This window comes from Pelecanus crispus, chromosome 19 (genome assembly GCF_030463565.1).
Source record: "Pelecanus crispus isolate bPelCri1 chromosome 19, bPelCri1.pri, whole genome shotgun sequence".
Classification (NCBI taxonomy): Eukaryota; Metazoa; Chordata; class Aves; order Pelecaniformes; family Pelecanidae; genus Pelecanus; species Pelecanus crispus.
The window spans coordinates 6,101,346-6,173,434 of NC_134661.1; the positions used below are offsets into that span (position 1 = coordinate 6,101,346).

Below are 72,089 nucleotides of genomic sequence, written 5' to 3' on the forward strand. Positions count from 1 at the left end.
GTGAGAAGCAATAGCAAAACAGAAGAGAGGAGGGCTGAGAAAGTCGAGAAGATCTCTGCATTTCTTAAGAGCTTTTGTTCAAGTCTGCTAAACAGTTGTTTAAACAGTCCAGGTCTGTGAGACTGACAAGTGCTTTAGAAAACCCCATCCCATTGAGTTAGTCCAGTGGGTAATCAAGGAAGTTACAGCAGTGATTTAAGACAGCTGCCCTTCTTCTTATTGCTCAGTCCTGTTAGAAAAAATAACTTGTGCAACATTGAGAAGTCAGTGAACTATAATTCAGAACGTGTACTGAAGATGAGACGCGCTCTGTGAAAGGGTTGTCAAAACATGGCTTTCACTCCCTTCAGGCATCTACCTTCAATCCTATTGACCAGCAGAGACACTGTTGCCAGTTGATTGCACAGCAATTCACAAATCATTTCACAGAAAGAATAAGAATATGTTAAAACGCCCCCTTAGATAAGAATGGGAATAGGAGAACACTTACCACGTTGCACCCTGACCCTGCTCTGTACAGGCCCACATGGCTCAAAGGTTTTCTACCCTGTCCATGCCTAAAAGCTGTTGAAGACCCAAAGGAAGCCTCTGTCTCCTACACAGGCATTAGCTCAGGCGAGGGTTCAGCTCCCCACTCCGAGGTGCTTCCAGAGCCGCTATTTGCCATCCGAGCTGGAGACTTGGACTGGATCAGATGTCTCAAAGAGGAATCCCTTCACTGGGAAGCACTCAGGAGCCACACAAACCTGCAGTGCTGAGAACCTGCCCCATGTACTTGCTCTTACAAGTGTCTGTTTTCTTTTCTTGAGGTGGGGTGAGAGACTGTGGCAATGGACAGCTGCTTCAGCTTTGTTCCACAAAGCACTAAGAAATAGGGTAGCAGCGGTTTGCAGGAACCCTCACTTGGAGCTCTTGAGTTCGGATGTCCTTTCTCTCAGGTGAAATACAGCCACGGATGACTCCTCAGGCTGACTTGACCTCTTCCATCCAGTCTTATCCCTCCCCTCAGGTTCCTGCATTCCCAGGCTAGCGGGAACAATGGAGGTAACTGCACATCACAAAGGCTTCATCATTGCAACAAGTACCTCTGTACAGGACCTAACAAGAGGCACAGTTCGAGTATGTCTTAGAGCAGTATTTCTCAACCTTTTATAGCCACACTACCATCTTGTGTTCCGTCACCACCGTGGGTTTCAGTTGCCACCAAATCAAAGGTTGGCTGTACTTCAGACATCTGCTTATTTCTGTAACAGCCATTTGCTTTGCTCGCCTCCTTGCTTGCAAGCAATGCTTGAGGTTTATTAGTATTCTTTGTTAACAAAATAAAGTTTTCAACCATTTGAAAGCTCATCTTCTGATATCTTACATGCTACTTGTGGTCTGCAGGTTGAGAAACACTATCATCCCCCCTGGTTTAAAGACTCTAGGAAGAGGGACGTGTTGGTTAACCATCCTCACAGTTTTTCTAAGAGGCCTTGTGCAATCAGCAAGCTGAAGTTGAAACCATTCCAGAAATTGCAGACAACCTAGGATCTGGCATTTCGACGGCAGGAAATGAATGCAGATGCAACTTTCCCTTTCTTCAGCAAATGCCTAACCTGCCAAAAAATGTAGAAGTTCATAACGTCCTGTCTGAAACTATGCATGCAGACACCCCAATACATACATACACACACTTATATACATGTATATGTGTAACTAAATACACATAAAAACATATCAGAGACTACAATGAGCTCCAGGAGCCTTTTCATACCTGTAGGCACAAAACCCAATCATCCCTTGAGATTTGCTGCTACTATGAAAGAACTACACTTTGATACCTCCCCAGATGTATTTGGAGTACCAGCTAATGCCTGCTTTCTGCTCCTCAGCTATGGATTTAGTGAAGTGGGGAACCCCCAAGCCCACACCACTGCAATGTCAGACCCATGTCATATGACTTGTCCTCACTATTGCCCTGGTAATGACACACAGCTGTGTTGTGCACAGATGTGTTAAGAAGCAGCAGCAATGTGGATCATGTACCTGATCCCCAGCTTTTCCAGAAGGAGCCATGTGGATTGGCTGATCGTTGTCTAAGTTTCGGATGCTCGGGTCTGCCCCGTGGTCAAGAAGCAACTGGACGATTTCTTTCTGGTTCTTGTCACGAGGCAATGCAGCTGCCATATGCAAAGCTGTGTTGCCATGTGCCTAATGCAGTGGAAGAAGAAAAAGAAGAAGGGGGTGGGGGGGTGGGGGAAGAGAAACTTCCTGATAAGTTGTGCCACCTACTCAGAATTGCCCTGGAAATGGAGACTTGTGAAACAGGAGCTGAAGAAAATTCACACAGTTATTTACCGGGAGGTGAGGGAGAATCCCTGCCTGTTTCTCCCATGTATGGCTGCTCATGCAGGAGATTTGTGGATTTAGATTCTTCTCTCTGATAGAGCACTACAAATTGGGGGGCTTTGATGCTTTAGGTACAGCTAACAAATAGTCCTGTATCAGCAACATTCCTACTCACTCTGCAACCCCCTGCTAAACTGTACCCTCATGTAAGCAGAGACCTGATGAGTTACTTGAAAAAGAGGAGGAGAGAGGCCATGTAACATGCATATTTATCCAGGAGAAACAAAAGGAACTATTTCACTGGGAAACATTTAAGTCAGTCTAAGGGACTCAAAACACATTATGCTGTGTTACCCATCACACATGGGCCGTGCAAGGAACAGCAATAGCAGACCCATTTGTGCTCCACACATCTCCATTACTCCCTTTACAATCACTTGCAAGTGCCAGAAAGTTGCAAAGAGACCTTGACACAAGCGAAAGCCAGACCCAATAGTGCATAGGTTATACACAAGGCTCAGAATGATCTCTTGGATACCAGGAGTCTTTGACTGTGCAAGTCCTCCCAGGTCACAAAACTCATGGCATTAAAAAGAGGTGCTTTGAAAGGTACCAAGCTGTCCTGGTGGTCCAGCTGAGCCAGAGGTCCAGCAGCCCATGTCCCTCGGTGACTTTGTGTACCGTGGACCAAACGGGGCTGCCGGTGGCTTGGCCCTGCAGCAGACGAAACAAGTCGTGCCAGGCTCCAAACCTTCTCCTTGCTTCTGCCCAGAGGGCTGAAGGCAGTGCTTGGCTTCACTTCCATGGCGCTGCCATTGAGCGGAGTCCAGAGGTCGAGGGCCCACTGCAGCCGACACCGGCTCTGGCTCTCGCCTAGCAGGGCTCGCCCAGGCAGGACACACGGACGTTGTCGGGAAGCCACAGGGGGGCGCGGGACGGAGCGCGCCGCATTTTGTTGCAGAAAAGCTCTGGTACCACCAGACCGTGTAGAAATCGGTGCCCCTGCCTAGTCAGGTATGACTGGTAACGGTTTTAAATGAGAAAAACCTAATAAGCAAATGCATAAAGCAAGGTATTTTTAGTCTGCAAGAAGTCTCATTTAGGCAGCTGTCTATTTTTGCTCTCGGAAACAGTCATACATTAGTCATGAACTTGGAATAGTTGGACACAAATCGCAACTTGCATTACTATTCCAGTTGTTCAAAGGAATGCATATGACTTTCAGGTCCTGTTTACCACTGAGACATAAGGAACTTCGAAGCACAAAAGAAAATAGCAAAGTCTTAACAGCTATTCTCAGACAAGGCATTTTTTACAAGCCCTGAACAAACAGGTCCTTGTCAATTTTACCATCCCATGGAGTCTAGGGATAGTTACAAGCTCTTTACAGGGCTTCTCATTAAAACGGAAACATCTGCATTTGTTTGCTGCATCCCTGTGGCAGGAACACTTCATAGCTTCCAAATCTGGGCATAGGGCTAAGAAAACAAGGCAATCCGACAACGCCTGATCTTGAAGCCTCCCACTGATTTTAATAGGGCTTATGCGAGACAATGGTCCAGAGCACCAATATGCAGTCTCTAGGAATCTTTCAGGTGAAAAATACCTCAAAGGCCTCAACGCTTTTCTTATTGTGAAACCCACAAGGAAATGGATTTGGAATGAGACAACCACAGCAAGTAGTGGGTGAGCCAGGGAAGCCAAAACATGAACTCCAGCATTCCTGTTTTCTTGTCTTCTTCATACTTGGAAAAGCCAGGATGGGTATCAGACAACCTTGCTGTCATATTGCTCACTGCCCCAGACAGCTCACCAATAAGACTGAAGACTCCAAGTGATCCTATCACAGTAGGAAGCTCTCACAGGATTGTGATCAAGAGACAACAGCAGACTCCCATGGACAAGCTATCACCTGCTTAATAGGTCTTAAAAGATATAGAAAGAATGCAGTGAAAAGGCAGTGTAAAGCCCTTCACTGTACAAAAAGGCAGAAACTCAGTGTTATTACCCACATGCGCAAAGCAAAACATGTTTCCTCCAGTCCAACAGAAATCTGTAGGGGAAAAATCTATGAAGCTGCCCAGTATCTGCTTCCCAAGTGAGCAACTGTTTTGATTAAAAACATTCAATTCCTTTCTGATGGACACAAGCATGGGGATACTTTAGGGAGTACAAGCAATGCTAAGAGACTGAAGCTGTTGAAATGAAAAGCTAATGCGCTGACCCTCTCAAAACAGAGAGCCCTAGCCTTGTCCTCCCCTCCCTCTGTCCTTTCCTGCTCAAGGGTACCCTTCTGCAGAAGCACCCAGAATCACCCACTTAGTCCTTCTGAGAGGGGGCAGCTAGTCAAGAGCCAAAGCTCTGACTGATGGTCTAGAGCAATTTCTCAGCTAAGGCACAGGAATGTCAGGATTTTTGCTTAGGAGGATGGGTGAAACTGATACATCTGCAAGATAGTGTCACTGCTTGGTATCTGCTCTGAGGTGAAGTATGGGCCAGCAAAGGGATTAGTGACACAACAGCAGTACTCGGAAGGTTTCTAGCTTGCTTTATGCAACCTAGGAATGGCTGTGCCTCCAGAAACCCTGCGCTGAGGAACCAATGTTAGCAAAACTTCAGCTCGGTAAGCAGGGTTGTACAGAGTGCCTAAAGCAGGGTCTCAAGCCCTCAGCATCAGAGGTGGTCTACTTGCCACAGTGCCGATGCTCCCGCATGCTGAGCAAGGATGCTGCCTTGCTTCAAAGAGCTGGTTTCCCCATGCTTCACCTGCCTGGCAATGTCAGCCACTGGTTCACTGCATGAAGCATGTGTCTGTCTTCTGTTATTGCTCCTGGCAGCTGTTAGGGTTTGGTAGGCCCTGCAAATATTTTGATTCTCCAGGCTTAAACTTGCAGGCAGTCATCACAATAACCAGTTTGTACCCAGGCACAAACAGAGCCAGAAGACTTGCAAATAACATTTAAGGCAGAAAGAGTTACCATCTCCCTTAACTGAAATAGGAGCTTTATCCTTCTATGGGTGGCATGTTTGACAGGAGAGATTACTTGATACGTGCCTGCCCTAAACTGCTGTCTTTCAGTATTACGTTGCTTCCAACAGCAAACCATTGCATCATTGCAGATCCGTTTTCTCAATCTTCAGCTTAATGTAATAAAGTTCATGTTCCTCCTCAAGTAACCGCTTCCCACGTCCTTCCTCTTCCCGGGTTATCTCTCTCTCTCACTCTGTCAGCTTCTGCCTGCTGGGAGAGGGGCCTGTGTTTCACGATACAACTCAGAGTTCAAGCCAGGCACTGCTTTCCGGGTGAGGTGTCTATTTACTGGAAAATGCAGTTTCAGATTAAAAAAAAAGTTCAGATTCACAAACTGTTGCTCTTTCCCTCCAGAAAAAAACATGCGTGGGAAGAGAATAACTGGTTTCTGCAGGACTCCACAGATGTCCTGATGCCTCTGTCTGCATGCAGCCTCCCACCACAGCAGAGCTCTCACACTGCTCTCAGCATCTCCTCTGTCCATGGATGTACACACAAATCCTGTCCACTCACGGCCTGACTCACCTTGTTGTTTACAAAGTCCTTGGACTTGAAAGCATTCAGCTCCAAGAAGTATCTGAGCAGGGAGATGTTCCCATCCTGGACTGTGTAATGAAGAACTGTCTTGTTGCTTTTCACATCCTATTTAAAACCAGAAAACCAAACAAAATAAGAAATGTTCTGCAGAACAACCTGAAGATATTATATAAACCCATCGGAGAAAAGTCCAGGCCATCTCTACAGTTAAGGCGGAGCACCTCCTTCCCTTCAGCTGGCCCTCTTACTGTTCTGTGTTTGCTCCAGGCTGCAAGAAAGTAACTCCAAAAGGCAGCAACTAACTTTGCAACCAGTCACTTGAAAAGGGAACAGGCTTGGTCCTTCTGTCAGTAGTTCATTCCTGCTCCAATTCTATAGTTTGAGCATAGCACAGATGTCAGGCAGGGCAGGGGAGAGTTCCCATACAGCCAAACAGCATACAGATAACTGAGCTGATCCCTTACCCGGCTGTAGATGGAGGCTCCTGTCTGCACCAGGAGGTGGATACAGGACTCCAGCTCTTCGCTCTGCTGCTGAAGATCTTTCTGCTGCTCTTCCGTCAACGTCTGGCAACCCTGCTCTCGGAGCAGGGCATTGTGGGCCAGAACAGCACAGTGGAGTGGGGTATGGCCTGGAAAACCAAGTACAGGAGGAAGTCAACAGTCCCAATGAAGCTATTGATGCACAGAGAGGAAGCAAGGGCTGGTGGGGAGAGCGTATGCATCTCTGCACGTGTTGTTAAGGCATAAGCCCTCTCTGGTTTCAAAAGTACCATACTGGCTGTATAAACACTTCATGGGGCACTCCAGCATGTGCTCAGTTCCAGTTGTGCATTGAATTGCCATTGAATCACCAGCACCATTGAATTCTGTGGGATCTGAGCGCACAGCAACAACTCTCCCCCAGGCGGTTTCTGAGGCCTCTCTGGCCTCCTAGCATACCATCAAATACCAGTGAGCATCAGCCAGTAAAATTGCCAATAAAGTTTTTCATTTTTTCTTAATACCACTATAAAATATTTGTACAAAGGGTTTTACCTTCAAAATCCTTCATTTCTAAATCAAGAGGGAAACCTAGTGACAGTATAACCTAGAAGCAACAGAGAAATGGGAAATTTTAGTTCAGCAGAATACTGTCCAAGCCAAAATCAGTCAAAACTAACAAAATTTAGAAACAAACAATCAAATAATTATCATTTAACTACAAACTAAACCCTTATTTGATACCAGATTTCAGTGCTGTGAATCTATTTCCTAACAGGGACATTCAGGGTTACACAAGATGATCATGTTCCCTAGTTTCCTAAACCCCACGTAAGTATAGTATCCTATTAGAGTCTCAGTTCAGAACAGTAAAATTAAGTCACTGCCCCAGTTCAAGAGTGCTAGCCTCCTCACTTTCACCCTGGATTACGCAAAGGCACCAATAACACCATTTCATATTTATTCTGAGTTATTCTTGGCAAGGATAAATGAAAATCTCTTCTCCTTGACATGTACAGCCAAACTTTATTACCTAAAAGTTTGCTGACACTGGAAATTGTCAGAATGGATTTATTTACTTTTTGTTTTTAATGTGCAGCAGCTGTGCAGCAGTGTGATAGGTGAAAACCACAGCTTGTTGCAATGGCTGCAGCAATGAGGATGCAGAGCCTATAAATGGCATGAAACAGTGGTCTGGAGATGAGCATTGCTTGGATTTAGCAGAGAGTAAAAGCTCTAAAATTCTTTAGCCTAAGAAAATTATAGATTTGATGTGATGCAGCCAAGTAGCTCCTTGTCTATATTATTATATAATGCATTTTTTTCTCTTGATTGAATAAAGCAAGTTGTTCACATCACAGTATCTTGGCTGAGAATTTTTGCAGTGCAGTGGCTCATCCAGAACCCCACCAGGTTAGATAAGGTGCAGGACAGAATCCTTATGCTGAAAGATTATCCAGAATGGTTAGGGCTTGTGCTCTCTTTTCATAACAATAATATAATATATACAGATCAAATATTGACAAGTAGCTCTGAGCTGCCTGATGATTAGAGATTAGATGTTTAAGCCATTAGAAAAAACAATTAAAATAAACAACCAACCAACCAAACCATAAAGCATTTCTTGGCCTTGACCGCACCAAGAAGAAAGCCTGTGTGCGTTTTCCTTTTTTATGTCAAGGGGGGGAAAACCAAAGCCAAAACAAAAGACAAAACACAAACCACCCCAAGGCAATCTTGGAGGCTTTGTTGGAATCGTGAGGATGTAAAACACTTTTCCCCACTGAACGAAACACCTGTTTTCCAAAGAACTCGCAATGTTACACATTAACTGCCTGCTCATGACGTAACCCAGGGCGTGTGCAGGGCAGAGGTAATGAATACTGGAGATGGACAGCCAGCATGCCAGGTACCCCCTGGCACTTCCACTGACACATCCCTCATCCTCAGAGGACACTGTGCCCTGCCCGCGGGTAAACTCATCAGCAGCCATCCTGCTGCAATGAAACTCTGCACTGGAGCTGCCCATACTCAGTCCTGAGATGAATCAAGGAAGGCATGTTTTATTGATTCCATTTCATGGCAATAGCTAAGCATTTAAGAGACACGTTCCAGTATGCTTATCTCTGCTATATAATCCCTTCCAAAAAATTCCCACAGTGTCTTTTCTAACGTGCTAATTTGCTCTTCAGGGCTGTTAGTGTCTAGCTGGCACACAACTTAGATGTAGACCCTGTCTACAGAAAGATCTGTGAAGAAATAGGGAAGCAAATATCTGGATATCTGGTCATATAAGTCATGAAAGATCTAGTAGATTCTGGCCATACAGGATTGTCTAGTTTCTCTCACATCCTGGAAAAATCTTCTCGATGCATCTTGGTTTGGCATAAAATCTGAAAAAAGTGTCTCATTTTGAAGGCTGTGGCTGTGCTGGCTCTGTCTGCAGGGTCAACATCTGCTCTCTCTTCAGCTGGCTTGAGTCTGGACAAAATTTATGGCTCCCATCTGGATGACACTAACATCCAGGAGGGGGCTTCACACTGGTATTGTTGCTCCCTTTCCTCACACCCCAAAGCTGCCTGCAGCTTCTGGGGAACCCCCTTCAACGCAGCCATCAGTACAACACTGGGGGCTCAAGCCAGAGCAAGTCCACTCTGCCAGGCCTGCCATCAGCAGATTTAGAGCTACAATCTGCAGAATTTCTTTTCCCCACAGATACACTAAAATCATTTCCTCTGTTACAGGAGGCTGATGTTAGCTGCAAGTATAGTCCTAAAAGAGGAATAACCTGGAAAGTCAATTCCTAACACAATGGAAAAGGAGACTTTGGTCAGTCTTCATTACTTACTGACATCTTGCCTTCCGAGACAGTTATTTAAAAACACCAGTACTGAAACTTTATTGTAGGTTTATATAACTAGCAATTAAAACCATAAAAGCTTTTCCTACCTGAAGAACTTGGGCATACCCATATGTTGCAGCAAGATGTAAAGCTGACTGCCCTTTGTTGTCTACAGCATTGACATCTGCTCCTGTCTGGATCAAATCATAGACAATAGCTGGCTGCCTGGCAGTGACGGCCACCAGCAGAGGAGTCTGAAAATAGCAGCAGAGCAGATAAAATATGAGAGTCTAGAAGCAGATACTATCATAAAACAAGGAATGGGGAAAGGCAGTCTGGTATCTAGAATCCCAAGGATTGTGGTGCACAAACCAAAGACAGCTCACAGACAGATTTTGAATCCCACATATTAGGACCCGTGGCATCGTGAGATGGGGAGCATTTGGCCTCAGAGACTACTGCCAACATACACATATTTTCTTTGACCAGTCTTGTCTTAGATCACCCTATGAACCATGGGCTGAAGAGAGAAAAAAGCTCATTCTCATCCCACCTAATTTTAGGATCCTGCCAGAGGCACCTGAACAAGGCATATCAATGTCCAAGGCTTCCTTTGCAGTAACAGAGAGACAGAGCTGGATTTTTCAGGGCATCAGTTGCTCTCAGTTATGCAAAGCCCATGCCCATCCCAAACACCGCTGTTTGCAGGAGAAAGTGGTCTGTATTACCTTTCCTCTGTGTTCCTTGGCATCAAGTCTTCGCAGCAATTTCATGCGCTCTGCAGCTGCCAATGTATACGCCCTCATACCTTTAGCTGCATAAATATGTAGAATTCTAAGACAGTAAATAAAGACACTGATCACTGCTTGGCCATGAACCACCCTGGGAGTAAACAGTTTTACAGGGTAGCATAGCCACTTTGGGAGTTTTATACCCACTGTTCCACTAAACCATGCCATAAGCCCCAAAGGGCTTGACCTTGAAAGTACCCGCTCCCATGGAAAGGGCTTCCTACCTCAAAGTAACTGCGGCTTTCAAGAACCCTCAGCACTCCTGAACTTTGACATGCTGTCTCCTTTCCACTTCAGCACTTTCTTTCATGTGAGATTCGCCCTTGTGCTGGGAGGTATCCAAGTCCTTCACAAAGCCTAGTGTTGGGGCCATATCGTGTATGTACCATATCGTACATATGTATCACTTGTTGGGGTGATATGGCCTTGTATGCATTGGTGATATCTTACCATCCAGGGTAATAAACAGCCTCTTCTAAATGGTGTATTTGTAAACAGCCTGTTAAGCTCTACTTCTTTATCAAAATTACTGGTGAGAGGGACCTCAAGTCCTTATCTTGTTGATAAGAGAGAGTTGTCACAACCCATAGCACTTATGGGCTTGCTGGTGATGTGGCCCTTAGCGACAGGGAAAACACTTCACTGCTTCACTTTGGTTGCCTGGCTCTGTGGCTGGAGCTGGAGAGAATTACACAGAGCTACTCGCCACTTCCATTTCCCCAGGTCCTGTTTGCAAGGGTGCCAGGCATGCACAGGTAGCTTTGCAATTCCCCTTTGCACAGGAGGAGACCATCCTACAGGCAGTTGTACCAGCCTATGGGTGTTTGTTTCACTCCAGACAGCAACATTCGATACTTTTTAGTTAGAAGGTGGTAGGCAGTCATTTCTTTCCTCAGGTAATTTTGTACCCCAGAGCCACACCTTGCGATTTCAGGAATTAGAAATGCAACTTTATGGCTAGTCTGATCTTCAGTCAAGCTCAGCATTAGCTGTGGCAGCACACCCACACATCCCCAGGGATGTCAACAGAGGATAATAGCGATTGAACTAACATCTGAACTGCAAGACTACTTCTGTGAGTCAGGACTGCTTGAGTAAACAGTGCCTCCAGGCCATATTTAGATCATGGAGTTCCTCCTTAGGCTGCCTTAATGTGAAAAATTAGCAGAAAGTCTAACAGCTAATCTGTGGTTCTAGTCTGTACGTATATTATTGAACTAATTGATTGCTAAACCAATGCTGGGTTACCCTTTTGGATAGGAAATAAAACACTCTAGGCATATGAAAGTTACTGTAGATCTTTATTGAAAAAGATTTTGTCTTTTTCTAGCCAGAACAACCCAGAAAGAAATTCTGAAACAGTTCATCGTTGTTTTATATTCACACACAGAATTTACATACATTGGAGTGAAAGAAATTTAAAAGCAATCTTAGCAACCACAGGCTTGATTCACAACTGCATTATCCCAGTTTTACCTACTGAATGTCTCTGTACTTATAAAACTGGAGTAAGCAGTGGTGAACTAAGCTCCTTCTAATTAATTTCTTTGCTGGGTTTTTCTGCAAATGTAAGCCACTAATTTCAATGCACCTGAACTACTGCTATTTGCAAACGACTTTATGATCACTTACATGATCTATTGCTTATGTCTTCCAGATTGTCAATATTAAATAACAAAATATGCTTTGAAAGTCCTCAAGACTTTCAACCTGAGCTTGCAAACCTCACTCAGGCATAAACTGTAAGGTCACTTGAAAAATTGCCTGGGTGGCAACTTGACACCAGGTAATACACAGTGCAATAAATTATTTTGCAGTTAGTCTTGCAAATAATAAAATCAACCAAGGATCCTGGGCTTTAGAAAGCAGAAAAACCCAGAGAAATTGTGTTCACCAGCCAAGAGTCCCTTGTTTATTAAGAAAACAATAAACAGAGTTAGAAGGGGATATACCTCCTGCAAATATATTTGCCTGTGGCATGGCACTCCTGAACATCAACAGTAATATTTACAGTTGCATCAGAGGAAAAAGTAAAGCTACTCATTCTCCAGGAAAGAAAATCAGAAAGCTATAAAGAAAATGTGTGCACCTGTGGGCCTGGGAGACTACAGCACAGAGAAACTTTCCATAGCAGTAAGGCACAAGAGAGGTCACTGAGGTTCCCTGGCTCAGCACGACATCACCGACTTCACACTCAAATGCTACAGAACAAATGAAAGTATTGCCAGCTAATAGTAATGCCATGAATTCCTTGGTAGACTGAAGTCCAGATTTTGGAAGACCCTGTCTTCTCAATGATCTCCTGATATAGGGTCATGTCTTGCAATCCTGACTCAGGCAAAACTCCCGATGACTTCAGTGGGACCAGGATCTGTCCATTGGTAGAACATGCAGCATTACCAGCCAGCCACAAAATCAGCCCCCCATCTCGAAGGTGGATATTTGAGAGTCCAAAACCATTCTGCAGCTGAAAGACCATGACTCCAAACCACTGTCCCACACCTACATGGCTGTCTTCCAATAGCAGACAAGGTGAGACCTCCAAGTTACACCTTTGTGTGAACTCAAATGTCTCGTCTAGGCTACTTTGCATTGCTCTGTAAATAGGGATGTCTGACTGCATGGGCATTTAGTTCAGCTGTATTGATTTCTTTTGTCTTCAGGCTAATGCACCTACCTGCACCAGTAGAACAAAATTACACTTTACATTTTCCTATTTTCCAAAGGAGCAGTTCAATTTAGGAAAGAAAAATGTCAACTTAGGCCCCAAAAGTGTTAAAACACTATAAACAGTGGCCTAGATCAGGTAGAGGTTCCTCCATGGACAGGGCAAAGACACACACACAAGGCATTTACACTGAGCTATGGAAAGCAGTCCTACTGAACTAGGTCTTGCCAATATTTAGAGGCAAATGTACCCTCACCAAACAGTACAGTTGGCCATGGCTGCACTATAGTATGACAATTTGAGACCATGCCCTATGTCTGAGGATGAAAGTCACCTCGTGCTGATGCTGCGCACAAGAACTATGCAGTATCAAAAGCCTGCCTGGGAGAGGTAGCAGGAACTGTAACAGCAGAGAAATCTTGTGCCGGGCCCCAGGACAAAGCAAGTTTCACACAACACACAAGTCATGGTGTGCTAGAGGTGGACACTAAAATCACAAGTAAAGTTCCCACCCCCACCCCCCCCCAGCCTGCTTTTCCTCTGTACTCAAAACTCACTGTGGTGCCAGGTGGAGTATTGAGTAGGCGAGGACCAGGCCCCAGATGTGCAACTTAAAGCCCTTCAACAGAGAGAGCATGGTTTAAAACATACGTATCATTGTCTTCATCTTCTAGAAGCAGCTTCTCAATGGGCAGCGTGCCGATGACTCGTCTGGCATCCTCCAGCTCCTGCGGGGCTGGCTCAGGAATAGAGATGGGCAAGGGTACAAACTGTGGCCCGGAAAGCGTGGAAGAAGCTGGCTGGTACTGCAAAGTGGAGGCTGGCAGTGCAGAGAGTGGCTGTGCCCACGGAAAGTATGTAAGAGGTGGCTGCTGATCCGTCACCTCGAGCTGAGGCACTACAGCAGGGGTGGTGCTTCGGGGCTGTTAAAATAGAAGAGAAATAAAACAAAATAAAACAATTGGCCAGGTGGGGCAGGGGGAGGACACAAAACAGACTAAGGATGCTCAGTCTCACTTTTAACATCCCTTTTCCTGTCTCTCTGGGTGAAGCGTTATACTGAGTGTGACAGTTTTCCCACGCTGGCTCCCATGAGAGCGGTGGCTGTGGGTGTCCCAGGTGCTTGCTGCCAGTAGCTCACACTCATGTCAAGTTCCCTCTAGCTTTCTGTTCCCACTCCCACCCTCTGTAAGCCCATGAGACAGTTACACCCTGTGCTGAAAACTGCCGCCTTTGACAGTCTCTCTTGCAAGTTGAATGCATGGGCACAACTTTGCTGCCACAAGGCTGAAGGCAGTTTATTCTGGCCTCTGCAACAGTCCATCCTGAGCAGCCCCTGGCAGCCAAGGCAGAGCCACATTTGAAAGGATAGCCCTTCCTCACCAGTGAAGGCCACAGGATGCAGGCATGGTCCCGTGCTGATTTGGAGTGTCCGTTTCAGCAGCTGAACCGAAACGTTAAAAGGAAAATAAGCTGCTTGAGTTCAGTTGAAACAGAGTTCTCTGCCCTTCTCCTCTAAGGAAGAACAAATCATCGTGGGCCAGCCAAACTTATTTTGTCCAGCCTGAAACCAAATATTCTGCCATGTTTACATGCTATTTTGGCCTTGCTCTTCCATCTTTAAATAGCAATTTTTGAGAAATTTATTGCCAAGTCATTCTTCCTGCTTCACCTGGTAGATGTGTTTCCTGGAATCCCATTCACTCTTTTTTTTTTTTTTTCTTTTTAAAGTTTGGAATTAAATAGTGAAGAATCCCCTGGTTACTGCCCAGATCCCTGGTGGGACCGTGTCCTAAGTACTTGTCCGGACAACAGAATTTATTGACTATAATGTGCATCCACCCAGTGAACTACTTTAATCCTGCTTCCTCAGGTATTCCAGATCCAAGCCGAAGAACAGCTCCTGAAGTTGGAAGTGATGACAACAGTAAATGTGTAACATTTCCTATTATTATCCTTGAGCTGCAAACAGTATTCTACTGTAAATAACTGTTCATGGACTTGAACAAACTCAGGGCAATGTCAGCCCTGCTGCTGACTCGATGAGAGATGACTCATTGCCCAGGACAACAGCGAAGAACAGTGTATGTGTTAATAACGTGGAAAGTCTGGAGGAGTGCAGAAAGCTAGGGAAATGGCAGTGAAGTATGCTTGATTTCAGTGCAACCACAACTTTTTGTCCTGCTCAAACCATACTAATGACCAGCACAGTGCAGACAGGGCCAGTGCTAGAACAACTACGTGGCATGGATGCAAAGACACACAACATTATAGTAATTAAATAAATTATACTAATTACATCCAGCACTCCCCATGGTCCTTGCTAGAAGGTGGGGAATGTGCTGTCATTTATACCTAGGTATTTTTGACTTACTGCAAAATTGGTGATGAGCGGTTGAGAAGTATAAGTCAGAACAGATGAAGGTCCAACCAGTGTGTAACTGGGACACACAGGCTGAACATACATATCTGCTGTGTATGGACAGCTGACTGCTTCGTGGGACACATAATCAGGGTAAGTGGTCCACTGAGTTAAAGGCTGTAAGGATGTGGGAGAGGGCTGAGAGATCCAGCCAGAACAGAGTGCTCCTTCATCTGTGACAGGCAATCCAGAGGCAGCAACATCCATATCAATGCAAGGCTGGCCTAAAAAACAGGAGAGGATTAAAGCGCAGTTCAGCATAGCCTTCCCTGCAGCAAGGCTGACAAACACTTAGGAAGTCAGGGAAACATTACCCATTGGTGAATAAGAAGGAAGTGGCTGATGGGGCAAAACAACCTAGAAGAGAGAAGAAAAATATCCAGGGATTAAGACCATAAGCATTAAATTCAATCCCCTTTGAGAAGCACTGAGGGACATTGCATATTAGCTATTATCAGCTGATTATCAGCTACTACTTTAATGTCAGTACCTGAATGTTCCCACCTGCCTCTACAGAAGGCCCAGGACAACTGAACCTGGCAGCCAGTACACATAACCCCATCCCTGTTCACGGGCCTAGCCAAAGTCCATGTGTCCCTTCAGCTCAAGGGGGCCAAAAAATGGTATTTAAACCTTGTGTTGCAGAGGGAACTCCTCTTCAGAGAGGAGCCAGTCAATCTATTTCCACCTGGGAGGACAAATAGAGGTAGGATGAAACTAAGAAGCAGATAGCCAAGGATGGCTCTGGTTGATCTCTTTTTGTGCTCTTCAACAAGCTGCTTAACTTCCAAGCCACTTTCTAGGAGTTAGAGCCTGACAAGCGCAAAGCACTTTCACCCTTCCACCCTTCCATTAAGTCAATGGCGACTGAAGGTGCTCAGCATTCTAAAGGTACTCCACCTAAAGTAAAGATATATTTAATGGTATCTCCAGGTAACAAGAGGCTGTGTTGCCTTCAAAATGCTTTAGAGATGCAAAGATTTCTTTCGTTGCCAAAGTATTGCCAGCTGGTGCCAGGGCTGGTCAATCATTTAGCTACTCAGGAAGAATTTTCCGCCTGTGTTTGTTTTTTCTCTTACCGCTGTAGCTGCTGTTGCACTGGCATTATGAACATTTCCCCGTTTCCTTTTCAATAGCTCCTTCACTGGCTCTTTGACACGGACACCTTGATAGGGGCGAGGCTGTGGCTGCTGTTCTGGAGCAGAAGCTGAGGAAAAAAAATTGCAGGCGACATTTACTTTCCTTTCCTGCCATTTGCACAGAGCCAAAATCCCCATGGCAGCCTGCTTGTCTGCAGGCTGTACTAGTCAACGTGGCTGGACTCGGGACTCATAAACATTTTCTTCCTTAGCTAACGATGTCTTTTGCCCCATACGTGATGTCAGATGGCATAGGCCTTCTTTCTACCTCTGCTGCTTGGATGCTGGGATCACACAGATGGATCATGAGGACAACCTAACCTGAAATAAGTATGCTTGCAATTCCCTCCAGCTGTCAAGTAGACACGGTAATACCGAGAAACTCAGCCCCTTTCTTTTTTTTGCAAAAGAGCATTCATACATAATTCACAGCATGAGAGCTTGTGCAGGCCTTGCAGCCGGGATGGTCTGGAAGCCAGGGCTGGCGCTTTCCCTGCCACGCTGGCAGGTGTTTTTATGGTCTGCAGAAGCCCTGTCCTACCAGGCACAGGGTGTAACGAGCACGTTTTGTTGAATAAATAGGCATATTGCTCTAGGCATTTATGAAAACCAGGGGGGATGTAGTACAAGAGTAAACAGGTTGCTGCTGTTACGCAGAGGATAATACTCCATTCCTAAAAGCAATGGCTAGCAACAGATCTCCATCTCCCTATGGGGATATATTTTATACACATGTGAAATAAGAGTAGTAGTGGTGAGCCACACACTCTGAAGGGAGGTGAAAAAGGGCATCCCTCTTCAAAACTTACCAACTACTACCAACCAAGGTGGACAAAAAACAAAAATAGAGAGAGGCAACAAACAAACATTGGCTTTCCTCAAACTGTCTCTAGACTAAAACTTTCATTCTGCTGCCGTCAATAAGGTTTCAGCATGTTAACTGCGATGTTCTATTTTTTTTTCTCCTTAATCCCTGACCCTGAAATTCTGTTTTCTTTAGGCTTATGACAAAAATAGCGTGTTTATTTTATTCCTCCTGACTTCACTTGTGTGTATCTGCTTTATGCTGCTTCAGTGCCACTGATGTGCAGCGCAGCAATTTACACCCACCTGAAGGACAAATCAGACTGAGTATATCAAACAGGCATATAATACAAATTGGTTAGTAGATATCTAGTCTACGACATAATTGCTGGCAAGGTAGATATATAAAAAAGTAGAGATTAGATATTCAAGAGAAATATGTTATATTCAGCACTTAGACGCAAGCTATAAATGGAAGCCAAATTAGAAAAGTATCCTCATTTGGAAAGCCATTTAACTTATCACTAGTTTGATATGCGTACGTCATCACTTTTGAGAACAGGCAGGTATACTTACGTGCCATCCTGGACCAGAGTCACGTTTCTGTGCCAAACAGAGCTTTGCTCATAGCCTGGCCACCAGGTTTACAACTTGGTGAGCTGGGACGTGACACAGCTTTGCGGACAGTTATATTGACAACAAATCTCAGAGCTTATACCATAAACTCTGATCCATTTTGAAAAGTAAAGCTTACAGCCAGCTAAAAAGGCCTATCACAAAGCCTTGTGACAAGTGAAAGTAGAGGAAGCACAGTTCTTCAGAAGCCGGTATTTTCAGCCCATATTTTACATGAGGGATTTGGAGGCAATTGATAGCAGAAGGAAACCATAGGATATCAAAGCTCAGGGAGGCCCGATATTTGTAAAGTCACTAATAGCAGTAGTGACTACCTGCCCCTTTTTACTGCACTTTGATTTGTAAATACGCTAATCGGTAAGTTTCCATTTCTAAAGATCACAACTGGCCTTGGTTTTATAAAGTACAGGTGGATACCCAGCTCAAATCTTAAACTTGGAATATTATTCCACCCGGGAAGCATTTATTCAGATGTACATTCTGTGCTTCACATCACAGAACAAGATGAATCCTTTGACGTCTGATCATCTATCCCAGATACATGCAATTATATGCACACTGAAATGTTCCTCTTACCCCTTTTGGGGTGTGTGGGGGGAGACTGAGTCTAAATATGGACACTGTAAGTCAGCCTCAAAAAATATTGAACAGAATAAACATCTCTGCTTTAATTTCTTTTAAAAAAATGAAATACTACTTTCCTTTCAACTTTGCTCTACCATTGACTTTTTCTGACTCACTATGTACCATTTAATCATGAAATCTTGATTGGCCATTACAAATACTTTTGCTACCAGACAGCACTACACTTATGTGTTGGACTGTTGTCTTTGTTACCTTTACGCATATTGGGAAAATACTTTGCTTTAAAATAGTAGCTGAAGAAAAGATGATTTTTCAGCCTTTGCCTGATCTACGTTTGCTTTCTGTGGACTCACTTTGTGGGACTTTAGATTGGGTTAGTTGCATTCTCATGAATTCCGTGGTTTTGGAAATGCAGTTTACGAAGAGAATGAAGGTCACTTTAATTCCACATACAAGCATCTGCAAGGGCTTTTAATACAGTTCACATTTTGCTTTTTAAATTTCATTGCTATTAATTTATCTGAGTGCAAACAATAGACAGTGCTACCAAGTGCTGTGGTATGAGCTGTACTGAGAACTCTGAAAAGAGGCTGAATAGTAGACAGGAGGTCTGAAATAAAGACCATCCCAAAGGTGCTTTCTTGGTCTTATAAGAGATTTATTTACATTTGGAAATTATTTATTTGTACTTTACTGAAAAGCTCTTTCAGAGTCAGACATTGCTGCTGTTCTTTATGCTGTGTGAAAACATCAGCTCCGCCAAAGCAAATATGAGCTCTGCTATAGACTGTATGAGAGGCAGATCTGTACCTCTTGGGTAGTATCTTATCCCTGAGTCATCACATTGATTTCAAAGGACCTCCTTGCAGAATTAGGGTGGGGAAGGATGGCAGTTTCAGGCTCCAGGTTTGGGGGATGGGAAAGAAGAAATTTACTGTAAAAGCTGACAAATATACCTATTCAGAGTTTCCGGTGTAAGCAGAGTAACCAAAAAAAAAAAAAAAAAAAAAAAAAAGAGAAAAAAGAAAAAAAAAAAAGAAAAAAAAAAAAAGAAAAAAACCCCAAAGTCTGCAGAACATATTTCGGTTCCCCCAAGCTGACCTCCAGAAATAAAAATAATGCTAGCACAGCTGCTTTTCCACTGTTCAAGTGTGTACCACGTCTGAACATTACAGATGAACCACAGCAAAATCACTTTTGGCTTCAGTGTACAATTCCTCATAAAGCAAAAGAAATATGATCATTTAAAAATAAAAGCATTTTGAGAAATAATAACAATTAAAAAAATCCTTGTAAAGGAAGTACCTGGATTTACTAGTCTCCCAACTCCTTGTACCAGGGTTGTCTTAAACTATGAAGCCTGCTTTGGATCAAGTTTCAATTATATTTTTATTTAAGTCACGAGCTGCAAATGCACCGAGGTCTGCATGCCCAAATTCCATTCAAACAAATAAAAGGAACAGCAGTGTGTGTGCTCCAGTGCCCACTGTGTTCTGGCTTATCTCATACAATTCAAGGATCACAGAAGAGCCACATGCTGTTCCTCAGTAGGCTCTGGATCTTGATTTGCAACTGCTCTCTGAAGCTGGAGCAGTATGAAGCATCCGAAGTCAAGAAAGAAGAGAAAGAATCTAACCCAACCAGTAGGAAGCTTTGCAATAGTTTCCATGTGTAAATATATTTTAGCTCATTGCAATGCATTTGTCAGGCTGCCTTACAAATCCATGGTGTGTGTATATGCTCAGGGTCCTTTCCATCAATGTTATCACTTACTGTATTTGTTGAATGTTGACAAAAGCCTAGCACAAACCTTGAAGACTTTTAAGTAATCTTTCAAAGTGGCTGGATAACACAACAGCACATGAAAAGGTACCAAATGCAGCAGTCCCACTAGCTCTAAGTATCAAGCAACAACAGAAGAAAGTCCATAATGATCTTTGATTTCAGACTGCTCTGCAACTCAGCCTGAAAGTGTCCAGATTGCACAGACAAGTTTGAAGTTGCCAATTTCAGTGGACTCTGGATGAAGATTTGACAACTCCATTAGTGTTGCTGTTAAGGTCAACACACTCATCTCTCTACACTGGTTATCCCTCTGCCAATTGGTTTGCACCTAGGAAAAAATACAGTTTTTCCTGCTGAGTCCAAGTTGTGCTGAACATAGCAGGCATAGACAATGGGGATCTTGCTGTTTACTTTTGGGGAGCAGCTCCAACCCCAACTCGTGGGCTGAGAAGAGCTTCAGGAACATGCTTCACAAGACCCCTTGCCCAAGGCAAGGCAAAACACTGAGCAGACTCCCGTGTTGGGTGGTAGTCCTATAAACCCTGGCCTTCAGTTGTTTGTGCTTTGGAGGACCTAACTGGCAGATATCCACAACATCTAGTGCAACAGTCAACAGTATCCCATTTATGCATGATATTTGTCATCCCCAGATTTTTGTCAATACAGTATCTATATGCAGATACAGTCTTTTTAAAGATACCTGCTTCTTAATGACATCCATGAAATGCTGGTCTGAGTAAAAGATCAGACAGGGAAAGCATACCAAGACATTGCCAAACAATTAAACCAAGCAACTTCAACATATATCTTCCTCTACATTTTTATTTAAACATTGCTGAAATTGGAGGGAAGATAATGGCAAAACAGCTGTTGGAAGACTGCAAGTATTGAAGCGTGACAAGTTTCAGATCACTAAACTTCGTATTAGCAACACTGGCCTTCACACACACATGAACTTCAGATCAGTTTAAACCTTCATCCTTTCAAACAAGTCTGAACAATTTCCCATCAGGCCGATTTTCAGTTTGAAATACTGTGCTAATCTTTAAGGGTTTGCATGACTACCTGCCTGCAACAGCAAATGACACACTTGTCACTGTTTCAGAAGATTTACTGTTTCTTTACTCACACAGTGACATGTGATAAGCTTATCAATTGATCAGCGTTACCAGTGCAAATATTTTTCTCTTTTCTTCTTTCACCTCCAGTATAGTAAAAAATTGAAAAGAAACACAATAGAAAACTTTTTCTTATTTGCAGTAACTCCAAAAAGCAAACAGTAACTCTTGAATAACAAGAAAAATTTAGATTTTAGTTAACAAATTAGTGAGTTTCTGGCTTGGATATTGAAGACCAAATTACATTAGGCAGCTACTGACATTTTTATCATACATAGGGAACTTTGGCTAATAAAAAGAAAAAAGTGACTTATCTTTGTATACACTACTTGGATGCTTAGACTCTAATCAAAATCTTTTTACAATAAGACATCAATGCCCATTTAGCAAGGGACTAAATATTTCATCATGGTTGTCTGCATTGTACATTGACTTCAGATACAGAACCCTTCAAAAATACAGTTTTAAAAGTGTTAAAGCTAGTATTATTATTTCAGGTCTGTTGCTGCTTTGGTAATGAATCATGATCAGAGCTGACATCAGAACTGAAAAGGCTGCTTTTGTGATATTGATAATGTTCTGCAGTACATCATGGATCACCGTGAAAAGCACTTTGCTAAAGTGCTCTTAACGCCTAAGGCAGACAACCCTTCGTATGAAAGTTATTTAATCAGCTCCCCTTCTATTTACGTCCAGCCTACATAACCATCTGTAGTAGTGGATCAGCAAGGAAAGGCAGGGAAATCTAAGTCCAATTCTTAGCTCTGCCAGGATCCCTGTAGAAAGTTGAGGGAAGGGTCACTCAATTGGTTGATCTCCAAAGTTATTTGCCTGCCCAGGGATAAGTGCTTTAACAGAACTGTCAAAAGCACTTTTCAGTGGTCTTAGAAATCCCTGCAAAGGAGGATCTGCAGTCCTTTGGCAGCTAGATTCCCCTTGAAAACTCAGAACTTTACAAATTTATACAACCAGGAGACAAACTTCCTTATTCTTTTTGGCTTGCTTTTGTTTGTCCCACTCTTATGAAAACAACCTGCCAGTCCCCACAGGGCTATTTAGGTGGTGCTGGAAAGGTAATCCAGCTGCGGCCATTCTCTTGGCAACAGCCAGAGCTTGGATGCTTTGACTCTAATAACACCACCAGTACTCATTTATGCAAGGCAGTAAGTAGTGTAATATTTGTTCAGGTCTCTGTGCTCCCTCAAGCATAGCCATTCAGCTGGAGGCTTAATGTGCATTGCAGAATGAGGGTTCCCCTATCACAACCAGAGATGATAAGCCCTGTCCTTATTTGCTGGCTAATTACACAGTTTCCCTCAATATGTTACTAAGAGTGAAAAAAAGGAGTGATCTTTCTTTGTCTCTGCTTTGTGGTAAGTCCAGGGCAGGGAAACAAAGCACTGAAATTCATTTAACTGTCCAAGATCCCAGATAGGAACGTGACAGGGAGTCACTCAGGAGAAAGGTTCTTCATTTCAGCTTCATCCCTAGCCTTCAGCATCCTCCAGGGTGCATCCCTTTTTTAACTGATCAAGGGTGAGACACTCTGAAGTGACCCATCTGCAACTCATGCCCTTGGAAATAAAAATCAGTTATTTCTACCGAGATCCATCTTAGCGAGTTGTGTTGGTGGTAACAGGCTTGGGTGGCTCGTAAGTACCAGGTCCCTGGTACCTGGCCTAAATGGACTAATACAGACCTGACTAATACCTTCTCTGGCTGGCTCCAAAAATGAATAACCTGCCATACTGTGCTCAGACACAAGATCATGTATACAGTGTTGCCAAATAAATCATGAAACAATTCAGAAAATGTTTATCTGTGTTCCATTTGGCTATTGCTCGCTTCATTATCTTGTCAATAGCCTTTCCAGCTAAAAATACGTCTCAAGGCCCCAGGTTTGCATGTCAAGGCCCATTTGAAGGACTAAACATGCAGCTCTTTTTGTGCATCTGACACATCTCATATCTCCTTTGAAGTGTTACCACTGTTTTTTGTAGACAACCCTGACAAGGAAAACTGGACTGGAGTGGATTATTGTCTGTTTGTTGCACTATGGGTGGGTATTTCAATAAAGATTTAGTTAAATGCAAAGCACTAAGCAAACATCTGGGCAGAGAATCTGCTCTGCAATAAACAGAAGAATTCAGAGCATGAGCAAAAGAGTCGAGTGATGGTTCATTGCTCAGCATAAGGAAATGAACTCAGGAGGGTTCTGAGCATAATTAAATCAATAGACTAAATATTTCACTTGCTTACCAACAATTTAGCACAGCACTTGACTGGGTCTCGTTCTGTTCTCTTACATAGCACTATAACTACCAAAGGCAGTGAAACATATTAGTTTGACAGTAGTATAGTTCAAAATTATGCCCAATATTTTCATTTTCAGGTGTTTATCTGCAGCTGGAAGATTGCCAAGAATTAAATTAACCTTGGATTCTAGCAGATTCATGTGCTCTTGTACCCTGCCTGCGCCATTTTTGGGGACACAGTATGCTTACGACTACTGTCCTTTTAAAAAAGGTCTCCTTCACACTTCCAGATGACCTAAGTGAGTGGAAGCCAGGAGAGAACTGTGCAGAACCTACATTCTATTCCAACACAAGGAAGGTGTTGCAGATTGTCAAATAAAATGTTAACTTTGTATTTTTCCACCTGGAGAGAAACAAAATCAATGGGAGGTCTGACGACGCTTGGGAAACAACATAAAAGGCTGGCTAGTATTCCCTGCTGCTTTGATCACTCTAACAGAAAAAAAAAAAGGGGGGCGGGGGGGCAGCTTCCAAGTGCCAAATAAGATTTGGATGCATTGGCCATGTAGTGGTGAGGGCTACTAAAAATTATCTGTTTCAGAACAAGAGAACCTCTGCTACAAAGGGGAAGCTGAGATAGACAGAAAGTGTCTTAACCATAAGTCTCACCCGCATGTCCTAATTCCTCCCAGCCCATAATACTCTTTCCATTTTAGTAATGCAAGCTTTCCATTTAATTGCTTATGTGGTCATTCGTAGAGCCTGACACCTGCTTTGTAAAGCATGGATGGGCTCAACTTTCATGCTATCCATCTTTCCCAGTGGGGTTTTACCAAAATTACAATTCACAAGGTGCAGCATATCACAGTTTCACCTCTCAGTCTCAATATCTGATACTTTCAGAAAAGCTGTATAGAGCCCCACATCTGTTGTGGGCAGAAAAGGCTTTATGCACTTAAAAAGCATTTGGGAAGAGGTTTTCAAAGGTGCAAATTCACATATCTTGCTTGCATGGGAATCCAAGCAGTCAGTGGAACAACTAAATAGCTGAATGTCTGCCTTATGCGCAGAAGTCCCATTGAACTGCAACACGAGTTGAGTGTCCAAAGCATTTTGACCTAGCCAAAAGCATCACATAAATGTGAAAGTCTTGCAGAATTTCAATCTGCTTGCATACCCTCTCATAACAGAAACCATTTGCATGAAAGGTACGTTCATTTTGTTTTCAAAATACAACATGAGGTAACTATCTGCATAAAGACATGTAAGAGGAAAGTAGCTGGTGTTGCCCATTAGAAATTTCCCATCCCTGAAGGGTTGCCAGGCTGCAGAATGGGTCTGCTTCCATTCAGCAGAATCCTGCCAAAAGCTGGGAAGCCCCGACCAGTCACTTCGCTTCTGCCGTGGGAGGGGATGCTTTCAGGCTGAGACACTCTCTGGGGTTTTGCTGAGCGGAAGCTCTGGGCCCCACTCCTGCAAAGAAGTGCACTGTGCCGTGACCCAAAGGAACGTTTTCCAGTGTGCAGGGCCAGCCATGCGAGACTCCCTGGAGGACAAGAGCCTCTGACCACAGCAGCTGAGGGCAAGGTCTGTTAGTTTTCCTTCTGTTCCTGCAGGGCTTTCTACAGAAGAGTCCCCTGAAGAAGCAGGAAACTTGCCCTTCAGAAGGTGCCCATGAGAAATGCCCTCTGGTGAGGTCACACCTATTTAAATGAGTTCTTGTGTCACTCTTGGGCTTTCAGTTTGGGAGAGTTTTTTGTTCTTCGGTGGGTTTTGGTTGTTGTTGCATTTTATTTTTATAGCTGGGGAAAAACGTATGGAAATGGTACCATTCCTCTTGAAACCTCCTATTTTGCTAAAAACCAATTTGAATCCAAGTCAAGGTGTCCCGATAGAAGATGTTGCCAGGACTTCTATGGGTCTCCTTTCACACAGGTACAGATAGAACAAAAATTTCTGCCTCTGCCTTTGCTTTCAAGCTGGCACTGTGCTTGTCTGGAATTGCAAATGCAGCTGTGGCCAGAGAACCAACTCTGTACCAGTGAGGCAGTAATGCCTTAGCATCTAGTGTGCTCTTTGCTTCCTCCAGCAACATAATGGTACATAACCTACTCATATCCCCATATTCCCTAGTCATCCTGCGGTTTAAGCATGTAAAGTTGGATTTAATAATTGTCTTGGTTTATAATCCAGTCTCCTCCAGAAACCAGGTCCTTAGTATGAAATTTGCAAAGAAGCCTTAGGAAATTAAATGCCCAACTCCAGTTGCCTTTCACTGGCACTTCGGTCTGTGCCTCCCTCTGGCTCAGTCTTCCTTCTGGCTCAGTTACTGCAGCATCCCTGCTGTCTCTGACAGATCCCAAGCAGGATAAAGGTCTCTTTTACATGTGCCCCAGTACGTGGTCGTATGCCTCTAGTCTGGTTACTCCATAATACAGCAGCTTAGACCACAGGGAAGTAATTTACCTGCAGGGTGAGAAATGTCAAACCCTGACATCCGTTTCTGGGAGTGCATGGCTAGGTGTTAGCCTAGGTCTCATTTACCTGGCTGTCCAGCAGCACAGTACCACAGGTGTGCAAAACAAAACAGTTGCTCTTGCCAGGATTAGAGCCATCTGTTTCTACACTGGATACGGGATGCTTTGTCCCATACTTGACAAAAAGCTTCACCCACTCCTCGGAAGCTCCCCGCGGACTTATTGCCCATCTATCCAAGATGCCCTTTTGCCAGAATACCCAAGTAACTCATTTTGGTTTTAATTGTACTGAAACTCTCCGCAAGGCAGAGGAAAGCTCCTCCTATTTCCTAGGTAGGGAGCAGAGCAGGGCTTTTATGCTCTCACATTAGCCTAGGGCTCATGCAAGCACACACCAAGTTCCCCGGTCACCCATACTGCCTCTGCATCAATTTGTACTTTAGAGCAAGCCAATGGCTCGCATGTGGGCATTGGGACATCTATGTGGTCACAGGTGGTTTGAACCAGATGGTGCAGGAAACTTGAGGCCACAGCTGGTCACACTAACAGGAAATATAGGTGCACCAGAGACATCAAATGGAGACTCACAGATATACTGAGAAGTCTAACTTCCACTGAAGCCTTTGGGACCTGGCACCTGAATACCTGTACAGTCACACAGGGGGTCTCCAGTAGAGCAGGCAATTGCACCCAAGCTGCTGCCTGCATCCCAGTCATCAGAATATTCTTCCTGTCTACCTTCACAGCCAAAGCACATAATTCATTGCTGTAATGGTATAGAAAAGAAGCAGAGTTAATAAGATAACAGTTCCATGTTGGAAAAAGGAACCTTAATCATGCAGTGACACAGCAGACAAAGACAGCAAATGCCAACAGCGAGTACAGACTCAGCCAGGCAGCCACCTACAGAAATTTCCCCTCAGCCCCTTCTGTGTCTTTGTAAACATAATGCCAGGCTCCTCTAGCAACCAGCCCAGGAGTCAGAGAGAAGTCTGGCCGCTCCACTGGCTGCTTCGTCTGACTGGTGTGAAAAAGACTTCCTCAGCCACAGAAGTCAAATCAAGGCAGTTACTATGTCTCATGAAGGCTTTCAGAATAGCCAGGAAGCATTGCTATAACAGGAGATTCAAGCCTTGAGACGCTCAGGGAGCATGGAGGGACAGGCAGGTATTGGGCACAAGTTGTCTTGTCTAGAAACTATCAACAGGGAATGGCTGACCTCGAGATATAGGTTTTGATCTCTTCTCATGCAGGCTTGTAATTCTGGCTTACCTTTGAAAATACTGCACGTGTCAAAGAAAAAATGCAAAGGAAAAATACCAATTAAGTTACCAATTTTGTTCTACGTAAAACATCAGGTTGTTAGTACTGTTTTGTCATTGCAGAAAGAAAAAAAAAAAGAAACGCAAACATACCATTAATGGACTTCTAAGATGGAGGATTAGATTCAAGATCTGAATCTAATCATCTTGCAATATGCTCCACATCATATACCTACTGATTCTGAAAACAGCACAAGATAAAGGGGGAAACAAGGTGTGTTGCCATAGGGCTCCTGCTTGCTGCTTAACACTTGTCAGACAAATTGAAACACGATTGAATAAGCAGTCAGAGCTTCTTGCCACAGGACGTCACAGTCTACGATATAATTTCACAAATATACATTTGAGCTTCTGAAGAGTTCAACTGAATAAAAGCAGGAGAAATGTGTAACAGACAGACTTAACTGCTAATAAGCTCAGAAAGGTATATGCATAGTAAACCAACCTCTGAACAACCTACAAGCTATTATATAAAGAAGATTAATGTTAGTTCCATATCAGATAAGTCACGGGGAAATGTTTACGAAATTAGCTTCTTCCCTTCAGGTATATTGTATTATTCCAGGTTAAAGGAACAGCATGGTGCAATGCAAATGACGGCAGCGCAGTTGCAAAAATGAGCATCATCTATGGATCCATACATTTAGAATGAAAAACCTGGAGGAAGCAACACCTACCTGTATTACGATCAGTAAAGTATTCGAGCAAAGGTGGGTCAAGAGGAGTGAAATTATCTTGAAAACAAGAAAACTGATTTCCTGTAAAGTCATAACTGTATTGCCCTCAACTGCTTTGTTCCTTATCTTTTTTATTAGTTGAAAAAAGTACATATCAAAAAAGGCACAGAAATAAGATTTCTCACAGGTTTCACTTTTAAAAAGGAAAATTTTCTGGTATGTAACCACTGTAACCTTTGATATAATACCTGCATCCTGTTATTGTTTTTATGAATCATAGTCTTCCACTTGATTCATAGTGATGAATGCCAACAAAGCAGCAATGCTGCCCTGTGTTAATATCCCTGCTGGAAAATTAGCATCATGCCTTATCATTTGCCTCTGTTGAGCCATGCATCTCTTCACGAGTACTATCTCCCATGCTATGCTAATGCTTACTTATTCATTACAATCTTCAGCTTTTATCTCAGTTATGAAAAACAAATCAGAGCTCACTTACATTTTTGCCAGTGCATATTCTGTGTCAGGACGGAGTCTTTTTTCTCTTTGATGAAGATAGCTTGGCTTTTTAATAGCTAACGTGTGTTTGACTCCTTTACGGGGATGTGATAACTGACTGTCAGGATGTTTCTTTCAGCTTTTTAAAAGCCCCATGTTCCCGCTGAACCCTGTGATGTCATCACATCCTCCAACCACAACGACTTCTATATTTTCCCTTGCTCTATGTTGTTCTTCATGATGCTAAACAGTTCCTCCAAGAGCAGTGAACTCTGGAAGATATTATGCACAAAAAGACACTCGATATCACCAAAATGTATTTGAACAAACAACAAACCTGGAACCTGCCACTCATGGGGCTTTTACCATAGATTTGCAGAATTAGGTCAAAAGGTTGTACAGCAGAAAAACCACGAGGGTCTTTAATTAAGATTTTGACCTTCTATGGCACTAAGGATGGTCTTGTTTCACGTAAGACAGCACACTGCTGCTTCAGATGGCATACCTATTGGCTCCATACACTTCAGCTAGACTGAACTAGCCCACACACCATGTCTGCCTGGCCCTTTAAATGCGCAACACACTTAAAATACAAAACTGGAGTGTTTGCTCCTGCCTTATGAGAATCTCAACTCCCTGGGGCCACTAAATTTGAACTTATGAGGAAACACCTGTAAACACTTCAAGCCTCATTAAACGAGGGCGTCCTTCATTTAAAAAAGAAACCCTTTTTTCTGTTTTGTTTTTATCAAAATACAACACTTCCTACTAAAGAAGAGATGGCCTTTCCAAAATAGCTTGCAAAGCCAAAGGAAGGCTGAGGGACACTTGCCATAGGAGTTCAAATAAGTTCTTAGCGTTAATAACAGCACCATTACATCTTACCTATTCACACACCATTGCATGAACATGACCTCTTAAACCTCTAAAATTCTTTCCTCTAAAAATCAGACCATCGTGATGAATTTTCACAAGTAACACTGACTTGGGAGCTTCATTCCCAGAGGAATATTTGTTGGAGGCTGCACAGTGAGTTTAGGATTCTGGCATTCCTATCTTTCTGTTCAGTTTTTAAATCACTGAATTGCCATGGCCCCAAAGTTTGCTCTCACAAAATTCTCTTCCCATAAAAAGAACAAGGCAGGATCTGGTCAGTTCTTTGGCCAGGAGTCTATTAAAATAATTTCATTCTTTCAGGGATGCCAAACACCTCTTGAGAGTAGGTCCATTTTGTGAACCATTTTGCAACATACCGTTAGTACTATATTTAATGGAAAAACCCAGATTAATCAAATGAAGATGAATGCTTAATTGTATTCCCTCTAGTTCAAAGATCTGTCCAAAAACCACAAAGAGGCAAACCCCAAAAGCAAGCAGAATTGAAAGAAATAAGGAATGTGTACCTCCACATGGCTGCCCTCCAAAATAGCACCCATCTCCTCAGTTCTCAGGCACAAGGGCATTGTTTAGCCACGTTTTGCATATCTGCATTAATGCTTGCTACCAGCCACACAGTATAATATCCTCTCTGCTGTTGAAGTGCTTAGTGACAGCAGGCAATCTGTTTGCTAATACTTCATAGGTGGACAGGTAAGCTAGAGTCTAACTCATAGCCCAATATCGTCAGATAAAGTGAGGAAGACTATTGAAACGGGCTTCAGTGGCATTTCAGTTACACCACAGCAGGAAGAATTTGGGGACTCTCATATCTCCGATATGAAAGCAGTATCATATTTCTCTCTAACCTAATGGAACTTCATTTTAGAAATGTCTTAAATTTGTAGAATTAAGATAAATGCTTGTAATGCAACAGGAAATTCTTCCTGACAAATTATGTTCTTTGGAAAAATTTTAATTGTGCTTAGAAAATCTGTGGATAACATTAAATCACTCAGGATTAAACTGTTTTTAAGGTCTTTATATCAATACTTAAAAATATGAAACCAGGCAGATAAAGTCTTGTTATAATAAACAGCTAAAATGAGGAAGTTGCAAAAAAGGGCATGTTTTCCACAGATAAAACAGCCAGCACTATTTTGGTGGCTGATAATCATCCATTTCCATATTTTACACAGAGTTACCAGATAAACTTTTGACGTATTAACAAAGAATCACTCTCCAAAAAGTAACTTCACAGTTATACCTTAAGATATAAAGGGGCATGGGTGTGTAGCTTGGTGACCACACACCATACCAAGCAAAATAAAAGCTCTGTCAAGTATAAGCCTCTTCTCATTGCATGCATTTTACAGAAAAACTCAATTCTGTTAAGGACCATTTTACTAATGAGGTCCAAAGGAAGAGACAAAAGCAGAGAGAAAGATGAAAAACATCACTTAGCAAGTATTGTATTTGCCTCTTCTTCTGACAACTCTTCGCAAATCATTATTCAAGTTTATAGTCTATAAATATGGTTAGAGCCCAGACTATTGTTAGATGATCAAACAGCATTGACAGCAGGAAGGCTGCCTGTGGATAGCTGCACCTTTAACAGATACTCAGAAAATTAACTGCAGCCTTTGCCACTAGATGACTAGATGCAAATCCAGCTGCGTCCTGTCATGCCTTGACCAGTTCACCCTAAGACCAAAGCAACAAGTTCTATGTCAGGCTACATGTTAGAGTCAATCAAACCTTGGTTTGGCAAGGAACATCTCTGCCTTGAGTCAAGGTACAATTTCTCATGTTTCTGGTGGCTACACTTTGAGTCATGTCCAGAGACCAAAAGATTCACAGGCAGCATTGTCATTTGGTCTACCGCCACACACAGCTGTTCAAAGGATAACCTGAAATTAGCTGCAAAGCACATTAGAGCATCCATGCACTGTATACAGTGCAGAAACCCTTCTCTTTAGACCTGCAGTGAGATGCATTTCTCCTAAGCAGGGTTGGTGGCTCTGTACACACAAGAACCAATCCACAGTTGCAGCAGATCCCATTGGATGCCTGCAGCTGATCTCAGCAAGGATGGTTAAGAGCAGAGTGCAAGGATGACTCAGACTGCACGTGCCTTATCTCCTCTTCCAGCCAAGATGAACCAAGTGTGGAAGAGAGATGCCCAGCACCAATCTTTCCTTCATTAAGGTATGCGGGATGTGCACCTCAGACAATGCTGGCTGGAAAACAAATACATCAGCTACAGCGTTAAGAAATCTGCAGCTCCCCTGCTAGTAAACCACCCACCAGCAACCAGCGGGCAAGACTTTCATCTGACCACTCAAAGAAGTTGCAGACAAATCCACCCTTTCCTCTTTTACACAGCAAAGACTGCCTCCGTATCCCATCTTGCCTGTGGGCATCAGTGGATTCACTAACATCCACTGCAAATGGCAGAGCCATACAGTCTCTAAAGAAACCTCTTGCCCCAGTTCCCCTCATTACAGAAATGCAGATAAGCAGGATAAAGTGATTGAGAGAAGACAGTTGTTCTGTAATCTTACAGCTAAGCTCACTGCAAATACCAATGGATATGTACTATAAGTCTGACACTCCTTGTAAGGGGGAATTAAAATGAAGAACTTTGCCTACTCAGTGCTGGTAGCAACATGGCCCTGCAAGAATTTTGGACATACAAATGATATAAAAACATAGGGATATATTATGTTTGACAGTTTGAACCTGAGCTTTATCTCACTCTCTCATCTCTTTGATGTTGTCTTATTCACAGGACAGGAGTTGAGCTCATAAGTAATTTTCTTCCAAAAGTGGATTAATGGTGTTGACAGATGTCCTGGGTGTTGGTTTTTGTTGTTGTTGTGGGGTTTTTTTTGTGGATTTGTTTTTGTTTTGTTTTTTTGTTTTTTTTTAAAAAACATGTCCATATTAGCACTTTAAATCTGCCATACAACATAAGAAGTATGAATATATAAGTAGTAGTTTGATATTTCAGAGAGCTTTGTGGTCTACAAACACAAACATTTACCTTTGAGAATACAATAACTAAATTAATAAATGGATCTGTACCTCATAGATTTGAATGAGTATTTAAAAAGCAGCCATGCTTAGAAAAAATATCTCTCATCTCTCATACTTCTTTCCTAATCAATCAAGAGAGAGAATAGAGGAAATTAAAAGTTGAGCCTTATTTGAGGCAACAAGATCTGACATCTGACTGAAAAAGATTTGCCATTTCAGATTACAAATTCTAGAAACCATGTCTTTACTCTATAGCATGACATTATATGTGAAAACATAACAAGAAACAATCCAGAATCAAAGCCTACAGGGTACGAGGCCAGGATTCGTTCCAGCAAGCTTATGTAAATCACATCACCTAACTTTGGAATGTCACACTGCACCCTGTTGAACTGCCTTGGCAGAACCAAAAGAACAACATGCATCTCCAGAGGTATGAGTCACCCAAGTCCGAATCGCCTTCTGGAAGTGCTTTTCTCTTTTAGTAGACCACAGAGCAGGACTAGTGCTATGAGGCTCCTGATTCTGGTAGTTTGATTAAGCATTGAAAGAGCAGCATGAATGAAGGCCTAAAAAACCTCAAAGCCAAAGCCCTTCCCCAAAGTCAAAGTCTCTGCTGGATGCAGAGATGCGCCATGGCTTGCCACAAACAGTGAGAAAGTAGCTGATTTCCTTGAGAAGCACAAGGGATGTGACAACTACCATGAACAAGGGCTGAGGACGATGGCAGTGAGCTGCGTAGCGTGTCACAATGTGGAGTGAATTTTCATGCTCTGTCTACAGACCATTTGCCAGAGAACAAGTCCTCAAACATTTCTAGAGCATGTTTGAAGCAAAAGTGTTACTCCGGCCAACAGGGTCATGGGGGTAGGAAGAAAAATTTTAAATAAATAAATAAGAAAATTTCCCATGCTCAGCAGAAGCTGGGGCTGGTGTGAAGGTTACCAAGACTCCATGAGTCACAGTAGGAGGGAGATCATAATAACCTGATCAGATGGATTTACCAGGCAGGGCAAGAGATAGTTTTAATGAGAGCTGTAACAAATCTCAATGACTCTCTGGATAATGCCAGAATTTACTACATGCCCCACTGAACATGGCCTAAAAAATGGACATATTTCTGATGTCACATGGGCTCAGGAAAGGGTGTGATACAGGTAGAGAAGATAGCATCTCCTGCTGCGACAGCCTGTTCCATCAGCTTTTTATGTTACAGACTCAGAGAAGCATAGACATACTAATTTTGCAGCAACTCCTCATCAATAAATACCCCTCTGTTTTTTTTGTGGGTTTGGGGGTTCTTTGGTTTTTGTTCTGTTCTTGGGAATGCTGCCCCTCTACAGACATATACACTGCAAGGCAGGGCCAGGAACAGAGCTGAAATAAGGGGTATATACATCTCATCATGCAACACGGACTGAGGCACCTAATAGGAACTTCAGTGCTTTGCTCAAGGTCATATAAGAAATCTGTAGTACGGCTGTGAACAGAGGCCAAACTTTTGGGGATAGCCTTGTACACAAGACTGCTCACTAATCACGTGCTTCCTGAGGAGTGTATCGCTTTTTTTCTTTTTTTAAATACTGTAAGTAACATTGAAGCAAGCATGGTACAATAAACTCAGTGATTTTTTTTTCTTCTTTCTTTTTAATTTTTATGTGAGCCTCACACCTCCCACTTCACCCTCTGAAACAAGTTCTGATTCATACCTCAGCTTTGATAGGGAACAAATGATGCAGCCTTCATATATGCTCAGTGCTAGAGATTAAGTCCTTGGGCAGTGTAAATCACCATAGCCCTCGTGACATCTCAGACAGTGAGGATCTGAACCTGGGACATTCCACGTCCTCTCCAGTGTTACTGCACATATTTTTTCACACAAAGAAATGTCCGATACTGATCGTGCCTAACATTGGGCACAGAGGAAAGCATGAAATCCTTCAGAACTTCTGCACACAGATACCTAAGTGAAGCTATTTCCCAGCATCCTCAAGAAAGTTCTGGGTTCTAGAGTAAAAAGAAAGTAAAAAAAACAAGCCAACCATATTTTTCACACTGAGATCATGTCTGCATTTAGAGAGACGAGAGTTTCCCGTGAACAAGGAGGGTTTTTTTTTAAACACACATTAAGTTCTAGAACAGACCTTTCCAGGATTTCTTTGTACTTTATACTCTTTAGGAGATCATCTGGTGTGTTCCTGAGCTCCAAGATGTGATTGGTTTACCCCTCCACCTCCCCACTGCTCCCCCCCCCCCCAAAAAAAAAAAGCCCCACCAAACCCCAAATACCCCAAAACCCCAACCCACTACTACTTAAAGCCTTAAAGCTAAATATGCAAGCTGTCTGTAGTGGTCACACACACATACTCTCAAATCTAGCCTGTCCCTGCTGCTCACACACATACCATGTTCAGCACATGCTTGCAGCCTACCCATTCGCCTCAAACACTCAGGTGTTTGTCTGTGAATGAGTAGCAGTCACGTTTAGTTCAAGTTTCCGGTACTGAGTCAGGCAACAGGAACAATAGCACATAACACAGTCTGTGTCCATACTGCAACTGGCAGCGAGACATGAACTAACCTTGACGGAGCCAGCAAGAGGACCAAGAACAGTGATGATCCCACAAGCCTAGGCTTCTGCGCTTGCTTGCAAAGTGAGCCTGAGACCATAGGCACGCTACCATGTAGCTAATGCACACTGAAGTCCTTGTCACTGCAGCTTCTCTCTGCAGTTAGGTGTTCACACCAGTTTGTGTATGCCTGAGCATCTTGCAAGCTTGCCTCTGACTGCAACGCTGACAGATGATCTCGGGTGAGCTAACACTGGGAGCAGTTGCACAGCCTCTCCCCTTTCACATGTCACAGAGTGGCTGCTAAAGCAGATGGTGTTAAGGGACGAAAGGAGCCAGGCATCTTTGTAACTTCCCCACCTACAGTAACACCAGTCTGATGACTTGCTGGCTTCCAGAGTTTGTGTGCACCAACACAGTGAAAACCACCCGTCCAAGCTATCTGTTGAGAAATTACACGCAGAACCCCCGCCCAAAATAAACCTGAAATTGGCAGAAATCAGAAGCAGATCTCAAATGATTCATGAAGAGAAAACAGGATTAAGAATATCATTGAATGTTACACACATAAATCGCATGACTAGCTCTGGAAGTTGGCAATGTGAGACAGCAAGAAAGCTTGGGGTTTCATCAGTTATGAAAGCAATGCAGCATAAAGGTTTGTTCCATGTTCCCTCTGGAGTCCCAAATGGGCTTCCTTTTGCAGTGGTCCTGCACAGAAGCCAGTAAAATGCTGCACTAAAGACTTCGGTCCCTCTTTGCTGAGTCTGCCAAAGCAAAGCATCTCTTTAAGGAGTTCTTACCATCACATTTTTCATAGCCTCTCTTTCTCCTTACAGAAGCAAAACTGAAGAACAAAGACGACTGCAGTGACACTTCTCACGACCTGTATTCAGCATTTGTAGAAGTGGGTTTCGTTCAAAATTCATGTTACTGTTAACATGAATTTCAGATGAAACCCACTTTCTGAGAACATCTCTTTTGACTGGATGCACACTAAGGCAAGTCCTAGAAAGTCATTTTAGTTAGACCTCACTCACACTCTGTGCGCTCAAGTCATACAGTGGAAGTAACCCATCTCAAACAGAAGTATTAATGGTTGAAAAAGCCACATTGAACCAAGCCATATACCCAACTCAGCAGAAGAAACCAGGGACTTCAACACCTCCTTTCACATTCAGATATTGGCCTAGGCTTGCCAAAACCTAAGCAACCAGCATTTCTTCAAGCTAAGGGCTTTAAGCAGGTGCGAGATATTCCACTATCAGATCAGACCTGCCAGAAACCACACAGTCAGGCTGCTTCCAGCTAGTTCATTTACAACATGAACCTTGCCACTGTTACCAAGGCAAAAGCTGAGCCCACAAGGAAAGTCAAGGCACCACTGCCTGGTCCTTTCTGGAAAACATTCATGTTGAGTGCTCTCTCTGAGCACATTTGCCCCCGGAGTTTCACAAAGAAACAGGACTCAGCAGCTTTGGTAGCATCCTCATGCCTGCCTTACCCTGAAACCCATGATGTACAGCTGCAGAAGAGTGGGCAGAGAGCTACAGAGAACAACAGCACTGTACTGAGCTGTGAATCGACACAAAAGTTCCCATTGCTTCATTCAGCATTTACTTTTCCGTGGTCTCCTTCAAACATCTGGGAAACCCCCTTGAGGGTGCAGTTGGTTCTGAAAACTCAGGACGTTTGCTTTTCCCAGGACACAAGCAGCATGGGAGGTTAGACAGTTCTCTCTGCCGGCTGCAGGACCACCTGCAGATCTCAGCTCATCTCTTCTTTCAGAAGATCAATTCTCTGCCTAGTCTAGGGGAAAGGACTCCATTAGAAAGTTGGGGGAGGAGATGAATAGGAAAAGTTTGGGGGAATTTCCTGTCAAGGACCTCCATTTTCATCAATAACAGTGAGGATACAAGTTTGTGGACCCTACATGTAGAGCTACTAATTGGACCTTAGGATAGTGGAAATGTCAATTCCCCCTCCAAAAGGCATTGACCCCAATTTAGAAAACAAGACCTGTTACATCTTCATTTGGCCCTCATGCTTAAGGGAGAGCACAAGATTTTCAAACTGATTTCACATCCAGATGAAGAAAAAGGAACTAAAAACCTCCCCTCTACCTTATTAGCTCTGGTTCCTGGCCAGGCTACACTCAGAAAATCTGACTTTCAGTTTGCAAAGTTGCAGCAGGGGGCTTGCAGGGAGAACTTTTACCAAGATCCTTGCCTATTTGACAACTGATTAGAAAGAATGGAAAAAAAACACCATCTAGGCTAAAATGCAGAATTAAAAGCTTGGTGAAGTGGAAGCATTACTGCCCACTCTAGAGAAGTGTGCACAGCCGAAAGCTCTGCACTGGAAGGGAAATTATGAATGTTGGCTGTGGTTAGCAGGAACAGAAGATAAAATGCCAGTTTCTGGTCACTGCCAGCAACAACCTCCTGGGTCTGTTCTAAAGTCAAATAAAACGCTACGAGTGATTGCTGGAATTCTTTCTGCATCCTCGTGCTGAATTGTCTGCAGGAGCTGATCATGGGTTCTCTGTAACCAATAGCTCAAGCCTCTGCTACAGGCAGGCTGCCTCTGCAGGGTTTCTTTAGCTTCCCATCACTCTGAGAAAAGGATCCTGGAGGGAGTTTGGCTCAAGTCTACTCTCGTTTCACTAATATTTTATTTCTGCACTAGCAATGAGATTAAATTAATTAGTTTAAATTCATTATACATAGAAGTGGAGAAATTCTGAAGATGGAAATATTCACAGAGGTGAGAAGGCACATTTATCTGGCAGTTGAGAGTGCTGAAATTTATTAATGACGTACTCCAGGATTTTGGAACTCAGTGTCCAGGATGTTATGTGCGTCACTGTCCAGGCAAAGCACAATGGAAGCCTCAAAGAGGAATGTGATGATGATGATGTCCCAAAGACTCACTCATTCTCATTCACATATTCTCCTTGCAACGCTTTATACTACACTCACTATTCTCCATGTATATACCCTTTCATTTTTGGTGTTACTGTGACAGTACGAAACTCTATTTTGACCAAAAAAGCAAACTGTTGGCATTAAAAAAAGGCCACATTAGCAAGTGTGAGTGACAAATTTCTCTGGCCTTGTATAGTCAGGGAGACAAGGGCTTCATGTCACGAAGCAAAACTGCATGTTTGCGTTTAATAAAGTAACTGATTTGAGAAGAATGTTGCAGCTCTCTTTCAGGATTTAGTGAGATGTGCTCTGCAGTTTCTGCAAGTCAGTGGAAAGATTTCAGCAGCCACATTCAGAAAGATACTCAAACATATGCCAGCCTTTGGATGCAGAGGTGTATATCAACATTTGAATGATCTGACTTGCTTGTCTAAGATAAACAGTCCCTATACACTCAAAGCAGTTCTTTCCTGAACGCAAAAACCAGTATTGATTTAGAGACCAATGCAGCAATGACTCCAGCAAGAGCCATGTCACCTGCTTACTGGCGGTTGTCATTGTCCTGAAATTCTGCCATCAAGAGCATCCAAAGGGGCAATGAAGCACAAGCAAAAGCTATAATTTCGGTAAAAACAAAAGAAATCCACTTTTGCAGTTAGTATTTAAGTACAAATTTGTTTCCTTCTTAACAGATTTGTATTAGTTGGGTGAAACTGCCACCTGCTGGTCACCTCGCTGTCAATCTAAATGGGGTTTAGGGCTCAGCAGCTGTGTTACCAGACTGACAAAGGAAACAGGAGATTTGCAAATGCACACACACCAAATCTTGCAGCTCAGCCTTGGGCAATCTGCTCTCTAACACTCACTATGGTCAGGAATTATATAACGGCCCAAAAGAAAGAGACCACATTACCTAAAAGCCTGGTCCAACTCAAGTTCCTGTGGTCTTCTGACACTAGGTTGGTAACAGAAAGAACATTCCAAAGATAATTAAAAATGGTTGTCCACAAACAGAGCAGAGGAACCAAAGTTAACAGCAATGACACATGCTCCAGGACGTGCGTTGCCGTTCAGGAAAGGATGATGAAAATAACACGGCTGCCGCGACTGTTAACACTGTATACCTCATCCTGGTCTTTAACACACAAAGGTTTGGATTAAGGAAACGTCAAAAAAGGAAACAGGCTCAAAACAGTTCTCGAACAGACAATGCTTACAGCTGTATGTGCATAAAGGCATAACTTCCCTCAGGCAAAAACCTTCACCAGTGTGCTCTTCATGGTACAGAAACTCTTAGGACATCAAGAGGACTCCTAGCCCTGCAAGTCACTTTTACATGCTCAGTTGCATTCATCAATATTTGTATTGCAAATGCTGAGTCCATGCAATAGGCCAGTCCTTGGCCATGTCTCTTGGCCCATCAGATGATCATGCCTAGTTACTTATTAAATAGAAAAGCTCCCTGGAAGATATAAGGATGGCACTCACAAGCATGCATACACAGGCACTAACTCAATACCAAGGTCTTGAGATTATGCTTCTTCTCTTAAATGAACCTTCAACTCCATGTACAGTCACCTGTAAAACCCAGAGAGCTAGCCTGCCTTAAGTTACACAGGCATTATGCAACACAACTGATGAGCCTTCCCCCAGGTCCCAGTCACGTCATAGACGTGTCTTATTTAATAAATCTACGGCAGGACAGAATTATTGAAGGAACAAACTTCTTTTTTGGTTCCTTGTGACCAGAGCATCCAAGAGAACATCTAAATGCAGAGCTGGAAGCAAAAGCTTTCTGGTACATATAATACATGCCACTTCACATGGGAAAGTAAGTAGTAAGAGACACCCCTGGAAAGGATAGAACCAAATAGTTTATGGGGTAAATAAGGGATAGTTTTCTCTTCCCCAGGGCTGATGTGCTCTGAATTTTTTCCATTAACCACCAACAACTGATTGTGTCTGGAATAACGACAGCGCTTCTTGCTGCCCTGCACAGGGAAGGATTTCAGCTCTGGAGAAAAAGTCACTCCAGGTGTACGACTTGGCAAGCCACTTGCCTCAGAAGTGACTGGAAGCTCACAACACACTCAGTGGTCCAACAGCCAACGAAAGTATCAGGAATAGCCAACAGCTGGAAGAACAACTACTACTCTGTACAGGGTGTGGAAAGAAATGAGCTTCTTGCAAGCAAAGGAGCTGGGAATGCAGTGGAGGTACAGCATGCTCAGCAAGGAAGCAAATCTTTCCTCTGCAACGAGAATTTTGGAATAATTTCAGAACCCCTCAGGCACAGGAGATTTTCCATTAGTCTCACGGACACTGCCAACACTTCTGTAAGGGAAACAATAAGGCCTGTTGCTGTGACTTGAATGGTAAAATCAGGGAACAAACTCAAACAATAATTTAGAGACAACCTCTTTTGTTTCCCTTGATCTTGTACTGTACATCCATTAAAAATTGGAAATCATCATTTTGAAAAGGAAGCTATGCAGCAACAGGCTTAGCCAAATGTGGATATAAGAGCAGCAGCATTCTTGGGCAAACATGTTTGATGTTCTGCTCTGATTCTTGTTAAGGACAGTGGGCTATTTGTGACACATTGCTGTAAAACAGAAACACTGTTTGCAGATGTGAATTTTCTGGTATCCATCTCTGTCTATAAACCTTTTATTTAACCCTGATAAAAAAAAAAAAAGGAGATCTAAAATATAGCAGATGTTTAGAAGTTTCATCAGCATAACTGATGAAAGTAACATCAGCAGCAGTCAAATAATGCATCTGAGAAGAATGCTCAAACCAGACATTCTCATTTAAAATACAGCATTGACTGCCATCTAACCACTATGCGACATATTTTTGAGTAATCCCTCTCTCATCTATTGCAGTGCAGAAGGACAAGTGTATTTTCTTTCACTCCAGATGCACAAAAACCATTTGATTAACACTGACAGTTCCCTGGAAATTTAGGGACTTTCTTTTGTAGGACTCAGTTGTGAAAACTCCCTGTTCTTCTCTTTCAATGACTGGAACTTTTACTGGGTGATCTTTTATCGTATTAAATGCACGTACAGAAACCAGCTATTATTGTACTTGATGATTCTGGTGCAAGTACCAACGAAGGCACTTAATTTTCTATTTAACCCTCTCCTTTGTTTCTCTTTTATTTACCTGTCAATAGTTTTGCACAATCTACAGTTTAACTTATTTTCCACACAATTTCACCCCTTAAGATACTTTGCACCAGGGAAACGCTAATGTTGAAAGTTCACCACACAAGAAACTCAGGCCTTGGGAATCCTCACCTGTAACGTGAGGCTCAGCCATCAGAAGTCATTCAGCTCATACCCTTCTGTAATGCCAGCCCTATAACCAGTTACTGTATGACCCAGCATCTCGTCAGTAAGACACTACGGTTACTCCAATTTCATCTAGCTTTTACAGCTTGCTTCTACAGAGGAACTTCCAATGCATTTTAGCAGCTCTAACTGAAGCCTGACAAAATCTGATAAACTTCAATGATTACACTCTTAGTGAGAGATATAGAAACCTCAAGTGTTATGACTGTCACAGTTACATACTCATTTGCACTCTTAGTTGTATTTTTTTGTTGAGAATAATATTTTATCAAAATAAGGAGGCAAATGCAGCCAGAAATGTACGTTTCTGAGTGTGATCCCTATGCAACAGTAAAATGCACAACCAGTTTTGAAAATATTAGCCAAAGTCACTTTGGAAAAACCTGCTTATAACAAAGATTCTGGGAGCTGCATTTCCCCTCTGACAGCTACCATACACTTCCTAGTCATCTATTTGGCCCAAGTGGTTCAGTGATGCGTTGCTGTGTATCCCCACCTGGCAAAGGGCCATGCAAAGATTGTTTATGATTGATGAATGGAGATGCATTCAGGCTGGGCTCAGAGGAACAGCTTTTCTCCCAGCCAACATAAATCCAAAGTGGAATATATTTGCACAAGTTCTGCAGAAAAAATTTGGGGATTTCCCCTCACACAGTAAGTCTGTGAAATGCTGAATAAGTAAAAAAATAAAACAAGACCGTAATAAAACCTAGTTTGAATTACTTCATTTTTTCCCCTCTAAAAAACATCACTCAGAGTGGAGAAACACCAATTGCACGATTTCCCTGTTTCTGTCTTTCTGTGCTCTGTAATGTGTCAGACTTACCAGGGATATCCGCATGGCAAGAATATGAGGAGAAATGACAATGCATACTGTCAAAAGTGGAAATAACTTCTGTATGCATTAAAATTCAGGCTTTTTTTGCCTTTGCAACTTCATGCACCTAGATCTCTGAAAAGTTCCAATATTCAATTAAAACACCAGATATGAAAAAGCATGCAGATTCTCTCTTGTTAATACTTTTTGGATTATGGTGTGATCTGTCCACTTTTGCACCAGCACTAGTTGTAACTGCAACTGTAACCATTTGGGAGACCTAAATCCATATATTAAGAGAGTCAGTTGTGGGTTTCTTTACAGATTAGACAAGGCCAGGTGATTTCCAAAGAAAGAATTTTAAGTCGCTTTTATGTTTACAGAAGGGCAGAATTTTCATATTGGACAGAGCTCCACGCGGTTTGGATTACACATTAAACAATGTTAAAATTATTTATTCCTTTACAACGGCAGGTAGTGAGGGCACAAAGCCTGGGGCTGTTGGAGTTCAAGTGCATTGCACAGAAGTGTGCCAAATGCAGGCATGCTATGGCCAGGTGAATAAATTCATAGCTTTCAGGAAGAAGTTGCCAATGCTGACCTAAAAACTATGGGAAACACTTGGCTATAGATCACCCATTTTCTATGCCTGTCTTCCTTACCACTCTTGGCAAAAATCTTGATGTTGGCACTGCCGCTCACCTGCAGAGCCAGTGGATGGACTACAGCAGCCTTTCTGCTCCTATCCTGCACACACACATGCTGCCCCAGCGGCCCTTTGCAAAGGAAGAGGTAGGAAGGTGAACACTTGGCTCTCCGGCCAACACGTTTTGCGCATTTATCACAGTCAATCCTGTGCCATGGCAAAGGGAAAAATTCACTGGAGTTTGACAGACAGAAAAAGGAACTTTGTGTATTTTTACCAAGAATTAATTTCTCTGCAGCCAGCAGCAGGAACCAACCTTTCAAAGGCACAAGATCAGGGTGTAGGGCACAAATATCTGCATTATGCTGGTGGTGCTTAAGGTTCTCCAGAATTTGCATAAAAGTTTTCTGTTCTATCTGATAACATCGCAGAAAAACAAAACAAATCAGATCATACTGTTCCAATTATAAGTTGCTACAGTGAGGTAAACTTGGACTTTCCCAGCTAAACATCTCAATATTGTGAAAATATTATGACTCAATTATTCTCCTTTGTTTCTTCTAACTTTGTAACATATAAATGAAACATTTGAAACAAATGAATAAATACACAAAAGAACTGAAGCGCTAAATATTTTCATATAAGGAAAAGCACTGTTTTCAGTTTCCCTTCCAAACTTTGCAGTGCTCAATTTAGTCAAAACTAAAGGTATTTTCTTAACAGCCATAACAAGTGGAATATTTCAGCCCTTTAACTGAGGTATAAAGACCCAAAGCACAACAGTAAATCCTGCCCTGTCATTAAATAACTGAATACTCAGAAACTGAATGAGCTTTTTGATTGGCTGTATCACACACATGCACCAAAAAAAAAAAAAAAAGAAAAAAAAAGAAAAAAAGAAAAAAAAAAGAAAAAAAAAGAAAAAAAAAAAAAGAGAGAGATAGCCAACCAAACCCAAAAAACTCCCAAACACAACACATTCAACCAAAATCCAAATTCACAGATACAGAGTTATCAAGCTCAGGATTCAGGTAGGAAGGGCCCCCAGGAGGGCTGTGCTCTGTTCCCACCCTTAGTGAAAGATGTTTTTTGAAAATTGTTAGATATGTGCATTTTTTCAAAGTTTTATCATCTAGTTTAACATGTCTCAGAAAGGTCCCAGTACTTATGGGGCAAGCATTCTGCTTTTTTGTGAATATCAGTTCCTTTTAAGGTATTAGGAAACAAGTACCCCTGAAATTATTTACTCATGTAACAATAATATACAATAAAATACCTCAACTTTTTAAAACTACCTTACTAGCCTAAACTGCTTGTGACATATATGATCCCTTTCCAGAGATCTTAAGTCATCGCGGTAATGTTTTGTTGTGATACTGCACCTTTTAACCCTGTTGACAAGAAATCACATCTTGTAATTCTTCATGAGCTTGAAAAGTCACTACTGCTGCTTTGCTCCCTAAATGATTATAGGAACTGAAAGACTGAAAGACAAAGGTATTAAATGCTTTATTGCATTACCATTAAGTCTGCGCTTCATTTCAAGTATGCAATATGTTAGCAGGGATGAAAGCCTGCACTGGTCCATAGTGTTAAGTGTATGCTTCAGTGATGACTGGCTGTGGTTTAAGTCCTTTGGCTGCAGTCACACAGGGATTTTAGCCATGTGCAACCATAACCATTTCACAGACTTAGCTGCAGGAAGCTCCTCCCCATTAGACAATCCCATTAGCAGATTAGAACGTACCTCTGATAACTTTTAATTCTTGCTCTCCATAAGCTTATACAGTTCTCCATCTTCTGTAACCAACAGAAATTTCTGCTTTATATCCTGCCCTTACTACTTTAGGAGAAGACTTAAAAGAAGAACTTTTCAGGAAAATAAGCTTTGGGAAAAGAAAGAGAGCCCAGAATGGCTCAACCCTAGGAAATCTCTCCATTCAGGAGTAAGTTAGTTTACTTCTCCCTGACTTGGACAAAACCCCTACCATACCATCTGTTGCTGCTTTCTACCTGCCCGGAATTTCTCTCAAGCATCAGCTACCAAATAAGGGGAGACTTTTGCTGTTTCATGTATGTTCTGTGGGAGAACCATAGAATCGTTTAGGTTGGAAAAGACCTTTCAGATCATCCAGTCCAACCATTAACCTAACACTACCAAGTCCACCACTAAACCAATTAAGGGCAGAGTAGTAATTTCATGTTTCCTGGCTTGGCGGCTGGAGTATTTTTCAATTAAAGTAAAACTAGGAATCATTAAGGTTGGAAAGGACCTCTAAGATCACCAGTCCAACCATCAAGCCAACACCACCATGCCCACTAAACCATGTCCCAAAGTGCCACATCTACATGTTTTTTGAACACTTCCAGGGATGGGGACTCCGCACCTCTCTGGGCAGCCTGTTCCAATGCCTGACCACTCTTTCCGTGAAGAAATTTTTCCTAATATCCAATCTGAACCTCCCCTCATGCAACTTGAGGCCATTTCCTCTCGTCCTATCACTAACTACTTGGGAGAAGAGACAAACACCCACCTCACTACACCCTCCTGTCAGGTAGTTGTAGAGAATGATAAGGTCTCCCCTCAGCCTCCTCCTCTCCAGACTAAACAACCCCAGCTCCCTCAGCCGCTCCCCACCAGCCCTGTGCTCCAGGCCCTTCACCAGCTTCGTTGCCCTTCTCTGGACACGCTCCAGCACCTCAATGTCTCTCTTGTATTGAAGGGCCCAAAACTGGACACAGCATTCCAGGTGCGGCCTCACCAGCGCCGAGCACAGGGGGACAATCACCTCCCTGCTCCTGCTGGCCACACCATTCCTAATACAAGCCAGGATGCTGTTGGCCTTCTTGGCCACCTGGGCACACTGCTGGCTCATGTTCAGCCGGCTGTCGACCAACACCCCCAGGTCCTTTTCGGCCACGCAGCTTTCCAGCCACTCTTCCCCAAGCCTGTAGCGTTGCATGGGGTTGTTGTGACCAAAGTGCAGGACCCAGCACTTGGCCTTGTTGAACCTCATACAGTTGGCCTCGGCCCATCGATCCAGCCTGGCCAGGTCCCTCTGCAGGGCCATCCTACCCTTGAGCAGATCAACACTCCCGCCCAGTTTGGTGTCATCTGCAAATTTATTGAGGGTGCACTCAATCCCATTATCCAGATCATTGATAAAGATATTAAACAAGACTGGCCCCAAAACCGAGCCCTGGGGAACACCACTTGTGACCGGTCACCAACTGGACTTCATTCACCACTACCCTCTGGGCTTGGCCACCCAGCCAGTGTTTTACCCAGCAAAGAGTACACCTGCATAGGCCATGAGCTGCCAGCCTCCCTAGGAGAATGCTGTGGGAGATGGTTTCAAAGGCTTTACTAAAGCCCAGGCAGAGAACATCCACAGCCTTTCCCTCATCCACTAGGCGGGTCACCAGGTCATAGGAGATCAGGATGGTCAAGCAGGACCTGCCTTTCATGAACGTATGTTGGCTGGTCCTGATCCCCTGGTTGACCTGCACATGCCCGTTGAGCTTACTCAAGATGAACTGCTCCATAATCTTCCCCGGCACCGAGGTCAGGCTGACAGGCTGATAATAAATTAAATCTCCAGTAAGATTAACACTGGTCCCAGGGCCACACAAAATAATCTATTTTAGAGCTTTTGCAATAACACTAGTCACCTTACCAGATGAGAATCTTGCTGGCAATTGACGCAGGCTAACAAGGCTTGCTGTGTGCTCCGTGGCTTTCAGAGCCTGTCCTTTACCATTGCTCAAAGATCTCCACTGGGGGACTTCTGGATTACTAAAGCACAAACCACTGCAACAAAGCATGCCAAGTATTCTGTGTATCTCTAGGTATTAAAAGCCAAAGCAAACCCAGCTGCTGGCAACAGAAAATAAATGAGGTGGGGAGGAGAAGAGGCCAAGAACAGACTGTGCAGACGGAAGAAGGGCCAGCTCACAATAGTGTAGTAGCACAGTTCCTCCTCACCCAGCCATACTTGAGGTTAACATCCCACCTATGTCCCCCACCCTGTATGTCTTCAAGGCTTGGGAAAGATAAATCCAGTTACTCTCTAATGCTGCTTTCGCATTCATGTCAGCTGGGCCTGTCTCCTGCAGGAGGCATGAAACCCAGTGCCCAAAATTTCTTGATTGCTCCTTTTCCATTCCACCTAGAAAGACAGCAGTCAGCAGCTAGGAAGTTTGCACTAGAAGTGCAGTAAGGCACAACACAACATGTTTTATGGGCACCATTGCATTTTTCTGACTGTGACATGTTTTATGGAGACCATTACATTTTTCTGACTGCTTGAATTTGGCTCGAGGCATAAGCAGCCTGATGAAGTGCAGCTTACTGTTGTTGACTCATGCTGATAACAACCACTTGTCCTGCAGGAAGAGTAAGATTTGCTCAATCTCTCAGGATCAAATTGGCAACTCTCTGAGAGAAGTGGGTGAAACAGTTTGAGCAAGTAAAAAACCACCTCTTGTAGTACTTCATTGCCAGGTCTGAGGTGCCAAGGTTTGTAACTTTTTTCCCCTTCCAACCAGTTGATTTTCAAATTTGCAACAATTGACATTTATCTTAAATAACCAGCACCTGGAATCAAGTAGTTAAGAGTATACCTCCATTTAACTAAGAAAGGCCGGTCCCAGGGACTTAAACTGCAGAGAAGTACTTGCAAACATGAGCCTAAGCATGTTTAAGATTCAAGAATAGACTACAAATACGAAAACACTGAAGTTTATTTAATCCTGTTAATCTCAAGCCAATCTTATGGTTTTGAGGATCAGATTCAGGATTTTTGAGTATTTAATGCTGGTGACATGCACAAGAGCTGGATACACTCCTCTGAAGGTTGTGAAACCACCTGGAATCTTGTCACTAGCATCCATAGGCTCTGAGTCTTGCTGGCTATTGCAGTTGGAATAATAGCATTATAATAGCATCTAGCTCACAGCACAACAGCAGGAGGAGGAAAAGGATCCAACGGCAATGCAAACATAATCCCTGGGGACAAGTAAAAAGGCAGCTAGCTTCAGAGCGGAAAAATCACAATTCTAGCTACTCCCAAGCTATGATAAGTTTGACAGCACATGGAAGAAGAGAGGAGAGCAGCTAATCCTGCTGTCATTGATTTAGAGAGACCTCTGGGCAAAGTGTGGATGCTCTTAAGACTGTTTTTCTGTCATCCCTGCCATTTTAGATATTATTTGTTTGTTTCTGGCTTATAATTCCCCTGAAATGCCTGGCAGTGAAATATTCACTGCACAATTGTGTATGTGTTGTGGGAGCAGCAGGCTTGTAATTACAAATAAGCTTTTTCTTCCACACCTCATCCTCTTATTCCAGAAGCCAGTCTTTCATCTCCAGAAATGCATAGCCCAGGTCTAGACATTTTGTTCCAGCATTGGGCCTGTGACAAAGTATATGAATGTGGATAAAGGTTCCAAGTATGGCATTAAATAACTCCAGACTCAGTCTACTCCAGAAACATTCTTGATTTCCAGCCTCTTCCTTTGAAGTCAGAACCAGATATGTGACACCTGAGGGGCAGCACAGCTCAGTAAGAAAATAAAAACTAAAACCAAATAAAAAAAAAAACCTCAAAAGAAAAACAAACAACAACAACAACAAAACCAACCAAACCAAGATGTGTATTCAGAGGAGACTTTTAAAGGGCTGGCTCCCACCCAGTTCAGGGACAGTTCCTCACATGAATGATGCTCAGTGTAACTGAAGATTAGGACCACAAACAGATTGAAGGTGGGAATTCCCAGCAATCTGAGTGATGCTTAAATATGAGCCCCACCGTAAGCTACAGTTCAACCCCCATTTCTCTAGGGATACCAATACCTGCTTCCCTGCATTCAGGAAGGATGTAATCTCTGCACGTAACATCCTATTTACCTACTCTATCTCACAATCACTCAGGTCAAAAATAGCTCTGGATTAAGAAGAGGGGGTTTTTTTTTGGTCCTAAAATACTGTTATTTCACCACTAATCCTTCCTTTCTAACTGCCAAGATCCACAAGGCCACCTCCTTGTCTATGAGATATAGCTGGAAATTGAAAAAGCAAGAGAAACATGATGTGAGGAACAGGTTATGAGAGAGCAGAACAACACATCAAGTGAGAGGAGATGAAATGTTACTGGGGTCTACCTTGGGGCTCAAGAGGAACATGAGTCAAAGCTGTCACATGAGTTAGGCACAAGTACACAAACAGCACAGTGCCTGGAATAGATCTGTGCCAGCTCCTTCCCTTTTAGACGGAGCGACTAAGCAAGTTCCTAAGGAAACTGCTCTTTTCAACAGTCGTTTCTGTTTCATCAGTAACACCTTCATCAAGTTTCTAACCCTTCTTCACCCCGTGGAAGCCTACCCTACACCTGGTTCCACAGCAATTCACAGATACAGAACATGTTGCTTTAGATTTTTATCATATTAAGACCACTCTTGTTGCATACTTTGGCTCAGATAATGGTGCACAGCATCCAGACAGCTGAGGTGAAGGTCCCATGATGAAACCATTCCAGTGAATGCAGACAAACTCAAAGCCGTATCCCTAGGAGCTTATGCTTCTAAACAGCAAAGAAAGGCTCAGATCAAGTGGAAGGCATAAACCAGCATAAATTGTTAACAACATGCTATTGTTTCTCTTGTAGCAGAGGCCAGATGCCTCAAACCATACTGCCCTGGGCATAGAACATAGAAACAATATGACTGTCTTCAGTTGCTCACAAACAGGAAAAAAACTTGAGAAGTATTAGCGCACCCATCACACTGATTGTGAAGACACACACAGTTAAGTGCTTACATATCCCATCTCTAGTCCATAGCAACGCAGCTTCCAACAGATGATTCATGCAACCATCTGAGTTAGGGCGAATCTCCCAGGACGCCCGTTTCTGTCTTGACTGTAAATGGAACTTAGGTGACCAGCTGAGGTTTCCATGTCTAGCTTATAGATACTGACTTTAAGGCAGGTGAAATTCAACCATGGGGACCAGAGACCTTTCTTCAAGTTCACATTGTGCTGATATCAGAGCTATGAATCCAACACCAGACAAACCCGCTGCCCCAGATCACAGCTTGGTGGGTCTTCACAAGTGGACAGAAACAAGCCTTCCTGGGCCCTGTGCCAGCCAGACCTATAGTGACTCGATTGGCCTTGCACCAAGCATGAGCACTCTTAGAAGGGTGGATTAGTTTAAGTCCTGCACTTACACAGCCCTTCCTGAGCACAAACAGAAAGAGCTTTCAGTAGCATGCAAAACATCACAGACATCGTTCCTCCTGTAGTGGGTTTCTCCCACAGGAGAGAGTGACCAAGGGAACAGCACCCCCATTTCCCTAAAGCACAGTTGGGCCTAGCAGCATCCCCAAGAATGCAAATATTCAAAAAACTTAGGATAGCGTCTGAAGGTTAGGGATCTGACATTTTAAGGTTTTGGAATGAAGCAGTTTGATGGTATCACATACTCTTGGTTTGCTGTCTGTAAAACGTGCGCAGAAGTTACCCTATTGAGCAATATATCCAGCATCGTCCATTTCTTTGTTAAACCTTTCTCTCCCTGGGAAGAACAAACACAGGAGCCAATGCAAGTTACAGCCCTGCAGAATTATCCCTCTGAGTATTACTGATTGTATCGGCTGCCATTCAGCTTGCTGTAACAAAAACAATTTGTCCTGAGGGAAAGCAGTAAGTACAGAAAGCCACAGAGTGCAATGAGGTATTGGATGAAGCTCACTTACTGAGAGGGGTAGTGTTACTCCAGTGCCTCTCTGACACTAACACACGTAGCTTAAGTTTTAGCAGAAAAACATCTGCCTCAAAGCCTGCCACACACACTAGCATTCATCTGCCCTCTATTTGCACCCTCAACAGAGAGGGCATGAGCCACGCAAACTGAAATCCTCTTTACCTACAAGTAGTCTGCCCATACAGCTGGAACTCAGGTTATATTTTTTTCAAGGAAGAAAGAAATTTTCCACCCACCAGCTCCATACAGAACAGGGAACAAGAGTCTTGTTTCCACATCACTCTTTAAAATTCAGTCCTGCAATGAATTAGGTGGTCATCATTGACCATACCTTGGGTGGTTCCCACATTTGAACGGCTCTATCAGGGTTGGGGCAGGACACTCCGCACTGCATGTATCAGAGCCAAACCCAAAGATTTGGTAATCTGCCCCTCTCAAACAGTTTGCTGCTACTAATTTTTGTCTCCGTAGTACCTAAACCCCACAGAAGACACCAGTCTTGTTTTACTGGGTGCTCTATATACACATCGAGCAACTGAATTTCTGTGCCGAAGAATTTACAACCTAAACGAAAAAAGGATGGAGAAGAGACATGAGTATCATTCCCATTTTACAGGCAGGGTTTTAGGCCAAGCCTTGACTGGCACTTTGCATTCTGGCCTCTGTAGCCTCCCTGCTTGCCACTAGTGCCCCACAGAACACCAGAGTGCTTACTTCCATAGCTAGACATTTGCACACAGAAGAAAAAGAACTGAAGCTGATATCTTATTTGCAACTACATCTAATAACCTCAGCTGTAACAAGCATCTCACCACTAGCTGTGAAGGTGCCCCGCAAGAGAAGTCTCAGCAGTCATCTTCTCCCATGTACTCACTTCAGCAGTGAAAGCCAGCCTGCCAAAAGTGAGACTAATTAGTAAAAAACATGTTTGACACCTGATTTCCAGTGAAACTTCACTAAAGGAGCTGCCACTAATTTGCATGCACAATATTAAGGAACAACAAAACTGTTGTGAATTCAAAAGGATTTCTCAGCAGATTCCAGTTTAATCTGCTGAGCACAAAGGTTTTCCCTTTCATGTTGATACATTGAATGTTTAGCTAACGATGTTGAATTAATAGTTCTCTTATTCTGACTGAAAAGCTCTTAGTGCCATCTGATGTGCATATTGCATATTCCCTGTATATTTTATCCAGCATGTGTCTCTGGCTCTTGTGGTTTACTGGGCTACTAGTGCACCTGCAGTTTGTTTGTGTAATACTGCCTGTGCTTCTGACAGATTTCTATTTAAAAAAAAAAAAAAAATTATAAACAAGCTAAGCATGCTTCAGGGGGCTAGTAAAATAAAGGAAGAATGCCTCTTTGGTGCTTTAAAAAGATTATCTATATATTTGTTTTAAGATGAAGAGAAGGACTGAGTCTGAGACTAAAGAATTTATTTCCACTGCATGGGCTAACTGTCAAGCTTTCCAATAACAGCAACAAAATCAAGTGTTTTATGAACATTTAGAATGGTTATACTGGTACTACACTGTGAGCTACTTGGAAGCTAAGGCCCTGGGCCTTGCAGAAGTCTGAAACGGCTTGCTGAGTTCTGGTCCATGTGTTGTATTGGTAACCTTAAAAGGGTTACTGCACAGTACGCTATAAAGCCTATGGAAACACTGCTTTTAAATCTTAAAATCGGGGTAGGTTTGGACGCTTACAAATGGAACAGCAGTTCACTCACTACTAAGTTCTGTTGACTTAATACTGTCCCTGCCCTTTACTGAGTGGAACTGCAAATTAAAACATGTATGCATATGGCCCTTTCTCTATAACGACTATTTACATGAATGCATTTAACTTGCACCGTCATGAAAAGCTGTCACCAAATCAGGTGATACAGCTCAGCTAACTGCACTAAGTCACCATGATCTGACTGTGAATGTTGGTGCAAACCATCCCATGGGAAGAGATACAAGTTGTAGAGCTTCTATTACTACATACCACATCACAAGTAGGGGATGTAGAGGTAATCACTTACAGCAGAAACCCCCCGCCCAAAACATCTGGGGCCATGTCGAGCCTCTTTTCATGAATACCACATTCTGTCCCTTTAGCGGCTAAAGAACAGGACTTGTGAGTTACCCAGAGATTGAAGCAATAGCCACAGATCCAAGAAGGGCTGAAACTACAGGATAACTTTCTATTAGGAAGTTTCATTCAGCGCAAAATTTAGAGCATCCACCACTCACTGAAGCTCAAGCACATCCAATACTGGAAAAAACTTGAACTTTTGTGGTTCTTAGGCATATATAGCACATAAAGCTGGACCCGTAGTTCCTGGATGAGGCCAAAGCTAACAACAAAAGCATCAGAAATGTCTGTTCACACAACACTTACACCAGTGACCACATCATCAGGGGCATAAATCTGTCTAGGTCCCTCAAAATCAATTTAGCCATGTTGGCTTGGTTTATTTCAATGCAGGAATTACCCTGACAGGTTAGATAGCTTGGTTCTTCTCATTAATTCCTTTAGTATATAAAGTGGCAAGAGGGTAAAGAAATGCACCTGAGGTAGAAAAGGATGCAGAAGGACTGAGAAACAATCACAGTGTTTCTAGGGGGTCACTGTTCTCCAGAGAACCGCAGGTGGCAAGTCTCTTCTTGCTTTGCACAGGTGTAAGGCTTGTACCAGATATTTGCTCCTCCTTCAGCTCTGACTTTTTGTTCTGGAATTATTGGAATGATAACAAAGAACCTGCATATTTACTCTGTCAATTGGCATTTATTTCACTAGGTAAATATTTAATTTTTTTTTTTTTTTTAAGCAAGATCTCCTTGTGTTAGTTGCGCTTCCATTAGCCTCTTAACCCTGGATAAAGAGGACCAAATTCCAAGCAACACCTGTATTTTTGCATTTTCTCATTTCCCTACACAAACTTACCCTCAGTCTGTTACATATCCTAGCAAGTTGCATCATCTTTCACCTCTGGTCCTTGATAAGTACATTTTTTTGGAATGTGATGTGTTTTACTGTAGGAATACAGCACTCATGCTGTGTGCATTAGCTCAGTTAGCAAAGCCTTGCTGGAATCAGTAGAACTTCCGTGATTTAAAAGCAGCTAAGACTGTGATCTCAAGTGAGAGACAGTAACCTTCTGGATGAGAATAAAATTTTTTTCTTGTGGGCATTTCCATCAGCTGGTTAGTGTTCTCCAAGGGCGTACCCTACGGCCCTAAAAAACCTCTAGGTATCACACTGTGGAGTTGGTGTTTCCATTTCTTCCGCAAGTCCTTCTGCAAGGACTTGCTGACAGCGATAGGAGCTCTGAGACTAAAGAATGAAATCTTTTAAGAGCAGAAATTGTGGGGGCAGTAGCTGTAGCATAAGGAAGCGGTACTGGAATTTACCCAGCAATATAAATGACAAAGAAGGAATAGATGCAGGTTTGTACTCATGGAGAAATTAGGTCAGATTCCACAAGACGTGAAATGATTTATGCTAATGAAATATTAACTCAAAACAAGGGGGAGTATGTTGGCATGTTCATGGGAACTCACTGCTCAAGAGAGAAACAAAAAAAAAATACACATGGCAAGAAACCAACCCAAAAAATTACCAGGTTAGACTGGTTTGGTCAGAGTCTGATCCTCAAAAGCTGACATAACAATCATTTATTTATTCATGGCTCAAGCAAATCATATGAACTATAGCAAGAACAACCCTAAGTAAATCTCTCTCATCACCAATAAATACATTTCCGTAAAATATAACTACTCAAGATTAGCAATTTTCTCATTTGTCCTCTTCGATTTCCAGGAGATATCAGTTGCATGAATGAAGATTTATTCATGGACTGTTATTGGAGGGCTATGAGATATATGTTATTTTCCTCATCTGCAGCGTGTGGCATGCTTTACTTGACAAAGCTTATTGGACACAAGCAACTGTAGATGGCAAAAGCTGGTGTGCAATGGAGAATTTCTTTAGGAGCTCGTATCTGCAACAGAGAGGTTTTAGACTGAACACAGGTGCCTGGAGGAATGAGCACAGGGTTGCCTTATTTGGCTGTTCTGCATTATAACACAAAAGCTCTGGACAACCGCTCCACATTTCTGCCTGTTTAACAACTGTGGCCAGATGTTGTCAAGCTGTTGCTGTGTAGCCATTCAATAGTTGCTGTGAGGATTCTGTAGTTCAAAGCTATACAACTGCTTGAGCAACACATCCATCTTCGAAATAGAGCTACCAAATGCTTTACAAGCTGCATGTAAAGACACTTTGCATGCGTTCAGCACACTGTGTTTTTCTTAGGCTAGTGGTTACTGCCACCATTTCTGGCTACCTTTAGGCTTTTCTTGACTCCGATGAAAAGGAGGAATGCAGTTCTAAAATGTAAGGGGGAAGCAATAACTGAATGCTTAGCACATTTTCTCCCATCTGCCAAGCACTGTAGCCGATTAATACACTCTAAATACACCCAGAACTGTGTTACTGCTTAAGCCTCAGTTCAGTAAACTGTTTAAGCACATGCTCAGCTGTGGCAACAGGAATAGGCCCCGTAAAGATTAGCAAGAGTTCTCTTAAAGTTCTGAACCAAGGCTAACGTTCACTCTGCCATCCTGTATAACTGCCCAGTCTTTGGCCCCTGTGAGATCCCTCACACATCCCTGTCTTATTGTGATATTTCTCCTTAAACTTTGTGCCTAATCTTAACAGAACATAAAGGCTTGGTTATTAAAGCTGTATCACAACAGAGCTGTGCATACATAAAACTCTTAGAGATTAGTTTATTCTACTACAAAGGAAGTGAATGCTGCTGAATACATTTCTCAGCCTTGTTGATTAATAAGGTGTACTTCCTTATTTCCAGATAAATACCAGATGTCACAATTATTAAATAAAACCAACATGCAATACTATACACAACACTGAACAAATGAAGTAGTTCAGTAATCTCAGAAATTTTACAGAGTTGTTTTTCAGGGTTCTGCTCTTATTCATTGTGTTATTATCCAGAGATTAGCATAGCAATGCCTGGATCAAATTTCACAATTGAGCATTAACTTCAGATATCATGAACTTGATTACCCACCATAAGAGGGGTTTTGTTTGCTACGTCCTCTCAGGCCAGCCAGAATCTTATTAAGTTCCTGCCTTCCATTTCTACAGGAAATGTTTTTTGTTGTTGTTTTGTTTGGGGGTTGTTTTGTCTTTGGTTTTGGGGTTTTTTAAATCAAAATTATTTCCCTACTTGCAAAGTGACTGCTTTAGGTCAAGGATAAGGGATAACTATTTTTACTCCTGTTTCAGCAAAGGTTCAATAATACTACAAACAATGACAAAAGCTCCAGCATCTCTAGTCTTCCCCACTGTTGGCTGTAAAGACCCAGTACTATATGCACGCTCAGGGTAGGATTTTTTGGTGTATCTCAGAAAAGTGATACATTTTCAGACACAACCAGCATAAATGAGATGAAATCTCAAGGAGCCTAACAGGTCTAAACTAATCAGTAAAGATCCCACATCACATTTCAAGTAACTGCCAAAAGGCAAAGTGACATCCTGACCCTACCCATCTCTGCAGGGGCAAGTTAGGGGACACTGGCCGGTTCTTTCCCACACCTGTCCCACCTACAGAGCAAATCGCCATGCTCAGCGGCTCTTCCCTTGTTACGTAGTCTAGGCAGAACCATGCCCAACCACACGCAGAATAAGCAGCGTTTTCAGGACTGCATGAAATCACTTCTCTCTTTTCTTATGCAGCCATGGCAGGACTGCATTAACTGACCTCAGTGGGAGTCGTTTCCCTGATGCTGAAAGAATTTGGATGAAGGCCATTGGGAGTGAAGTATAATCTCAGTGTATGGGAAAAAGGCTCTGAAACTTGACCCCAGATTACAAACCATTGTTGTCTGTGACTTTCAATGTATTTGTTCAGAAGGGAAAAATGGATTTAGGGCCTTTATTTTCTTAGCCCCACTTATATATTACTTTAATTATTAACCCTAAATAAGCAAATTTTTACGCAGCTAACTTGCAGTTAATAGGAGAGCATTTGTTATTTGGTCCATCTTAATTCTTGTTTCATTCAGCTGCTCTGGCTTGCTGAATGACTAATAGGCTGCCTCTCTCTCTCTCTCCAGACTTCCTGACATGCAGATACTAAGCAACATTGTTTATGTGGATTATTTTTTGTGATGAGAGGTTCTCTGAGGATTTGGTTGTGGAAGCATAAAGTTTCTGGCAAATATCTTCAGTGAATGTTAGAATTTGTTGGAATTTCTTTCAAAGGCAGTAGAAATTCAACATCAAGGGACTAAAACATACTGGAAAAGAGTTGTGTGCTGATAGAAGTGGTGGTTGCTTCACAGTCTACTATGAGAAGTTCTACTCTAACACAGGCACCTTGAAGCTTACCTCCTACAGGGAATATAAGCAGGACTTGAAACAGCCCTTGCTCTTTATACAGAGATGAATTTGAAAACAAATCTTCTGATATCCCACAGACAATCAGAGACCCAGAAGATTTGGAGTCCGAAAACACACCGGGCAGAGCAGAGTACAGGAGATCAGGAATCACCTGTGTGATTAAGTGTCACCAAGTCACCCTCTCACACATAGAATTCATGTAGCTACTGAAAGAATTTTGATTGGTGCGGTGCATGACATGCATGATAATCTCATAGCTACCTGTACGATTTGCATTTTAGTGTTTTCTCTCCTCACTGGTTGCTGCCCTGTAAGCTGTCCAGTGGAGAATCACCAAACTTTCTTAGTACTTGCCAGAACTGAGTCCGTGTCAAGCCCAGCCATATATATTCAGTTATTCAGGCATCACATATCTTTGAAGAGCAAACTCAATATCTTTGTAGACAAGCCTATCTTGATGTCAAAACCGGTGCACCAAGGAACTTCATGGAATATTTAACTACCATAAACAAAAAAGTGCAAAGGTCCCAATTCAAATAGCAATGTCAGCCTAGCACTTAACTTCCTGACTTAAGTGCTTTACTGAACCCCTGCCAGAAAAGGCAGACCAAAGACAACTGCAAGATAAAACATGGCAGAGAGCAATCTTGTATCCTTAAGTGACACTCTCCACTAGATCACCATCAAGGCTGAGGTTAAGCAGAAAAAGAAAGAAAACCGATTATTAAGCATTTCATAGCCATCTCAGTCAAGATAGGACAAGAATGAAGAGAAAGGATTTACGAATAAAAGAACTGTATGAAAATAATCAGAAAACTTAGGGGTTTGGGGCTCAACTTCCCCACCTTTGTTAACGTGGAATAACTCTCTTCTCCATATAAGCAAGCCAAACTGAGTAGCAAGTCTCCCAACAGAAGAACAGCAGATCCCATGTGCTTGTGTCTGTCAGGGACAGGACTTAAAAGGTGAGAGAGACAATATTGTGAAAGATTTGGAGAAACCAAGTATTTTGACTGGCTGCCAGCCATGTCATTGTATTTCATTAACTAAGCAGATAAACGATCTTTTAAAAAAAGAAAAAAATGTAAATAGAGAAGACTGCTCAAGTACCCAGTGTCAAAAAGAATACATGTCTGTGGCTCTAGCTCATGTAAAAAAAAAGTATTAACCCTAACTGTGCATCCTTAAATTGTGTCTATCCTCTGCAGAGCAAGCAAAAGGCCTCTATTTTACTGAAGTGTTGTTTCGGTATGGATGTACACAACTAAATTAAGTTCACACCCAGTAACAATCCCTATAAGCTGCAGGGAGACAAAAAGGGACATTTTCAAAGGCATGAATGCCAGGAAGCAGGATAGTTCAATCTTGAGATTCAGAAACACAGAGATGGTAGAAGAAAAGAGTGGCAGCTATGATATTTATAGCAAGAACATTATAAAGACATTGAGCGTGAGAGCCAGCTGCCTTATTGTTATGTGCATCTTCTGCTTGCTGAGATGCCCTGGGGTACCCAAGACATCTGTGTCACACCTGCCAGCACCATGCAGCACTCGCAGAAGACCTGCACTGTTGAAGGGGCTGTGGGACATTCAGCTCACCTAAATACCAAGATGCCTAGGCGCATGAACCAAACCACAGCTCACATGGCAGGATCGGTGCCACATAGCCCCTTGTTACCTACAATACTCACATTTAAATGCTACCTTCTATGAATACTTTGAGATTAACAATATCACCGGGGCTTCCACCTGGACTGTACTGACTTAGTACCTAAGACCAGCTGCATTTTTGGAAGTGCACTATCCCTTTCACCCTGAATTCTAGTTATAGCTCACAGTGAAACTGTCAGCCAGTTCAGAAACTAACGCAAATATTGGACAGGTTTGAGCCACCAATTTTGCAGGGAGGGAAAAGTAACAAAAATGGTATTTTTGCCATGTTCCTCACTGATGTACAGCTTAAAACAACACTGGGGAACACAGGGAAATCCTCGTACATCAGATTTGTTTCAACATGAGACTTCGACACCCTCTTATGTACTCCCCTTTACGCTGCTCCTTGCTGATCTCTTTTTGTACCTGATGTACTTTGTTTGCGAGTGAGGGTTTCCTGCGGTTTAATTCACAGCACCATCTAGTGACAGAACGTGGGATACCAGGAACAAAATTTTATATTGCTCAATCTCGAATTTCTTGGCTCGGTTTTGTTTTTTAATCGTTGCAAATTAAAAGGATGATAAAAAATTAAATACAAATATATTCTCAGTCAGTGAGTGAAGGTGAAACAGTACACATTGAGACCAACTTACTGTTTTGGTTTCCCTAGTTGCACCCAAGAATGTTGAAGTCACTGAAGAGAGCTCATTGGGTCAGGTGTAAATGCTTTATTGAACTTGGAGATTTTTTTTTTTTTTAATATGTTCTTAAAATCCAATTTCACTTTTAGAAAAAAATACTTTAAAATGGTTCTTAAAAAGTGAAACCTAAGTACTTGCCTTTTTCCTGTGTTTTCTGCTCAAATCTCCTTCAACCGAAATAATCGTACAGAAATTCACAAACCAGTTTAGGCAGCCTACATATGCATTTAACAAGGAACAGAAAGTGCTGAGCCCTCCTTCAAAATCACTTCACAGTGGTACCCTCTAGCTACAGTTAGATGCTGGTACTCCACAATCTGAAGGTTATTTGTTTGAAAGACAAACCATCTGTGGATTTCAGGGCATGGTCAGTTTGCAAATAAAATACTAAAATTTACTTTAGAGCTATTCAATGTAGGTGTAAATGGATGTGTTTGTAGATGGCTTCCCCGCCCTGCCCCCCGTGCCAATTCCTCTACATAAGCAAAAATGTCTGGGTTTCGTTTCAGAAGCAAAGTCCCCAGAAGCCCCATAGGCTTGGTTCACGCTGTTTCTGTCTTTCTACACTCAGTTAGTCCAACCTAGCTGAGGCACAATAACCCACCATTCCTCAATCATCATTTATGTCTGAACTTAAGAGCTAAATGTACATTGTTTCTAAAGGCTTCTGTGCTCATGCTGAAGGCATAAAAAATAATACCAAGAACAAACATCCAAGAGCCCTGTTCTCAGTAGGTGTAACTCCATACAGTTCTATTAAATTGTAACAAGAACATGGCCCAAGGACCAAGTAAAATGAAATATCTTAACACATTTTGTTCCCTTCCCTAGTTTCTAAAAATTATTTTTCTTGGCCCACTAAATATTCAGATTTCCAAATGACAGTGAGGTAATAAGGCACATATGAAAAGCCTGACCCTGTGATTTCCAACCGTAACAGCATTAAGTCATTAAGGAAGAAGATCAATTTTATCATCAGAGACATCCCTACCTCTTCAGGCATGAGGAAATGCTTTTCCCCACCTACAGTCATGACAACTCAGCCGTTTGGAAAGAATGCAGGGATCTCAAGAAAACAGAGGGAAAATGGAAGAGTACTATGAACTCAGGCAGTACTGCCAGTGTTACTGCCTGTCCCACAGTATGCCAGGATGGTCCCAACACATTAAAAATATGGTAAATCTAACCAGTTTATAAGACCTGAGTCTACAAAGACCTGCTCATGCTTGCAAATGTGACCAATTTTTGCTAACCTCTGTCAGCCCACTCCAACAACACATAAGCTGAATCATTCCTCTCCAGAGCTCAGCAATGGGCTTACTGTCGATCACAAGCATGTTTTACTTCATTGACTACATCTAACAGCAGACTATGATATGTTTTACTCTCTAGCCCCCATTTTAGATCCTCTGGGAAAACAACTATATTGTGTTAATAAACCAGCATCTTCTAGTACTTCTCAACTGAGAAATCACAGACAAGCTACCTTTGAAACCAAGCTTCAGAGTACAGATCCATTCTCTATAGCTCCTAAAGGTTTGCTTTGGCAAAGAAAATAGAAGAGGGGAAAAAAAAAAAAAAAAACCCAAAAAAAACCACCAGAGGAAACATCTGGGAATTTTTTCTTGCAGCATCTTTCGAAAGTCTGTCTGAATAAAAAAATTCTTACTGAAAAACTGGTTAAAGTGAGAAGCACCCAAAGGAAGACCCATCACAATTCTCCAAATAACAAGATTTTTCCCTTTTGTCTTTGTATGCATATTATGCCCCTAAGTTTAAACTTTTGCTTTCAGCTTCACTGGACATCTGAGACAGGTGTAGGCTGGTGAAAACCTGTGCCAGAAAACTGATGAATAAACAAGGTTAATAGCATGCCTAGCTAGTTATTTGGAAAGCTGAGAAATCTTGCATATAGTTTGGGATTAGGTGATCGATTCCGTAATGGATTTATCAAGTCAATGAAATAGAAACATACACCACTAACAGCTCATCTGTGCCCATGGGAGGTCACTGTTGCTTCACAAAATGGATCAGATGTGTCAGTTTGGGGTTAGCAGCACAGTTCAGATCAGGGATACCAGCAAACCACTTTCTCTATAGTAGCTCAGAGTTTCTCTTCTTAATTACCTTTTCCAGAAATACACCACAAAGCAAGCATACAATTACATACTTTTGAGTGGAGACTGCCACTTCTCAGAACTGTACTAAGATGAAACCAAATCACATCTCCAGATGCCCTAAGGCACTGAAAATGGGCAGATGAAAACAGTTTCTTCACCCTTGCTAGCCTGCAATTCTTCAAGACCTGACCGCACAGCTTAGAAGAGAACTGAATCCCGTCAACAATTAACTGCATCTGATCACTACATACAATAGCATTAGAAACTAATGTCACACAGCAGAACCAGCTTTACTTGTCATGGTCTGAAGAGGCGCAAACAGTCTGGGAAATTTCTTGGTTCATATCTGTGGGGGACTGAGTCAAACCAGCAGTCTGACACAAGAGAAATTTCATCATGGTTGAATAAAAGGTATTTCAGGTAGGTAAAAATAGTCTGAACATGCCATCTCTGACATCACTAGGGAGCTCCGAATCCAAGGAAAACATTTAGAAGTAACCATGGAGCATCATGAAAGATGAGTCAGTAACAGACAATTCTTGGAAGTTTACAGTAAAAATCATGCAAAAAGTGACAGTGATATTGTCATTTACACCTTCATTACAGCTGCGACCCACTCTTACTCTCCTGCCTTCACTATATATTTTCATCTTCTACAGTGAAGATCGTTCTGCAGACTTCAGATGATTTCACAAGCTCGGATGCCTTCAGCCCTCAGATACACAGCTTTGTGGAGTGGGTGGAGAAACACAGCTATCTGTACAAAGCAAGTAGCATGACTTCTTCAGGACAGAGGTAAGTTCTGTTAGAACTGAGCAAATAAACAGGAATCCTTCTGACACCCTTCCTTCTCAGGAAAGATGGCCATTACAAGGGAAAGCATAGATGAGGTGACATCATATAGCATCCCAAAGGAAAGGTGGAATGCACTTAGAAGGCACGACATATGAGAATTGACCTTGTCCATGTCCTATATTCTATTTCTATCATCTAAAGGCAAAGCAGAGCATGAATGGTTACTGAAAGAAAACAATCTCTACTAAGTGAAAATACATCATCTTTCACCTAACAAACCTAAAGATTTCAAAGCCATAGGAAAGGAGGACATCAGTTACCAGAACAGGCATTCTAAGGAAATCTGAATGACTGTGATTGGTAAGAGAAATTAATTTTGTCTTGCAACGCAGTTTTGTACTGCAGCAAGAGGTAAGTAGAGTTCATATTTCATGATCATCAAAATGACGAAGATCTGCTCAGGTTCACTTGCTCCGTGCTGACATCTGTCCTTATAGTTTGTTTCTTTCTCAAGCATCATATACAGGCCACTGTCAGCAGACATCCCAGGTACAATTGCCCAACAGCCTGTCTCAGCATAGCCAATTAGGTATTCCTGTTTACTATGAAAATGTGAGACAAACTCAATAGCAATGTCACAACCCCGTTTCACTGCCAGCATGGATGCAAGCTGTTAGAAGTATCTACATGTAGAGTGTAGCATAATTTAAGTTTTCCATTGAGGGCATGCAAATGGAACCTCTAGAACAGAGCACTGCTTCTCAGAAGAGATACACAGAATAAGGAAAAATCCATGCATGTTCTGCACTAGTTCTGAATTTTATAGAGCTTCATTATTCAGTGAGTGTCTCTTAAATTATTAGTCATCCATTTAGTTCAAGACCTATTTATACAGTATGATGTTCACCTTTAAAGAGAATTATATGCATACAGTTGATATTTTATTTGTATTCTTATCAGACATTGAGAGCACACGCAGGTGAAAGCCTTATGCTTGCTTTCTACATTAGTGTAAATTAAGCCCACCATCTCCTGATCCCTACATATGTGAAAGAGCATATTAATAAAGGAAATCTTCGCAACAAAGGATTTCATAGTCAGGTGAGTTAACAGTTGGCAAAACAACAGCATCTAAAGGGAAAGACAGACAAACACCTAACCCAGCAAATGCCGTTAAAGTGGGTGTGTGCACTCAAGAGACATGTAGCAACAAGGGATGAAGGAAGCTAGAGAGCATTCATCCTACATCCAAAGATATAAAAGAGGCTATACCCACTGGCAGCATAACCTGAAAGTTTACATGGAGATAGATTTGCAGAGCTGCCCATCACAAATCAGTTGGAAAGGAATTGCTTTAATTACAGCTATCCACTAGGAAAATCCAGATGGTGATGGCTACTTTTGCTGAAAATATTACATCAGTAATCAGAATACCTAAATCAGTATACCAATAGTTACATCAGTATACCTAAGAAGGTAAAGAAAACATCCCCCAACATAAAGATCTGGCATGCAATTTTTCCTACAGGAGAGTGTGAGCAGAAGACGGGAAGTGCAAACCAGTCTTTCCTAAAGGCTCAGATAGCTATGTTTATGACCAAACCTGTGTTTTGACTTCATCCCCTTCCCCAGGTCACTGAAGACCTTTACCCAAACGTTCATACTTGCATCCTTATTTCTTACATCTTCAATGCTTGAAATTTTGTCTCTTTCTTAGAATAGATAGTACAGGGTAGGTTAAAAAAGCAGAAATCACTAAAACTGTGGAAGATAATGAAAATACTCTATGCCCCTGGGTAGAAAATACTTTTCCCAGCCCACATTTCACTGCGTAATAACCTAAATATTTCTGTCCATAGCTGTAGGAATCAAGAGGTACCAACTGAAGCAGTATCTACAGATCCTAGAAAGCCATATTTGCAATCTCTCTGCTTGCTGTGCATGCCGAAACTTGCCTTGCCACAATGTATACAGGAGAACATGATACAGTATTATTAGCGGGTCCAAATTTAAAATCGCTATTGAAAAGACAGAGATGAAGCCGTAAATGGACAGTTTATTTCCAGTAGTATTTGTTTATAGAATAAGGCTCATAAGAGCTATTTGAAATTAGAGCAACAGAGTATTCACTTAAAATATCGGGTACCTAGTGAAGTTGGAAGTAGGAGAAACACAAGATTCCCAGTTAAACAAATACAAAGCCTTGGAGACTGTCCTGTAGTGGACACATTCCAAGGTTTTTGTGGCTAGTTTTCGAAATCTGCTTCTCTTCTCATGGCTACAGGGATGCATTTTGGTCCTTTCTGTACCATAAACCCAGGCTAATTCCTGCTTTTGCTGTGAATGTAATAGCATATTATAAACAAGCAGTGAAAACTATCCAATATATGGGTTGGACTATGGAAGAGAATAGAAAGATGAGAAATCTCCAGTGTGATTTACTGCACAATAAATGCAATGATTCACCACAGTAATTTCCTGTTTGCAGTAGGCCAAATTCTCCCACATATACAAGTGTTGAGCAGTTCCTTAAATGATGCCTACTGATTTGAACAGTACCATTTACAGAATAACATACTGTTTCATGTCAATAAGGGACGGGACCCTGGCTCTAGCTTGTCCTAGACTCATACAATCAGCAAGGCAAAGTAGGAGAAACAGAAGGAAAATATTTACCAAAGCAGAGTAGAATGTGTCCTTAGGTAAAAATAGATACTCTTTGTGACTGTCTCAATGTCAGAAAGGCAAATAACCTTTTAGCTTCTGAAATATCCTTTAACAAATCACTTCCCTTAAGCAAACTGGTTACAATCCACTAAGGAAGAAAGTGGAATATTGGCTCACTACATGTCCCGGAACCTGACTTACAGATCCCTGTGGATTTCACAGGAATAAAAGAGAGCTGCCTTGCCATTGTTAGTCGAAATCATGGGCAGCCATGCAAAGGTGTGGATGCTTTAGCCATGCCTCTCCCCTGTGCATTCATATTTTTCAGATCCAAATGCAGTAACATTACTAGACAGTAAGATCCGTGGGGCAGGGAGTCAAGTAATAGCCTTCTCAGTGCTACTGCAATGCAGATTGCTTCCTGATTCTATGCTTGTTCTACAAGCACCAAATCTCCCAAATAATTCTTTCAACATCCCTGAGACTGGAGTTATTACACCCAGTACAGAGAAAGTGGGAGAGAGAGGATTGTGCGGGTCTGTGGAGAGGAGTCATTACCCAGTTTAAACTAAAACATTGTTCTTTTAACTTGCTCCAGAAAGTCTGGCTGCTTTCTGCTCAGACTGATATATAAGATGATTCTGCTTGGGAGTAAAGCTGGAATGCTTTCCAAGACACAGCTAAGGAAGATGCTGCATTTGATAAGCATTGTAATCTTTTTCCGAACTAGGTACTTGAGAGAAATATCTGATTATTGAGTTGAAATGGCATAGCCAAAAATAGGATTGTACAATGAAATATGTTTCCCATGGACATGAGAATGGAATTTAAATCCGGTACCGAAGTCTCCTTGTGACAAAGAAATAGAATTCCTGTAAGAAGAGTACCCATCCAAATAGATTCTTAATTGTATTGAGTTTTAATAGTTGCACCTGTCACAATATTTAAGAATCCTTCCTTGCTAAACAAACAAACAAGAAACCCCATACCCTCCCCAAATAGAAACAATATTATCCTTAATGGGGCACATAGCACTTCTCTCTCTTCACAGATTCAAATCTATGCAGATTGTAGGGTACGTGTTTCCTTAGCTGAAATGTCTTATTTAAGGGAAGATTATTTATTTTTGCTTCATGAAGGTTGTGAGCAACAGGTCCTTTTACACAGCTTTGGAAAAACTAACTGCCTTTTTTGTTTGTTTGTTTGGTATTTTTTGAGAAAAGAATTCACAAAACATTTACTTCAGGATCAGTTACTTGTTAGCACAACCCTGTCAACTATTTTATTTAAGTCAGAGGTTGCTTTTCCCTACTCGTGCCATTTACAGTAAATCAACCGGAGTATAATTTTTCTGTTTTGTACCTAAGGACAAATATTTTTTGAAATTGCACTCAGTCTCTTCTTGGGAAAAGTAATTTCTTCATCAGCTGCTGCAGATTGTTGGGAAAGAGGGTGGGGCCTTCCCAGGCTGACGTCCTTCAAGCCATACCTGACTATAAAGAGCAAGGGAGAATTGCAGCCAAGAAACTCTCAAAAGCTGTTTCCGGTGACTGCTGGGATTACGAGACTGGCTCTATTCTGCAACTGCTATAACTTGCTGCTAAAAAGAGAAGAGGGAAGCTGAACCCAACTCATCGTGGCTCATTCCATTGGACAATTAAATACAATTACCACTTTCTCAATGTGAAACCAGATTGATTTTTTTTTTTTTTAAAAAACAACCAAATAAGTTTTTTCCTCCCCTCTTCTTTTTCATCTTTTCCACACACACGGTGGTAATGTTGCAAACAGTCTGCATGAGTCCTGAACTACTGGTCAATCAAAACATCAGTGAAAATGAAATCTGTGGCTATAGTCCAGGCCAGGGATCTCCACTGCCTGGCGAAACTGCCAGTCCCAAAAGCTATTTTCAACAGAGCCCATCATTGCCAGACTCTGGATTAACTGAATTTAATGTTGCGAGTCCCAAGATCTACCCTCCTCCTTCACGTAAACCTCAAGAGATGTCTGCTCCCACTGGTAAGATCAAATCTTTATTCACTTTTTCTATTTTATGCAACACTATTATGCTTCTTTTGCAAAGAGATAAAATACAATAAAGTACACTGACTTGCAATTCCTTTTGTGCTAGCAGAGAGTTAGTACGTACTAACAGCAGCACATATTAAGCTTCTGTGGCAATAGTATTGAAGATGTAGGGCACACTCTCCTACTTACGTCTTGTTTTTATTTTGTTGTGGTCTGCTGCTGAAGTCTGAAATTACTCTGTTTTGTAAAGAATGCTCAAAATCCCATTTTTGTCTATCTCTAGCATTTTGCTGCTCATTTACATTCTGAATTGCAAGTTTGGTTCTGAATCTAACAGCAAGGTAATATATATGACCTTCTGAATTATTAACATTACGGAGTCATACGAAAGTTTGGTGAATCATTGCCTTTGCTGAGTTCTTCAATTTCAAGGATACATGGGGGCATGTAATCTGATCCATCATATAGCATTTTTACTGCAAAACAGCTTGAAAGATAATAATATATTAGCAATTTGGTTTTTTTTTTAAATAAAGCTTTTCAGAGAGGCCTTTGAAATACTCTATAAAGAGTAAGTAATTCATTGTCAAAACACCAGTCTAAAAACCAAATTATTCCCATTTCTAGAGCAGTCTGAGAAATAAACTACATTTTTTGACGTCCCAATGTTTTAATTATTCAGTAATAGGTTAAACATTCAGAAATGCCAGAAATCTCAGCACAAAACAACAATTCAATACATATTCAAAATACTCTATTTGCTACTTGGGATTCAACACCCTCCTGCTGAAGGGGTGTCAGTCTCTCATTGCCTGCAGCAGGGAAGAGAAACAATATCACACAACCAGAAGCCACATCTTGTGTAGCTGGCTTCCATGCCAGTATTGCCTTAGTCTGAGACATCCCAAGTTTGGGGAGGTCCACCATTCCCATCTGTTGAGCTCCTACAGTTCTCCTTGACAGGACTTAGCCAGACAGACTCCAGCAGCTGCTACAGAGCACACACAGAGATTTTGGTCAAGGAGGAATATTGGTGCACGCACTTCATGTTTTACTTAACACTGACTGCTCCTGTAATAGGAACTGCTTGCCCAATCTGCATACACCTTTTTCGTTTTAGGGTGCTGTATTGTTTTATCATAAGTGTGTTTTAATCACAAGCGCTGTTTTCATTCCTCATGCCACGAGCTGTGCTAGGAGGAGAAGCTTCTCTCTGCTCCAGCAAGCATTGCTGCTAAATGACTCCTTATTCTCAGTACCCCACACTGGCTCCCAACACTGGGGCTTCTTTGGAACAGTGGCCTTCCATATGGTGTATTTTATATGCTAACCAATTGGAAAGACCCTGAACTAATGCAATAAAGCTATCATTTTATAATGGCAATAGCTGTTACTGAATGCATTCTATACAAAGAAGATCATTCTCAAGGGGACACACACACACAGTGTTACATAAAAAGTATTTCAAAAGCAATGCACTTAAGCTCCTAATCTGGGCAAGTCTTTCAAGTTTGGGGATTCAAGTACAAGATGCAAGAAGACCTATAACAAACAATTACACAGCAGCTTGTTTTGACGAAGACAACCTTGTTTGGACAACTATATATATTCTCAAAAAACTACTTCATTTCACTACAGCAAATGTTTGCTTCCCTTTGAATCACACCACATTGACTTCCAAACACACCAAGAACCATTGGAGAAAGACATTGGACATAGCATCACTATCTCATTTCTGAAACAATTCTGTTCCTTATTGTTCCACTGGTACCAACATAACAAATCACAGGACAGGAAGCTGCAAAGGCAGATTTACTGCAACAGGTGAAAATTAGAACATGACTAAGAAGGGCAGTAATCTAAACAGTGTTGACATATTCCCCAAAAGCAATCATGTGCTCTAAGTCAGTACGGCACCCCTGAGCTGATGGGCACCAAGAAAAAGTGCCCAAGGCCAAGTCTCAAGATAGTACACTTATGTCTGTACCACTGAAAGCTCTAAGCCAGAAACATCTGTCATCTTTTCCTTCTTTTTCCCAACGATTCATCCAAATTTCCTTCTGCATTGCTACCCTGCCCCTATTGTCCTCTTTCCAGATTCGGTGGCACATTTACACTTAGGACAGTCTCTCCTCTTCCTTCAGTCAAAACAAACTGTCCCTGCGCACTAAAGTTTGACCATGGCCTTCATGTGGTAATTGGCAGGTTAACTCCGCTCTCTCCTTATGCCCTCAGACTGAAGATCCCACCCCAGCTTTGGGGTTTGTTTTCATTTTGTTTCTTAAGAAAAGAATTGCCTTTGTGAGGCCCCACAGTCTGTTGTAGCCTGAGAAGCAATGCATTAAAGTAATTGTTAAGCAGGAAATAGGCCAGAGCTAAAGAACTTGTAGAGTGATGTGGAAATTTCCCACAATTGATGATGAACATCAGAATCATAGGCTGTCTCTCAGGGTGACCTCATCCTCGCATTAGTCTAAAATAGCTCAGAGAATTATGTTACTTTAAGCATCATGTTATGACTTTTCCAGACTCTGGACTTAGCTCTGATCCCCCTCAGAAGCGCTACATGGGTGTGAGAGTAAAGATGCCAGTACGGGAATTACTGAGAAAAATTCGTCTTTCCAAAGGCCTGGACCCAGCTCACAGCAAGGTGAGGACTCTTCTTGAGTTTAGAAAGGCTCCTCCCAGAGGTGTAGCATCCTGGGCACATCAGACTCCCACTCTGCCAGTGTTCTGGAGAGATTACACCTACAGCTGCTGCCTCTTCCATCCACCAAATTCATGCTTTTGATGAAGGTAGAGACTATACCAAATTTTAAACAGGCTGAGGGCCTGTGCTAGGAACATTTCTAAAACAGTGACAGCAAAAAACCATTTGTGCCCTGGATGCTATAGGTCATGCAATCGAGCCAAACATGGCCCAAGAACCAATAACAATTTTGGTCTAAAACCCCAGATTTCCAAAACCCTGCAAAAACAGCCCAAGAAGCTGACCTATTGTATCATCACATCTTTATGTCCCAGGTACCTGGTCTATTGTAAAGATCGTTATAAGACTGCCATGAATTACCCACTCATGAAAATTTATTCACCTGCAGTTTCTGCTGTGCAAAGTACATAGCGCAGGACACGATTTATTTCGTTCATATTACAATATTTGCCACTGTTTCATCTTCTCTTACGTGCAAGCATCTGAAATTGAGTTGGGTGGTTTTGTCTCCTCAGGAAGCCTCATTAATGAAGATGGTAACCAAAGGATCCTCAGGAAAAACAGGTTAGGAAACTCCTCTCTTGGTAACAGAGCCTCCTTTTCTAGTAGAATCATCACTGTTAGGTACGCAAAGAGCTGGACCACTTCTCTCCCATGGTCAGTGACCCATGCTGGACTGTAGCTCCCCTTAAATTACAGGAGCAGGCCAGCTGTGCATCACCACCATGTATATGTTAGCTATCTGTCATCTGGGGCAAAATTTCTGATGAGAATATCTCCTGTATGTGTCTCTCCTCCTCCCTCCCCAGCTCAAAATAGCTTATTTCTTCCTTTCTTTCCAACAGAAAAGAGAAGAGTTCACCCTTATACAGAGAAACAGCTTAGACAGGTATGCATAACACCTTCAACTCTGTGCTGCCAGCCTCCTCAGGCATATTTCATGTTATATCACTGAGTGAGAACAGGACACTTCATGTCTGACTTCCCTCCCCCATCTTCCACCCTCCCCGTTTTTGTTGCCGTTTCAGAGCAAGCAGAGCGTTGGGCAAACGCTAAAAGGCTTAGAGGACCTTGATATCCTGGTGGAGGTACTGCAGGAAGATTTGAACAAAAGCCAGTTGAAGAAGGAGTCTCTGCATTCTATGCCAGATGGCTTTTGGCAGAGCTTCTCCACAGACCTGCAAGCATCTTGGTGGGAAACTGGAGCAAGCAAACAGGCAGCTGGTGGCCTGCAGGAAAGACGCCACAGCTTAACCAAGTTGCGTTCATACTGCTGTTTTAAAGATTTCAACTCAGTATTGCGGGGAGACGTAGAGACTTCTTTTCATGGTGATCAGAAAAACATGCAAGGATCCAACTCACCAGGAATATTCTCAAGGGCAACTGAGAAAGAGAGTAGCTGGTGGATACAGGATGCATGTACAAGTACCCAGAAAGATCTCCCGAGGCATTCTTCACAGAACACATCTCCACACTTTAGCCCATCAGGAGGCTGTTCAGAGGTGCTTCTGGAAGCTAATACAGGCTCTCCAGACATTGAGGAACATTTGAAGTTGACCCCAATTTCTTTCACACAGCAGGATCTCTCTGCCATCTCTTTCTTCCAGTTCCAGCTACACAGGGAAGAAAGTTTACTGCGAAATATCCCAGCTGACAAACTGCTTGCACCTGATGAAAATGGCAACAGGTCTCAAATTTTTCTATTGAAATATATTGATTTCTATTTCCTGGGGTATCACTTGCCCTGAGGCTTTGCTCTAACTTCAACTGCTAGTTTTGGGCACATCTGTAGCAATGGCTTCCTTGCTCAATGGGAAAGCTCAAACTTGCCTCAGTACACACAATTTCAGGCAGACAGTAAAATAGAAAGATTCCATATTTGCAGTAGCATTGCCAAACTACAGCTGACATCAGGACAAATTCAGACTGTTAACAATATTAAAGACTGAGCTGTATATGTAGGTATTCACAAGAAAATTTAACTCAAGCAAAACAAGTAATTGCTACTGAAAAAAAAAAAAAAAAAGATATGCAAAAGAGGTCTTTTCCCTGCTGCAGACACTCTCAGGATAATTACTTGTATTATTAGTTGGTAATAAAAATGGGTGGGAGGATTACACCAAAACATACATATGCTGCTAGTCTAGAGCATAGACTTCCAAAGAACTGGGAGTGGCTGTTTTGTTAGAAATGAAATGAAACCAAAGGTTTTACTGATCTCATATTCCCCGGAATGGTATGCTTACAGAGAAAATAGCCGTTTATAAAAAAATTAAAATCTCTTATTAGGTTCCATACAGTTCAGCTAGTTTGGGGAAGCTGGTGTCAAATCAGATTGATGGAAAGCATGACATAACTTATAAACTGTCCTAGTCTTGGTGGGAAGCAGATGGATTCCTGTTCATATAGCCAATCCTGTTCCCAGTTTAAAATATTTATAACCCATGCAAGGAAAGCTAAACACAGCACTGTCCTCTTCCATGAAGTACCATATTCCATTCAGAATAATGATTTTCAGTGCAATAGTAAAATTACAGACTTTGCTTTTCAGCAATAATGTAACCATAACCAAGTTACAATAAGACACCCACTACCA

The 72,089-nt window shown here is 42.3% G+C and overlaps 2 protein-coding genes across 2 annotated transcripts; both read right to left on the reverse strand.

Annotated features, from left to right (window-relative positions):
* Positions 1 to 1,526: 1,526 nt before the first annotated feature.
* Positions 1,527 to 13,362, reverse strand: NFKBID (NFKB inhibitor delta). The gene is made up of 8 exons (XM_009493815.2): positions 13,334 to 13,362; positions 9,952 to 10,057; positions 9,331 to 9,477; positions 6,937 to 6,988; positions 6,364 to 6,530; positions 5,888 to 6,004; positions 2,029 to 2,193; positions 1,527 to 1,598 (listed from the first exon to the last, which is right to left on the reverse strand). Exons 2-8 carry the CDS (start codon positions 10,027 to 10,029, stop codon positions 1,527 to 1,529), a joined length of 798 nt encoding a protein of 265 aa, XP_009492090.2. The 5' UTR covers positions 10,030 to 10,057; positions 13,334 to 13,362.
* POU2AF1 (POU class 2 homeobox associating factor 1) lies at positions 13,294 to 23,881 on the reverse strand. The gene is made up of 5 exons (XM_009493814.1): positions 23,866 to 23,881; positions 16,184 to 16,311; positions 15,419 to 15,461; positions 15,057 to 15,328; positions 13,294 to 13,605 (listed from the first exon to the last, which is right to left on the reverse strand). The coding sequence occupies exons 1-5, from the start codon at positions 23,879 to 23,881 to the stop codon at positions 13,294 to 13,296; spliced, it is 771 nt and encodes a 256-aa protein (XP_009492089.1).
* Between the last annotated feature and the right edge of the window lie 48,208 nt (positions 23,882 to 72,089).

Bases quoted from the DNA above. Each gene is read 5' to 3' on its own strand.
- NFKBID (XM_009493815.2), bottom strand. From the start codon at position 10,029: ATGAGGGCGTATACATTGGCAGCTGCAGAGCGCATGAAATTGCTGCGA. The intron at 6,005-6,363 runs GTAAGGGATCAG...GGTTTTAAATAG, and splicing joins GAGCCTCCATCTACAGCCGG to GATGTGAAAAGCAACAAGAC. The intron at 1,599-2,028 runs GTACATGATCCA...ATTTTTTGGCAG, and splicing joins CTGGAAAAGCTGGGGATCAG to GTTAGGCATTTGCTGAAGAA.
- POU2AF1 (XM_009493814.1), bottom strand. The intron at 15,462-16,183 runs GTAAGAGAAAAA...TCTCTCTTCTAG, and splicing joins GTGCAACAGCAGCTACAGCG to GTTGTTTTGCCCCATCAGCC. The intron at 15,329-15,418 runs GTAATGTTTCCC...CCTGTTTTTTAG, and splicing joins TCCTTCTTATTCACCAATGG to GCCAGCCTTGCATTGATATG.